This window comes from Calonectris borealis, chromosome Z (genome assembly GCF_964195595.1).
Source record: "Calonectris borealis chromosome Z, bCalBor7.hap1.2, whole genome shotgun sequence".
In the NCBI taxonomy this organism is placed as follows: Eukaryota; Metazoa; Chordata; class Aves; order Procellariiformes; family Procellariidae; genus Calonectris; species Calonectris borealis.
The window spans coordinates 46,898,759-46,970,847 of NC_134352.1; the positions used below are offsets into that span (position 1 = coordinate 46,898,759).

The 72,089-nt window shown below is 39.7% G+C and overlaps 2 protein-coding genes across 5 annotated transcripts; one reads left to right on the forward strand and one right to left on the reverse strand.

Moving 5' to 3' along the window:
• Positions 1 to 20,211: 20,211 nt before the first annotated feature.
• Positions 20,212 to 38,781, reverse strand: ABHD17B (abhydrolase domain containing 17B, depalmitoylase). Of its 2 annotated transcripts, XM_075137491.1 has the most exons (5): positions 38,496 to 38,756; positions 31,899 to 32,132; positions 31,658 to 31,811; positions 22,412 to 22,591; positions 20,212 to 21,523 (listed from the first exon to the last, which is right to left on the reverse strand). In XM_075137491.1, exons 2-5 carry the CDS (start codon positions 32,122 to 32,124, stop codon positions 21,304 to 21,306), a joined length of 780 nt encoding a protein of 259 aa, XP_074993592.1. In that variant the 5' UTR covers positions 32,125 to 32,132; positions 38,496 to 38,756; the 3' UTR covers positions 20,212 to 21,303. The 2 variants fall into 2 exon arrangements, with proteins under 2 accessions (XP_074993592.1, XP_074993591.1); XM_075137490.1 differs by having other exon boundaries at positions 31,658 to 32,132; positions 38,496 to 38,781.
• Positions 38,782 to 38,854: 73 nt separating this feature from the next.
• CZH9orf85 (chromosome Z C9orf85 homolog) lies at positions 38,855 to 53,825 on the forward strand. Of its 3 annotated transcripts, XM_075137493.1 has the most exons (4): positions 38,855 to 39,129; positions 47,978 to 48,084; positions 51,026 to 51,139; positions 51,919 to 53,825. In XM_075137493.1, the coding sequence occupies exons 1-4, from the start codon at positions 38,959 to 38,961 to the stop codon at positions 52,094 to 52,096; spliced, it is 570 nt and encodes a 189-aa protein (XP_074993594.1). In that variant the 5' UTR covers positions 38,855 to 38,958; the 3' UTR covers positions 52,097 to 53,825. The 3 variants fall into 3 exon arrangements, with proteins under 3 accessions (XP_074993594.1, XP_074993595.1, XP_074993596.1); XM_075137494.1 differs by lacking the exons at positions 51,026 to 51,139; positions 51,919 to 53,825 and adding an exon at positions 50,250 to 50,887; XM_075137495.1 differs by lacking the exons at positions 51,026 to 51,139; positions 51,919 to 53,825 and adding an exon at positions 50,254 to 50,887.
• The last annotated feature ends 18,264 nt before the right edge of the window (positions 53,826 to 72,089 follow it).

Below are 72,089 nucleotides of genomic sequence, written 5' to 3' on the forward strand. Positions count from 1 at the left end.
CCTCAGGAATGCCAATTGTTCATGCAGTTTAATTTGTGGAAATCCCTATATTCCATAAATTATGTAGGATTAAGCCTTTCCTCTCCTTTGAGACACTATATTCACTTAATGCAGTACTTCCACAGAAAATATCTGTCAAGGTGATTTTGCCAGATCGGTGTGTTTTCTGTTCTCATTGAACAATAGTACTAAACTCTTCAAATGTGTTATTCTTCAGACCTTTTGTTTTTCATTAACACAAAGCATTGTTTATCCACTGGAAAGATAGAAGTCCAGGAACAGAAAATGTTTACTTTTTATATACTTGTATACAGAATGAAGAAACACAGACAGCTGATCAACATTCCCAGTTGTAAGCCTGCAAAGAGCTCACTTCAGTGATACCTGGGTAGATGTTCGCTAGTATTACTATGTGGGGGCATAAAGCAGAAACCCTTCTACACACTTTAAGTAGTATGAAGCTAAATATATTGCATTATATATGTATGCGTGTGTGTGTGTGTGTGTGTGTATTTCAGACAACACACACAATGCATAGTCATCAGTCATAGGCAAATCACAAATATCTGTCAGCTGTGAAAACACTAGCTCTCTTATAGAATGGAATTATCACCCGACAGCTACAATTTTTTGAAGTGATCGATATGTTTGAATAAAACAATCCCTAAACCCTGCAAGTACACAGAAGATTGAACTTTAAGTTTACCTGAGTATTGGAAATCTCTGTATCAAACCCAAATGGTGCAGTAAAGCATTACATCTCCATCTGGTATGACTTCTTTTGTCATACTGCTTTGGGTTTAAGCAGACAAAACCTTGGCCTAGTGTATAACCCAAAGCTTAAAAACAGCAAAAGATAGACTTGAAAGAAGTCATTGATGCAGTCCTATGGTCTGATAATTTCAAAACAAGCAAGAAGGAAGCCACCTTTTGTCCTGAACAAAAAGAAGTACTAGGGGATGTGCCGGGGGGGGAGGGAGGGGGGAGAGAAGTGGTGAGTGTATCTAGTGACTAGCTAAAATTATGTCCTATTCTCTGAATTCCTATCTAGATCCTTGTGATTTAGAAAATCTTTCTGTTGGTCCATTGAGATAAGAGAGCAAACATACATATTTCTTTCCTTATTTAAGCCTTTCTGGCATATGTCCCAGGTACTCTGTGGTAATACCTTTTCCATATAGTAGCTGTGTTTTAAATCATCATACTAAACACATGGATTTTTAATTATGTCTCTGGGAGTCTAACACATCGGGTGGCAAAAAAAAGTTAAATTCCTGAAATAATACAAAGGCTGCCTAGGCTGAAGGGAGGGTTGCTCTTGGTAAGAACCTGTAAGTTTAAGGGAGAAGACAAGAGTTTAAAATGCATACTGGGGGAATGTAGAGATAACTTGTAACCAGGTTTTAGTAGGAAACAGTTTCAGTGTACCATTTTCCCTTGCCCATTGAAGGATCATGCCTTTTCCTTTAGGCGTGTCAAAACAAACCTATATACAATTCATTTGCTTTTTGCAGGTCTACGAAAAAGTGTGAAGAAAGTTATTAGAGAATTCATTTATTATTACTGAAATTAATAACATTAAAAGCAAACAACAAAAACCTGTGTTATGTGGCAAACGCATTCACCCAGGAGTTCGGAAGTCTGGTTTCAGTCCGTACCTATCTTACACAAAAAGTCTTTTACATCAGCGACAATGACTCTCCCCCACAGCCGTGATGCTGACAGGAGACGTGGCCTCAAGACTGCAGTATCTGCTCGGGGTGCTTCAAGGATTTCACCAACTTCCCTAAAGCTTCCTCTAATAATCCATTATTGACTTCTGCCTAAATCCTATCTTTCGTTCTCCCTTCTCACTTTGGCTGTTACCAAAAATTTCAGAGTGGAGAAACATGTCAGAATTTCAACATTCTGGGTCATATAAAGATGAGAAACCATTGAAACCCCATTGAAACCCATCAACAAAAACTGGTTTATTTTTAGTGACTTTCAGATTTTCTCCTCTGTAATCAGAAACTGACAGTGAAATCAGCAAAATAATCTCAAAATTCCTGTTAATGTAAGGAGTATAGGCTGCACTGAAGGTTGAAAGGAGGATTCTTCAATTGGGTTTTCAAAAGAATAGTTGAAAATAAACAAAAAGTGCAAATGAGAATGGGGTAGCTATGAGGAACCAGATATACATAGATGGAAAACATGAAGGAGAGCAGATAATTCACACAAAAGGAAAAAGAAAAAAGCAAAAAAAAAACAAACACAACACAAATATGGGTGCAAGAAGCTGTATTTTGCCTTTTATACTTCACCTAAAGTACACTTTGATGAAAGACAAAATGCAACAAATTCATATTGCATTAATTTTTAATGTCATCTGAATAAAAGTCACAATTCCCTACCAAGCAAATCCATCCACTCACATTAAGAAACACAGATAATATTTTCTCATTGTGTTTACATTTTATTTCAATGTTATTAAAAACATGTGATTGTGATTGTCTTCTGTATTTAAACACTTTTTTCTTGGGAAGGCTTCCAAGTCACTTCAATATTTATTTTAATATCAATTGGGTTGACATTTGAGCCAATTTTACTAGCAAACTCTAATAGTAAATTTGGCTTGCATTTAATGGAAATATTGATGGAAACTGATTGCTAATGAGCTACCAGAAACATAACCATAAGGACTATTGGTCCTGTTTGCTTGTTTGGTCAAGAAACATAAACAATATGTAACCACATAAACTGTTAGGCTAGTCAGTCCCACGACAGTTGAGTTTGGAGTGCTGTGCTCGTAAGTCAAAAGCCACAGTCTACAGACCTCTATACATGTGTCAGAAATTTTTGATATAAAACAGATTATGAGACATTCCACAATCCATAAGGCAGAGTAAAAATTGTTAAATACATAATTTCCTATGAATTGCTTGCCAGACTTTAGTTGAGACTATTTGGGAATACCTATGATCATTTGTGTTTCATCTCATATGCTTGGTGTAATCGCTTTAAAATTATGCACATAATATTTCTATGCAATAAATTTATGTCCTGAATTTTTTACTTTTTATTTTTATGTTAATAGACAATGATTTTGGTTAAGACTCTGTGAAATTTACGAGAAGAAGAGCAGAGCTTAAACCACAGATTTCTGACCTGCATTCACATTAGCAGATACATATAAGTAAGCCAGATACATGACAAAATTGTGTTGTATTAATCTTGGAAAAAGACAGAAATTCTGACTTCCATTGTAGAGAAATGCATTTTAAGTGCTTTGCTTTTATGGTTGTTTATTACATATCTGGTTGAACAGACAATATAAATATTTTCACAAGTAGAAATGCTTAGGAATATTACCTAATTAAAAAGCATTAATAAATACCTCTGAAAAAAGAACAAAGCTATAATGCTTCTAGATTGTTGCGAAAAACAGATGTGAAAAGTGCTGAAAACCTGTATTTACTGGTAACTCACTTCCTCAGAGAAGAAACATATGCAAGTAGGAATACTTTTTGTGTCTTTGAAAATGTAACAGGTAGATTGCAACCTTGGGACTCCAAGGTAATGTTCATTTCCGTGGCATTAAATCCAAGTTTGAAACAGAATTTCTATCAAACACTGCAAGACACATTTCTTGCACAAGATGGTTTGCTAATGCATATCTTTGTACAAAGCTTTGGGCTCTCAACTCTGACATGCCTTCAGACCATAGTCCTCAAAATTATACTCTTGTATAAAAACTTCTCTAAAATTCAGTGAAAACGCATTTGACACACTTTTAAGTAATATTGTAGAACAAGGCAGTTATGTTGCTTACCTTGTTTTGTACCAAAGCAATCATATACCTACGTAAAACTGGAGGAGTTTGTTTCCAGTAAATTTTCAGTTTTCTATCAACACAGTGTGTCACCAAATGGCTGACTGAACCTTTTTCCTTTTGGGAAAGAACAAATACAAAGGCTAATCACTGTTACAGGAAAAGTTATCTGTTGGGTTCCCTGCATAGGATATCATTCTGACCTTTTGTTTTTTACAAAAAACAGGAATTGAGATGTCTCATATGAATGACAGCCAAATGTAAAAACAAGAAGTATTTGTTTGCCAATCAGAAATGAATCCTTTGATTCTCAGAGGTTCATTTGCAGTGCTGCAGAACATGTATCACCTTAAACAACTGGAAGTTCAGGTTGAGATATTCAGTAATCCTAAAAATCATGCCACTTTTTCAAAGTCAGCTCCTAAAAACAAGAACTTGAGGTGAAAGCACAATGACCATTACTGGGTTTGCAGATCCATTTCTTTTAAAAAAACATAAAGTGATATTAAAATAGGACTCCCTATACCAGAGCAGAGGTTCATCTAGCAAAGTAGCCTGTTTCCAACAGTAGCTGATGACAAGAGATGACAAGAGTATAAAAAAAAAAGTTAAGTAAACATACATCAACACTAGGTGGACTACTTCCACATCTTCCAATGATTTGCAGCTCTGTGCCACCATTGATATACTTTTTTTTTACCAGCTTCTGTTAAAATAATCTGTTGCTTTCTGAACTCACTTAAGTTCCTAGCTTCCATGATGTCCTGTGACAAGGAGTTCTGCAGCCAGTTCTGGCTCAATGTCCAGATGGAGATCAGTGACGAGTGGTGTCTCGCGGGGGTCTGTACTGGGACCGGTACTGTTTAGTATCTTAATATTTGTTTAGTATCTTCATCAATGATGTAGACAGTGGGATCGAGTGCACCCTCAGCAAGTTTGCAGGTGAGGTCGACATGCCTGAGGGACGGGATGCCATCCAGAGGGACATGGACAAGCTCAAGAAGTGGGCCCATGTGAACCTCATGCGGTTCAACAAGGCCAAGTGCAGAGTCCTGCACCTGGATCGGGGCAACCCCGGGTATCAATACGGGCTGGGGGATGAAGGGATTGAGAGCAGCCCTGCCGAGGGTACTGGTGGATAGAAAACTGGACATGACCCAGCAAGGTGTGCTCACAGCCCAGAAAGCCAGTCATATCCTGGGCTGCATCAAAAGAAGCGTGGCCAGCAGGTTGAGGGAGGTGATTCTGCTCCTCTACTCTGCTCTGGTGAGACCCCACCTGGAGTACTGCGTCCAGCTCTGGAGCCCTCAGCACAAGACAACATGGACCTGTTGGAGCGGGTCCAGAGGAGGGCCACGAAAATGATCAGGGGGATGGAACGCCTCTCCTATGAAGAAAGGCTGAGAGAGTTGGGATTATTCAGCCTGGAGAAGAGAAGGCTTCAGGGAGACCTTATTGTACTCTTTCAGTACTTAAAGGGGGCTTATAAGAAAGATGGGGACAGATTTTTTAGCAGGGCCTGTTGCTACAGGACAAGGGAGAATGGTTTTAAACTAAAAGAAGGTAGATTTAGGCTAGATATAAGGAAGAAATTTTTCACAATGAGAGTGGTGAAACACTGGGACAGGTTGCCCAGAGAGGTGGTAGATGCCCCATCCCTGGAAACATTCAAGATCAGGTTGGACAGGGCTCTGAGCAACCTGATCTAGTTGCAGATGTCCCTGGCCATGGCAGGGGGTTGGACTAGATGACCTTTAAAGGTCCCTTCCAACCCAAACTATTCTATGATTCTATAACTGCTTCTTGTAAGAAAAAGTACATCTTTCTGTTGGCTTTGGAGCTTCCACTTACTCATTTCATATGATACCCCACAGTTCTTATGTTGAAAGAAACAGTCGTTCCTTACTCACCTTCTCCATGCCACTCCATCACATTCTCCCATACTCATCTCTTTTCCTATCTAAACATATTAACAAAATATATTTCTTTGGCCTTACATGGAAGCTGTTTCATATCTCACCATCCTTATTGTCCTTTTGGCAATTTTGCTGCACCTTTTTTTAAAGATGACAGAACCAGAATTGCAGTAGGCTCCAGAATATGGGCACCTTGGATTAAAAAATGTGCTTTCTTTTTATTCTCTTCTCTTCTCAAATCATCTCTAAAGTCTTCTTGCATTGTTGGCCACCACTGAGTATTGAGCTGATGTTTGCTTAGCTGATGTTTGATTGTAATGTCAAGACCTTTTTTCTGAACAGTAACTGTTTAGAGCGCATAATTGTGTACGTAAACTTTACTTAAGATTTCCCAACAACTTGTAAGTACCATATGCTACCACAACCAGATCAGTAAGTTTTTAAGAAGGAACTGCCTTTCAGATTAATTGCATGTGCCTACTCTGTGTCAGTTACAAAATAGGAACAATGCAAAAATGATAACCTTTGCAACACACCAGCTCTTTTAAGAAAATAGAACATCACTTCCCTGTTGTCTCTTCAAACACTGTAATTTAATTTCAGATAAACAATGAGGGGGGAAAAAACCCAGGAAAAATACCTAACAATGTATATAACATGCTCAAGGCAAGACAGTGTTCTCAGTGCAAGCTTGCCTTTCTTTATACACTTAAGGTTAGATACCACTAGATCAGGAAAGTTCTTTTCTGCTGACTCCTTAATTTTCCTTCAAGTTCTCTTGCTACCAACCTATTGTTTCTTTCTCGCTTTTTGGTTCCACTCCCTTCCCCTATTGCCTATTTTATTGCAGTAGAAGCACATTTACTAAGCAAGCCAGATGTACATGTTGGACTGACACCAACATTTTATAGTTAAGTCCTACCTCCACAAAATTCCATGGAGCAAGCTGCATGGAGCAAGAGGACAAAAAAAAAAAGGAAAAAAAAAAGACTACAGCTGGGAGCTTACTTCATGTTTGTACGTAATGCATCCAAAACTCAGACAGCAAAGATTTCTTAGACAATGATTTCTCAGCTGAAACTTCAAGCTGAGCATACAGATAGCATAATATCTGTCAAAGCATTTTCTCCATGTCTGAATTAGACAGGGCACAGACTTTATGGAAATGAAAAACTTAGCTGTAATTTAAGCCAAGCCCTGGGAAAAACAATGCTACAGTTGCGGGTCTACAAAAAACCCCACAGAACTAAGCCTTTAGAGAACCAGAGTTAATGACTGCACAGGAGCAGACATTGAACAGAAAAGGTCCTGCTGGCTTTACGTATCACACAGCCCGTCTGCAAGACTCATTTGGCCAACGTTTTCCACTAAGCATGGTGTTTCCTACCATACATCTACATTATTTACAAGCATAAGGAATCACCCATGGTGCTGAGCTAATACAATGATTAGACCTTTCCGTGGGTTCAGACTAAAACTCAGGTGATGCCTAAGCAATGCAGCAGCTTCTTATTGGCCTCTGCTGCAGGGATGAGCTTAACGCAGGCTTTGGACAAAACCTCCACTTATACATGAACCAGATTCGCGCTCTAATCCTAAGGATTAAGAACAAAGGAGTCAAGGGTTGAACTTCGTAAACAAATACTTAAATGCATATGGTGAGAGCTACTTACACTTTCAGAAAAGGAGGTGTTCTTGAGCAGGACTGGTCAGAACAAGCAGCTGTCTGAGACTGGGAAAATTTGTGTCCTCTGCTTTGAAGCACTCAGCAATTGGAACATAAACCCTTAGACGTTCACAGTCCTGCTAACCAAGAAGAGTGGGATGCTGTTGTTTCCCAAAGCTACAGATGCATTTACGTCAAATCTCTTCTATGCACAAAGGATTGTTTATTACACAGTTACAGAGATTATCAGGTTGTCTGTTATTTTACTTCATTTCAGTTATCTAGTCTAATACTTTTGACATGACTGTTTCAACTCATACACCTTTCAGGAGATAAAAACCAAATCCTATATGTACGTTATTGTATTGGGTTTGCATGGCAAGGTTTTGGTAGCGGGGGGGGCTGCAGAGGTGGCTTCTGTGAGAAGATGCCAGAAGCTTCCCCCATGTTCGACAGAGCCAATGCCAGCCGGCTCCAGGACAGACCCGCCACCGGCCAAGGCTGAGCCCATCAGCGGCGGTGGTAGCGCCTCTGGGATATCTAAGAAGGGGAAAAACTGCTGCGCACCAGCAGCTGGAAGAGAGGAGTGGGAATATGTGAGAGAAACAGCCCTGCAGACAGCCAGATCAGTGAAGAAGGAAGGGAGGAGGTGCTCCAGGTGCCAGAGCAGAGATTCCCCTGCAGCCCATGGTGAAGACCATGGTGAGGCAGGCTGTCCCCCCTGCAGCCCATGGAGGTCCACGGTGGAGCAGATAGCTACCTGCAGCCCATGGAGGACCACACGCCAGAGCAGGTGGATGCATCCGAAGGAGGCTGTGACCTCATGGGAAGCCTGCGCTGGAGCAGGCTCCTGGCAGGACCTGTGGACCTGTGGAGAGAGGAGCCCATGCTGGAGCAGATTTGCTGGCCCAACTTGTGACCCCATGGAGGACCCATGCTGGAGCAGTCTGTTCCTGAAGGACTGCGCCCCATGGAAGGGACCCACACTGGAGCGGTTTGTGAAGGACTGTAGCCCCTGGGAAGGACCCATGTTGGAGAAGTTCATGGAGGACTGTCTCCTGTGGGAGGGACCCCACACTGGAGCAGGAGAAGAGATTGAGGAGGAAAGAGCAGCAGAGACAACGTGTGGTGAACTGACCACAATTCCCATTCCCCGTCCCCCTGTGCCGCTCAGGGAAAGGAGGCAGAGAAATCAGGAGTGAAGTTGAGCCTGGGAAGAAGGGAGGGGTGGGGGGAAAGTGTTTTAAGATTTGTTTTTACTTCTTATTATCCTACCCCAATTTGATTGGTAATAAATCAAACTAATTTCCCCAAGCTGAGCCTGTTTTGCCCATGATGGTAATTGCTGAGTGATTTCCCTGTCCTTATCTCAACCCACGAGCCTTTCGTTGTATTTTCTCCCCCTGTCCTGTTAATGAGGGGGGGTGAGAGAGTGACTGGTGGCCAGCCAAGGTCAACCCACCACAATTATAGAGTAGCTTCACCTTTATGGCATGTCATTTTAACTGAAAGAATTTTAAAAAGGCTTTTCCCTGTTTATTTTGCATTTTTGATAACAGCTTACCTGTAGTCAGCTTCACAATTTGTATTGTCTGTCACAACTAACCAGGGAAAGAACATTTTTTCAGAATCAAAGAAATGTGACAATAAAACATCAATTGTCTGAAAGCCAGACAGTACAGAAATCTCTTTCACTTTTAAAACATCCTCCTCAATGCAAAATGTTGACTTGATGTAGAGATAATGAATTAAAATGAGATAAAGGACACAAATGTCTTTGCATACTGCTATTTCAGATCTCTTCTCACAGAATATCGTTAAATTTGAAGCAGTACTACCTGATCCATCTATCCTGTATAGCAAATACTCAGTGACACGTTGCTAGATACAAGTCTAAATGTTTATTCGCTAGTAATGACCTCTTTTTTTGAAATGTATAGCTTTATTTGGTCTCCAAAGTTTAAGCTTTGGTTTACTACTCCTCTCTCATCCCCCCCAAAAAGGATCCTATTTTATTTGATGTATTTACAATTCAAAGTCTGTAAGTTTCTTGTGAGATACTACACAAATATATTCAGGCAGTCTTAATATCTGCCTTGGAAAGCCTGCAGCTCTACAATTAAGTTTCAAAATATGGACTGCATATCAACTTAATGACAGAGATTGCTGACTGGTACAACAAAAGGCATGAGATGTGAATGGCTCCCGTATGTCTCATGGGTGCTAATCCTGAAGCTCAGTAATCACATTTTAAAGGGAAATATTAGTAATTACTATACTCCTGATTGGGGAAAAAAAGTTAGTATGGCTGGTAACTCGCCATCACTCTTGGTTAGGGCCATATTCCAATCCAAACCTGGAGTGGAACAGATACTTGTTACCTGGAATTGCTTGCCTGGAGAATGAGGTTTCTTCCTCCCTTTAAAAGAATTTTACTGCCAATCTGGTATACACGATGTCCCTTTCACTAGCCAAATTTTCAAATGTTTCCTCAATGAGGAAGGCAGACAGCTACAAGCTCTCTCTTTCTTACTTTGTCAATAAAATGCCGACTTTTTCATACGCAGTGGACAACACCTGACACCTCACAGGAGGCCCGTTCCTTTCTTTGGATTACTCTGAGCTAGAACTTAAGTTAGAGAAGTATTTAAGATCTGAACAGAACTGTCAGGTGAAGGCCATTTTTTTTTCCCTTGGACTTGAACACGGCCAAGGAATAAGAGAGCCCTGGAAAGGAAGGTGATGATTCCTAGACTTTGCACAGGAACTGGAAGGAACAGAAGCTTAGGATGAAGATCCTCACAGCTTAAGGCTCTTCTAAACATTCAGATAATGCTAGCAACGGAAAAGCTGCATCTTACTATAGACCAGGCAAATCTAAAGCTATGAGACTGCCACATTTGATGTCTGGCTGACACTTAGCAACAAACTTAATCTTCCAGTTGCAGCACTGAAATCTCCTCTGGATTACAAACGGCCTAAGCTCAGAGAAGTTGTGGAATTAGAGAAGCCAAAGCTGTGAACTCCCCTGTCACACACCCCAAGATACCCATCAGTCAGGACCTCCAGCACTTGTCCTTGACCCCTGAAGCCTCAGCATGCAGAATCTCAGCATTGGTCCTGCAAATAGCAGCGCATAAGGAAAAGTGCAAATTCAAGCACATTTGATGTTGTCAGCTCCCATGCCTCTTTAGCTTGAAGTTTAATTAAATGTTTGCCTTACTGTCTCCAGATTTTCTATTCTCTCTAGAATGCTATGGTTACATCAGAATCTCAGCTTTCTTTTAAAAATGAAGTATTTTCAGCTCCTGTTTTGAAGATGGAGCTTGGCAATATAACTTGTGTGTACTTTGCAGATTCAAAATGCAGGAGGTAAATCAAAAGGCCCAGGCTTGGGTTAGTTTGTCTTGAGGGAGAGGGATAAACTCAGGACTTTTTGTGGTCCAACATATGTTTTTAATATACCGGATTGGGCTGGGCTTGAATTCACTACTTCTTCCTTGTTGAAAAGACTCATAAACATCCTCAGGGAAACAGATCTCTTATAAAACTTTACAGAATGCATTCTATTTGGAACTAAATTCCAGACACGCTATCTACATGCAGCTCTATAGGAAACTTCTTTTTTTTGAAAATTATCTCATTGATAATATCATTTCTATTTCACAATGCAGTATTGTCTTCCTATTATTCTGCCCGTATTGTCTCACAAACAGTACAGTCATTAAATACTACTTAAAGGGTAGCAGACAGCTAACAGGATACAGACCCTTTTATCTTTGAGTCAACTTCAACTCCAACAGACAAAAAGAATGATGGATTTGTGTTTATAAAGTGAGTTAAAAACAAATGCAGAGGAATTGCCTGATGCCACTGTGGGGAAGCATACTGAAGACAAGCAATCTTCTCAGTCCAATTCTACGCAAACTGATGTCTGTTTTGTAATAATTACTGTCTTATTTGATATTCTCAGCCAAAAGGTCAAGCCCAGGAAGATTAAATGCACTTTTGGGGATCCACCCATTCTGGTCCTTAAGTATGAACAAGGACAGCCAATACCATTGATGGACTCTTTCAAGAAAACACGAAAAATGACAAGGAAGTCAGGAAAAAAACACTAAACTGCAAGTACATATTTGAAACATAAGTATAAATTCATTTAGAGAGGGTAATATCATTTGCCAATTTTCATGCTGGCATAGGTTCCTACATTCCTACAGCACTCAAACCCAGAGCCGTTCCATTGAACTGAAGACTGTATCAGCTAATCGGCCCGTAACAAAGATTCTTCAGTCTAGCATGTTAAATGTATTAATGTCTGGTAATTCAGGTACATGTCAGCAGAGGGCATAAAGTAAGTTAGAAAGCTTTCAGTTGTAATCTAATCTAAAAATACCTTTAAATAATCCATTGTTTTAGCATACTTTTGTTTCACTATCAATATTTGCCTTTTGTTACTGCTTGAAAATGCTGCTTCTAGACACAAGAAAATGAATTTTATAAACATTAAATGTAAATGTTGTTAAACAGAAATAAAGAAATATTCTTTAAATAGAAGTCTATGCTTATCTTCTTACAGCTGTTACCTTCCCATAACGTTTGTTATATGAATTTCCACAGGAAAGCCGATGGGAAGATGACAAAAGGAAGGCAGGTGTTTGCAGACTTACCCTTCTCAAGGAAGCCCAGTATGATTTATTACTGAAGTTTTTAATGTCACATTAATGTGTTACATTAAATACATTCAAAAATTAAGAGTCAACACATGTAAATAAAGCTATCCCTGAAGCAGTTAGTCTAATCTTATCTGTGCAACTGAAAGCATGATTGCAGGTCTAATTCAAAGGGCTTACACAACTCACTTTGATTTATTGATTCTACTTTGTGAAGAAACTTAGAAAAATGTAAAAGATCTTGAATAGAATAAAATTCTCAATGTCTTTAGCAAACACTTTTAGGTCTAATTTTGTTGTAGCAGGACTAGAAACTTCTGAAGTCATGGCCACTGCCTTCAGTAAGATGTGCATATTTTTTGAAAACTGTAATTTCCGTCTTTGTAGCTGGTAAAAATAAGATGGCAAGAACCTAGAAAATTCACGTGTGGTCAGACTGAATGATCATATATTTGATTTTGACTGTCCTAACTAGCTATATCAGGATCTGTTCCTGTGCGGTACTGGAAACACTTAGATTCCACTGCCACGAAGAGCCAAGACACCTCTGCACCTTGTGGTATCACCATCAGAAATGTCAGCAATAGCTTTGGAGAGAGCTCATCACGAAGCTTTAGACATTGCTTTAGAGTCTAGCCCAGCGATCTCCAAAGTGTGTGTGTGTGGCAGGGGGGGAAGTACACCCCAGGGTGTGCGCAAGACAATCCACTGGAGTGCAGGAATATAACTTTTTTACTGTTAATAAATAAAATAAAATATTTTTAAAATAGTGCTTGTTTCATCTCTATCTCATCCTTCTTTTTAATTTCTATTTTTGTATATGTTTTATAAGGTACACAGTATATTAGTACAGTAGTACATGTATATAATTTATAAATAAATAAATATACATCTAGTAGGGGTGCATGCTCAAAAATGTTCTACGGATAGAGATGCGTGATCAAAAACATTTGGAGACCGCTGGTCTAGTGCTAGCACAGTAACAGTATCAATGAATAAAAGTAGAGGATGTGCCATCATTACGCTTAAATTCTTTTATCAGAATAATCTGATTCCCCAAGGACATACGACAAAACACAGAAATTGGAAAAAAGGAGTAAATTTGTAGGGTGTTTCCCCCTCCTCTCCTTTCCGCTTCCTTTTATTTTTCCATTTTCCTTCTTCCCTTCTGTTTTTCATTATAGTTGGCACTTCTCCATCTATTAATTCTTCCACTCCCATTTGGATTAGTTACATTATTCTTTCAAAGATGTTTTATTTTATAAAGCCAAAAGCTCTCAGCTCCTTTTGTCTTTTTCTTCTCCTTTTTCCTTTTTCTCACTTTGCCTAGTTCTGTCATAATCTCTCCATACTCCCAGCATCTCCCCTTTTTCTGCCTCATTCTACTTTTTTCCGCTCCTCTACCTTACACAAGCCCCTTTTATCTAATTTGCAGACCACCTTTGGCCCTTCCCATTGCCTGTTTCCTCCCACACCCCCCCAACCTTAACCTTTTTTCTTTTCCCCAGTGGGACTTTGTGTTTTCCACATCCGCTCTTTCCTGTTATATTCTTTTCCCATAACAAGATGGAAGAGAAATACTCGGGAGTAGAGACGTGCCTTTGTAGTGTTCCGTTTCCTCTAGCCTTCCGGCTACCCTTTCCCCTGGCAACAAACCTCCCCTTATGAAAGCAGGAATAGCTCACCACTTGCTGCAACAAGCCCCTTCCTGCCCGAGGTCCTCTACGCCACTGAAATGCAGAATGTGGCGTGCAGCCAGCAGAGCCTCGTCCACTTCTGGTGGCAGGCTGGAAGATGCCTGGGAGGAGGCTCTGGCCTGTGCGGCACTGAGGCTGGCGCAGGGACAGCTAGGCAGAGGGCAGGGGGGAAAACGGGATCTGCAGCGAGAAACGGGTGGGTGAGCACCTGAGAGCTGAAGAACAAGACAATCTAAACTCAGGGGAAGACTTCCTATATTCGCAGGTGGCAATTACATGCCAGAGCACATTACTTTAATTCCAGCATTGTTACAGCAGCAATCAATACAGTAAGTATGCCAACATGCGGCTTAGTGGTCAAAAGCCTTTGAAGTCTGAGATTATTTATTTAGCTGTTTCCCTGCTGCTGCTGCAAGTTTCAAAAAGTCGTTACCCTAGGAGTTTCAACATACACAATGGCATAAGAAATTATCAGTTACAGTGAAGTGTCAGCCAAAAAAATTAATGTAGATGCTAAGGTACTTAATAGTTCTTTTTCTTAGAAAAATTCCTAGAGTTAAAAGAAAGGGTCACTACAGGAATTATCAATGTATATGCACACCTTTGGTCAAAAATATCACATCAAAGTATTATAGTACATATCAGATAACTTTACTAACAAGTTAAAGATGAATATTTAAATTAGTCCTCAAAATATATGCTGATACATGGTTTTACTGTTTTAACTGTTAAAAAAAAAATCTAAGTGCTTTTGAGAGAATGTTTTCCTTTTTTGACATACTTCCTTCTAACAATGTTTTTTCTGAATTATTTTATTGCAGAAACAATATCAGCGCCCACATTCCATAAATGTCATCTCCTTTTCTACGCTAATGGTCTCAAAAGGCAATAAAAATATGCCTATAGAAGTATCGATCCATGATGTATAACAAGTGCTAAATTCTATATTTATACACTTTGGGTCTTCTCTCTTTATCAGATTAGTTGAAAGCATGTGCGCATATTTTCAGTAATGCAGTTTCTTTGTGCACTCTACTGCTTCCCAAACAGGACATAGCAGAGGATAACTAAAATGATTAAGACAAGGGAGCATGTCCTTTACAAAGAAAAATGGAGCGAAATCTGCTACGGTTAAGATGAGTAAGATGATGGCAAAACTGTTCACCAAATCCTGCAAACACGAAATGGAGGACACTCACTTAGCAGTGAAATTTTGAGGAGATGGATTTAAAACAGAGAAAAGAAAGTACTTCTTTTAGACCGAGTAATGAAATTCTTGGATTTGTAGCCATGGAACAACAGTATCAAGAAGTTCAAAAAGGACATAAAAAAATTTGCATACAAAAGATAAACCGATATTAAAGGGCACAGGTTTGGATGTACCCTTTAACATTTCTAGTTCTGTAATTTAGGATGCCAGTGGAGTATGAGAAGATCTGACAACAGAGAGAACCCAGGTCTGCAAGCTCTTCCAAAATAGCATCTCCGACTATCACTGCTGCAGACAGAATACTGGGACAGATGGACAACTTACCTGACACACTAGAGCACTTTTTAAGAGAATTTACTGCAAGGATAGCATTTACTGTGCATTAGTTGCTAATCTGTTTTCATGTTCTAACCCATGTGTAAGTGTGATACAATTAAAGGGAAAAAGAATGCATTTATTGTGGGTAAGGTCACAGGGTTATTGCAGAAAAACTGACATCTAAGAAATTCATACATTTGCTTAAGTAAAAACTTTATTCTGCACCCATACCCTGTTGCTCTACATACAGTCTACACATTGTAGAAAGCTGCAATAATATAAAATTCAGATGTGAAAACAGATGTCCATGTGTTTCATGGAAGCCTAACGGAGTGGATCAGCTCCCATCATCATAACCATCATACCTCTTTAATTAGACCTACGTAACAGGAAAAAAAACCCTATGAACCATAAAAGGGAAGCACACAAAAGCAGCCAGTTAAATCATTCACTATGAATAAGAATCAAATCCTTGGCTATCATAAATGATCACACGATCGACTCCAATGAAACTATACAATTATACAACAGTTATATATCTTAGAGTCTCTTCTGTGCACTGACAATAATATATGAAAATGTGTATATTTTAAAATATTAATCAAATACTTAAACAAACACACACCTATACCTTAGTGATTCCTAGTTACTTATAAAATCCAATTATTCACCAAAGTCACACAGTACTAACTACAACTCAGAACAAGTGATAAAGTTGAAATAAAAGAACAACAAAATTACTACTAAACACATACCTTCTCATGGGTGGCCAAGACCTCACACACCAAACAGAAAAAGAGACACAACTCGGCCCAGAAGAGCTGCTGAACTCTGACGAAGCAATAATCAGAAATGAGTCATAATACTTTGTTCACACATGAACACTCTTGTTCATATATGATTGTTTTTTAGAGTAAGTATTCCCCAAACATCCATGTAAACAAACCTGTTTATGCAAATTTCTGTAGAAAGCACGCATAAATGTCACAGATCAGAGAGTCATGGGCAAATACAATGTGATTTTGTTATTCATGAACAATGCCTTACGTAAAATGCATCTCCTTACTGTTACTAAGTGAAAATCTAGCCTGACAATAATGCATTGTAACAGCACGGTCTGAAATGATCATGGCTTAGATTTAACATTTACCTTATCTGTATTATTCTAGAGGTGCCTCCAGGACTGCATATTCAGATTTGCCAGTCTTCATGGTTTTACCATGCCTTATGATATCTCATGTCTCTGATGAGCTCTAGCTACCGACAAATGAATCTCAACTTTTCCTTAAAACAGAACCCTGTAGCCTTTGTGACTACAGAGAAACACATAAAATACAGCCTACGTATCATCCTAATGTTTAGAATTACTCCAATTCTTCTTGTTTAGGAATCATAAATGACAGAATGACAGGTTATCTATTACACACCTGCTACGATGGGCAAACTGAGAGAGCTCTGGGTTCTGTGACTACAGCAGAACAAGAACTCATACACTTTGTCAAGACTATTCTTTGTCTATCCTCCTGGTCTGGCTCCAAGCATATGGTCTGTGTTACACCACCTGAGTGGCCACAAAACCTCTGACAGGTAGTGGTTTTTATTCAAGCTTGTTGCTAACTATAAATGAATCTACAACACAAACAGAATTCTGGTAAGTAAACCATGCAATACTTTGCCCTTCTCTACAGCATGCTACAAAAGAGTTGGCCAAATACTGAATAAAGAAGTAAACTATATATTTAGCATGCCATCTTGGGTAGCAGAAATGTCTGAAAACCGCAACGCCTCTTGTCAGCACTTAGGTTTTATTACCCAAATCTTTTGTGAATGTGCTTCTAATGAACTGAAACATCGCCATTAACATAACAAAATAGCACTGTCCTGGCAGGTCATTTCCAGGGAATTTCTATTTCAAACCAGTGCCCAGCACAGTTCTGTTCCTGTTCTGAATAGTGTGCACCATCTACCAAATGGATCTAGCAAACTTATTTTTATCAAGATTTGGGGCAAAATTGCAACACATCGTATGTGCCTCCAAATCAGTAATGCTCTGACAAAGCTGCTGGTGATTTTCAGTCCACACTCTCCTTGCTCTCCTTAGGATGGCTTACAACCCTTTTACATTTAAAGTGTACTTAGACTGTATGATCTTTAAAAGTAGATGAGTTGCCCAACCAAGGACCTTTACAATGCTTAAGATGCTTGAGAAAGACTCGCACTGCTGTTATATGTCTTCGAGGTACTAGATGAGTTACTGATCAAACGACTTAAAATGGTTCTAGCTTAAGACTCATTTGATCTTTAGTATAATTCTGTTTTAAAACAGTGTAGTAAATCCACTATTTACCGGACTCCAGAAGAAAACTTTGGGAAATAACGTTTGTGACTTTGTGGTTTTGGAAGAAAAAAATGTCCAAATATGAGCGCCCGATTCCATTCATATGAAGTCTAGCTCTCTCCACTCCCTCCCTCCATGAGATATTCAACACAAACGGTTAAGATCCTCCCGAACCTTTTCTTCTCCAGGCTGAACAGCCCCAGCTCTCAGCCCCTCTTCCTATGACAGATGCTCCAGTCCTTCAGTCATAGCTGTGACCCTGCACTGGACTTGCTCCGGTACATCCATACCTTTCTTACACTGGGGAGCCCAGAACTGGACCCAGCACTCCAGCTGCATCTCCGCCCACAGTGATGAGTGGAAGGGAAGGATCACCTCCCTTGACCTGCTGGCGAGTCTCTGCCTAATGCAGCCCAACATGCTGTTGGTCTCCCTTGCTGTAAGGGTGCGTTGCTGGCTCATGGTCGGCTTGCTGTTCATCAGGGTCCCCAGCTCCTTTTCTCAAAGCTGATTTCAAGCGATCTGTTCCAACCCACACAGGATGCTTTTTCTTCTGGTTCTTGAACACTATTTTCCTTATTTTTGTCTTTGAGATATTAACAGTGCCTACCGTATAGTGAAAAAAATTTGTATCTGCAGGACCTGGAATATTCCATAGTGAGAGGTACCAAGTAGCTAGCCCTGCTGCACAATGTCATCCAATTAAAAGAGCTCAAAAGTAAACATGCTTTTTTTCTTTCCACTAAAAAAAGCGGGAAAAGGAAAGCAAGTTTGAAATCAGTCAGTAAGAGTAGCTAACTGAAGATGCCCTGGAATTCTTTGCTGCCACAAGCAAACAGTAAAAAGAGAGGAGGTTTTTTTAATTTTTTTTAATGTGTGGCTGGGAATGTGAGACAGCAAAACATGTCCTGAAAGACCCCACCTTTAGAAGGTAATCTCACATTTTACATAAATGAAGTTGTTTTTAAAGTTGATTTGCCAAGGTTTCCAGAACTGAAAAAGACAGTTTACTGTCAAATATTTGTCTCTTAAAGAAAAAAAAGGAACGAGATCACGTGGTTCACAAAATGCTCTTTTCTCTTTCCCTAAAATACAGACATTGTCTTGTTAATGAATGCTGAATCAACTCTTATTTATCAAGAGACAATTGCGTTTATAACATAAAACAACAGCCCATTGTCAATTTCACCAAAATGATGGTTTAAGGACAAGACAACCACCACGTCAAATGTTTTCCTCCTCGCTGCAACAGCTCAGAGTTGCTTTATGTCAGTAACAAGTTACCATAATATGATCCTCAATTCAAGCTAGGCTGTGCCTAAAACCAATTTTTAATTCCTTCAGTAAACAACTTGTCTGAAAAATCTAGGTGTAAAATACAAATCAGAACAAACTGGCAGTAATTAACCTTGCATAAGTGGTCCCAAAGAGACCAGAACCTTTACTCACCAGTGTAATCCAGCACAGCTGCATCTACTGAAGACAAAACACTGTTGGTCAGGCCTTTTGTTCTGCTTCAACAAAACACAGAAACAAAAGCAGCAAAACTGCTATGCCACCTTTTCTGTCTTTTCAATTACAGGGTGCCGTAATATTCCCTAGCACCATCACATAGTTCTTGTGATGACACTTGATCATTTGCCTGCAACTTGCAGTACTATCAGCCAATCTGTATACTTACCGTTGCAGTTCTAGATTCTTTATTTGTGAATTTCTGATGAGGACTCTCAAAACAGACTTCATTCGTCACAAAGAAAGCACTTAAACACTTAATGGTAACGATTTCCATCTAAATCAGAGATAGTGGCTGGAAGGTAGTAAGAAAATGAAATTGAACTGTGTATGCAGTATGATGTAATAAAGCTGAGTTACATATTTAAGCATACTTCCAATTGCAAAATCTTGGATTAGGATTAAAATCTTTATGTCTAATATTATTGTCCCTGAATACTAATCTGAAGTTCAGAACACACTGAAGCATACTTGATCAAAAAGACAAACAAGAACCCAGTTGCTTGAGAACAAAATCAAATTTCTTTCTATTCAATTAACAAACCAAAAAGCACAAGACAAGAAGTCACTGATGATTTCAAAGAAAACTAAATTTAAATTCATTACAGAAGAATGTTTGTAAGAAGCTCTGAAGCAGAAAACCTGTATGCTGAACGGCAGAAAGAAGTAAGATGAAGCATGGGGATGGGAGGGTGATCAGAACAGTAGTTGCCGAAGAAGTGTGCTGACAATTAATAACAATGGGCTACTGCTTTAGTTCTCCGATTTCCTAGAGTAAATGGGGAGTTGCTTATTATTTTGGTATCGCAAGCAACTGTTGCCATTTCTTTTAAAAAAAAAAAAGGAAGAACAGCAAGTGTGTGGAATATTGTTTACTGTTAATCAACACGTCTTAACCAAAGTTTTCACAATACTTGAAGCTACATTTAAGTATACAATAGTCTAGATCACAAAAAACAAGCAGAACAATTAAACTACATAAGGCCTTAAAATTAGAAGCACAGTGTGTATTGTTGGAATATTACTTTGTTTACAAATAGGCTACGTATAATTAAGTTTATTTTTCATAGTTTTATTCAAGCAAAATGCATTCAAGGGAAAGGCAACTTACAAAGTTTATTTTACTATGAGTTAATAGAAAAATGTCAACATTCTCTTCTTGCCCTTCCCCCCACCCCATCCAGGCACGATTAGTAAAATTTCCATACAATACTCAAAAAACAATAAGCTTTTACACTAAACATCCAAAAGTAAGCCTGATCAGACAACTGCAAACTTGCAAATTGTTTATCATAAAGTTGGATAAACCTCCAGGTTTTTTTTAATGAAATATTGCATCTTTACGTAATCAATGTTTAAAACTGCGTTGTCCACAAAGCCTTCTAGGTTCTAAAGTCTTACTGGTTTCAATGAAGTACTTAGTGGCCGCAGTAGCAATCATGTGAAAGATATTTACATTACAACAATGATAATGTGCGGCATTATTTTGGCAAGATTAGAACTGCTGAGAAAGTAAGTGGGTAAATTTGTTTAACCTGAAAGGTAAGGGACAACACAAGAACAAAACAACTAAAGTAAAACTAAGCACTAAAGATATGAAAAATATGAAAAAAGAGATAATTTTTGACCCCCTCCCCCTATAACAGGGCATGGGTCATTTCCAGTGACTGTCTATTCTTATTACATACATTAGTATTTGCTCAAATTTCATGGCTATTACATTTTTACAGAACAACTGCTTAGAAGTCTGGGTTTTAATTTACACCTGTGCAACAGAGTAAGTCACAGTACATTTTGAGATGTTTAAAAAATATTTATAAACTTTTTTTGATATGCTAAAGCATTTGGCAACACTTTTACAGCATTTGATTTTATATAATTTCATACAGTACTCCTTGTGATTTTTTTTTTGTACATCTAAAAAGAAAAAACCTCACACAAAGTAATATGAACTGCCAAGCTTGACTGCATGATCATGTAATTCCAGTTTATAATACTGGCATTAAAACCTTCATTAATTATGTTGACAAATCATTACCTGTACATTTAATGAAGGCAACCAAGATGATTTGAAAACACAACCTTCAGGTTTTATGTTATGTATTTATCAAGGTGTGCAGTTCTGCAGCAAAATGAAAAAGCATGTAAATATACAAAGAAAATTACAAGTTCACAAGTTCCTGTGACACAAACTGTTTTAATCTTTCAAGGTACTGTCCATAGAGTTCCACATCATTATGGCCTGCTCCTTCTACCCACAGTGGTTCTACAGGTCTCTGGCAACGCTCAAATAATGCTAGGCCATGTGAAAAGTCAATTACTTCATCTTCAGTCCCATGGATTATTAACACAGGAGATGTTATTTTAGAAATTTTGTCAATGCTGTAAGAAAAAGATTACATCTATGAACACAGTGGGCTTTATTAAATCTTTTTGGAAGACCAGACTGTTAATTTCACTTTTTAATTACACATTGAAATTTTAACGATTTAGTTCTGAAGTTGTTTAAATCGTTAGAAAATTAGATCTTATCAACACCCTGGAAGCCATGACAGTAGCACATGTAAAGTCACACAGAAAGGAAAAACACTACTGCAAACTACTAGGATCGAATAACAGAGGAATCCACCTAAAAGTGGTATTCATTACCATGTTCACTTAAAAAAATCAAAGTCCCTGGGCTGATGAAAATATTACTTCAGAGTTTTTCAGTAAAAGAGTGCTTGTCAGAAGTGAAATAATTTTAGCACTTAAAGTTTGACCATCTAGGGAGAAAAAAAGTCTTTGACGTTAGATGCTCAAAATACAAATAATTCTTTTAGACAAGTGTACCAGTTTGTAATGGCACTACTGGCACAGCTCTGAAATACATGACAGGAATTTTCTTCAGTGAAGGTCTACTTAGTTTCCAGTCTTCAGAAACATACACAAAAGACTTTGTTCACAGTTACCCAGATAAACAATTCTCTGGACTAAAACTGCTTGTTAGAATTAGTGACATTAGGGGTTACATAAAGGAAAACTAATCATTTCTTTAATGGATACCCACTGAAATGATTAGAGATGTGAAAAACCTAAAAGATTTACAAAGTTCTGTAAACTTCTTCAAATCAAATGTTCCTCGTTGTTATTCACTCTGATTTTTCTCCAACTGTTTTTTTAAACCTTCGAAAGAAATTTCAGAGAATTTACCACGCTATTTGTTTCCCTAGTCTAAAACTTTGGTAATAGAGAAAAATGCATGCAGAATTAAAAAATCCTACAACTTACTTCGGGAATGCATCAAAGCAATAGGTCTTCTTCGTATCAGGAAAAGCTACTCGCATTCCTGAGGTCAGCGGAGAATGAAGAATTACAGCAGCACTTTCATACCTAGCAGCAAGATCCACAGATGGTACTGTTCCTATACTCTGGCCATATATAATCACATTTTCAGGGCGGATTCCGTACCTAGAAAATTAAAAATGTTAACAAAAGTGGCATATAAAGTGAAACAGACAAAACGGCAATTACACAGCAAGGCAAAAAAAGCATTTCTGAAGACGAAAATTTCCTGAAGAGGATAAACGATGAAACAGGAGCTGGTAGAAGAACAAGCAAGCATATTCTATCATATTCTTGACTTAAAGGGACAATTATTTACTCTATATTTGCAGTAATTTTTTTTGCCTTATGCCTGAATGATACTGAAATACAGGTTTATTTTTTTAAATATGGATTTGTGAATGCAGTTGTGACTTGTATAGTAGTTGAAAGCCTTTACTGGTAACTCTAGTGGACCTACAAGAGAAAACTGATTAGAGCCTTACTAGCTCTATGGTTATCATCAAGTAGAGCATAGTCAAATCTGCAAAAATTTGACTTTACTCTTTACTCTGAAGCTTTACTCTTCTGGTACCTGATTAAAAACTGCAAGCTGGTAACGTTGCTCAGCAATTTAGTGGGACCTAAAGCATGCCCATACAGACAGTGGTCAGAATATTATGCATTCTATGTCATAGCTGAGATGTTTCTTTCTTATCACAGTTGATTTGACATGCAAGCTAGGAAGAGGAATACCCAACCTAACCCACAATTAAGACAGCCAAATAAACACTACAAAATTAAAGTCAAAGCCTCCTTCCTAGTAAGATGAAAACCCTCATTTTTTCTGTAATTAACTGAGGTAAACAAAAGAGTCATGAAATATCTAGTTAACACTTATTCAAGTCAGATGTAATATAATTTTCTGCATTAGTGTGGATACAAAAAGCAGCCGGTTCCTAAGTAACACTGGAAAAGCCTTTAAGTAGAACATCATGCGGGCACATCATCAGAAATGAGCTGCTGGTACGTGGATCTATACTAACAAAGTACTCTTAGTACAGGTTCAGACTGCAAAAGTGTATCTATCTGAGTGCCTTTGTTTAACTTACTTGGTAAAGGAAGTACCTTAAATAGGAAGAGACACTGCACTGCATTACAAAAAAAAAAAAAAACACAACAACAAACCCCAAAACCACCACACCAAAAAACACCCCCACATTGGTCTTCTGACTTAGAGCGGACTAGCCTAACACCACTGTGGAACAGCATGAGATAAGTTTAATGTTTGCCAACTGACTATAATCCTAAAAGGACTGACAATCCACTGTTTTCAGTTGAAGTGAAGGAAAGTGCAACCATTACCTCTTCTACAATAAATGCATGCATCTTTTCTATTAAAGCGAGATAACAACACCCATACCCACAAAGGAATTCTCAAATTAGTACATTTCGCATACTTCCAGTAAAGCCAGGGAAACAGAGGTAATGAAAAATTGTCCAGTATCTTATAAATATGGCTAAATAACTGTATTGTAACTGTATAGGTCACCAAACAATAAAATTAGTAAAGTCTAAAACCTTCAAAATCAGAAACATTAGGAAAAAACGATGTTTCACATGTACCAAGACATTCAAATTACCAACCAACAAAAAATAAAAATTCACAAGTACTTTTCAATAAGCCAGAAAACGTGTCCTGTGTGCAACATCAGTATGTAATCAGTTAATTAAAAAAAAAAACTAACAAGATTTCAAGCAAAAAAAAAAAAATCACATTTAAGTATTACTAAAATGTAAGTATCACTAGCAGAACTCATCAGGCACCCCAATAAGCTTTCTAAATCGGGGCTAAAATCCACTGTTTACAGCTAATATTGTCTATTTAACTATTCATCTATTTATTTAAATTGTGTTCTGGTAGAGTGAAACATAAAAGCTGTAAAAGTATTAGCACAGATAGATTCTATGAACATATCTGGACCATGACTACTTAATTACTAACAGCATTTCCTAGGAAGAGTTTCTAGGATCATAATCAAATTAAGAGTTCTAAAACACTAAGAATCGATCATCATTGAATTACAGACAAGCCCTCCACCTCACAACAGTTCTCAGAGAATAAAAAAATTCAAACATTCTGATTAACAAAGATTTTCTCAAAATTTCAACAAACAAAAATACAATAAATTAAAGCTTTGAAACCGAAACAAATGTAGAGTCTTTGCTATTTCTGTATCTCTTCTGAAACACCTGAGAACAGCCTAGCACCCATCCTTTTACAACTAATCTCCCAATTCAAAATAATTCAAATCACATTTGTCTATTCTGAAAGTAGAGTATAGCCTTCTATCCCTTTCATATAATCTGAACAAAACTCACATTAATACCTGACACTTTGCATCATTAGTACGGCATGGAGTTTGCACAGCATGTTATTACATAACAGTTCTCAAATAAAAAACCTTGCAAATTATCACACTCTTACTTCCTCAGATATTGAGTCTTATGGGATGCAGGCCATGGCACAGAAATTTAAAGCAAAACTTAAAAGTATATTTTGGAGCATATATTCTCTTTTTTCTCATTATTCTTCCCCCTATTTTTGGATCCAAATCCTTCAGCTTAAAGATAGCTAAATATTAGCTATAAAAAGTAATCCAAGAAAAGCATTTACTATATTTGGATTAAAGTAATCCTTTCTCCATCACAGCCAAACAGATTGCCTTCACAGCACCCACCAGAAACTCTTTGTTTTGCAGTCTAAACATAGTGTCTAAAATAGTGAGGCCAATGAGGCCAATCACCAGAAGTGGTGGTTCAAAGTAGTTAGACTTTTGAATATTCTGGCTTGAAAAAAAAAACCAAACAAACAACAAAACAAGAAGCTTGGAAACCAGAGAACAACATCTGCTGTATCTGTCTCCAGTCTTCCCTCTTCTCTTCAACAGGCTTCTGAAAAGCTCGAGGGAAAAGGAAGAGCCCAACTGTCCCTCAGTTCCTCTCTCCCAAAAGTATCACTTTCCAATCTGAATCGGAAGAATCCTTGAAAAGATAACTGTTGGTAAGTTCCCTGGTCATAAAATTCATCTACTCCTCCTGTTGATAGTCCTGTAAACTCCAGGTAAACTCCAAGAAGTTTGGTAGAAAATTATTAGTTGCCTACACACCTGCTCCCAAATAAGGAAGTGTCAAATCAAGAGAAAAACTGGCAGTAATAGTGTTCTCTTAATCAATGCCTTAGAATTACAGGCCGTCCTGAGGAAGAGGAACATGACAGTTACAGAGCCATATGCTGTAAGTAGCTGTTCTGGTGACAAGAGCTCAAAGACATGCTGTAAAAACTGTTGATATCTTTGAAAGCTCATTATGTTGATCACAGGAGTAATGTAAACACTATTGTCTACTCAAGTAATCTTGGGTAACTTGTGTCAGAATAAACAGGCCTTCAAGTTGTTGTCGGTGGTGGTAATGGTGTGGTTTTTTATGTTTGGGTTTTTTTAAGCCATAATCACCAGAAAGGACCTTGGAACAAAATCTGTGCACAGATGTACCTTCTCAGAGAAAGCACTCTTCCTCAGGGACAAGTTATTCTGGACTGGATCTGGCATAAAATTCAGATAGATATTTTCTGCAGTTTACAGGCAGCTGACAGTTTTTTCTTTCCCACAGCAACTGAGATTTCAATTCCTTTCAACACCCGATTCATGCTTTACGTTCATGCACCTAAGGGCTGCCTGCCTGGAAAGCACAGGGAACTTGAAGAGCAGTTTTTACATAGAACTAAATGTACCTCTGTTGACATAAGCTTGCTAGCATTCACACATAGTGGCTGAGCTCCCACAAACTTCTGCCCTATCCTCACAGTAAAAGTACAGGTTCAAGTCACCACAAAGGTAAGCTATTGCCCAACAGAAGAGAACCACTTTCCTATTTGCATCTTCAGCCACATATTGCCCCTCATTGGGCTTCACCAGCTAGTTTAGGAAACTAAATTAATCTCTTCTGGGAATAGGAGAGCAACCACTTTTCTGCTCCTTTGCTGGCTGTCTTCAGGGCCAGGCAAGAAATGACATGCCTCTGGTGGGTTAAAGGAAGGAGCAAGCCAATAAATCATTGTAACTGAACCATCAGACCGCTCCCTAGAATCAGGGCCCAAGCTAACACAGGGCGACTAATGAAGCCAGTATCCTCTTCTGCGAGCCTATATATGCTGATCAGATATAGATGGTCTCTTATAAAAGAGGCAATCCTGAACACTCCTGATCTTTTCAGCTTCTGGCAGGAAAAGAGGAACTGCTAAACAGCAATGAAATATTCTTTTTTTCCCTTTGTGACAAACTTCACAATGTGCTGTAGCAGAAACTCTTTCACCGCTTCCTTTGTATTTCTGTCTCTGTAACAAGACCTTTTCTGCACTTTACTAAACACTTACCTTAGTGGCAGTCCACCTCTTTTCTACCCCTCCCTCCTCCTTTTTTTCTTTTCATAGAATCATACAACAGTTTGGGTTGGAAGATGATCTAGCCCAGCCCCCCCTCATAGGCAGGGACATCTTTCACTGAATCAGGTTGCCCAAAGCCCCGTCCTTAGCTTGGACACTTTACTTGGATATACATCATGCATCACTTACATTGGATATTCATTGTATTATATCTTTCACTGGATATAATGATGTGCAATATGCAAACCACAAAATGCATGTCTGGTTGTAACGAGTGATTTTTGGTTTTGTTTTTTTTTAAACTTCAGTTACCTTTCACAAAATACCAGCTGAAATTACCATACTATACTTGCAGGCTCTTAGAGTACCTGACATTTTGCCCTTGATATACCTAAGGGAGACAGAAAGCAATTTATGTTTTTACTTCTGAACTACTGCTATTAATCTAGAAGACATGCTCACTTTACAATAATAAAATGAAGTATCTGTGAAATCAACCTTACAAGGGTACATTTTCAATAGTACCTCTCAGGCTCACACTAATGACGAGGTGCAACGGGTGCTCTAGAGAGGCCACTGTTTGTGAAGCTATTGCAACACATGCATTTAACCAACTGACAGCAGCACTTGGGGCACAAGGAACAAGGGGGAACATCCTGAGGGAAATTACAATACACATTTCAGAACCTTTTGTCATCATGCACATAACACACAAAATTACAGCTGCAAATTGCAGAAGGGCATGAACACCTCCACACCTTTAACTATCAACATTCCACGCCATGAATAAAATTAATGACCATACAGCTTTTCCTCAACTCAGATGCACATTCCCCTTCTTGTATATATAACATGTAACATTGCTAGAAGGAAAAGGGAACTATGCTTTATGAGAGGCAAGCCCATTGACCACGCATGTAGTAATCAACAAACGGCATCTCCTCTGCCTCTCTCATGATGGTTTCGCTTTTTCTAGACCTTACAATGCTACTGGTACATTTGTTTTATGGGCAAGATTTTTCTTCACGATAAATTGAGCTACTTTTCCCTATCAATTTAAATAAAAGATCAATTTCTCTCCAAATATTCAAAGTTAAGGCACCTCATCTTCTAGCAAAAAAAAAACCCTACTTTGAATAAAAAAACCCCGTAATTTGTGAATTCTCAGAAGAACACTTTCAGCCAACATCCAAACAGATTTAATATTATTCCTATATTTGGCTGTTCAAATTATGAACATTCTGTCCACTTTGACACATCCGTCTGATGGTGAGATTTACCCTTCGATTTTTCAATTATTATACAGTCCATGATAAGCAACAATGAAAAGGCTGTTTGGCTTCTTAAAGGTAAATCTGGGCATGAGGCAACTCCAGCAAGTCTTCAGGTTTCTGAATGAGCGCCACTTGCCCTGCATTTGCCTGGGGCTGGTTAAACCTTTCCACCCTTGCTAGGGTGTCATCAAAGGCCTTCAGAGACCAGGATAGCAGAAAAAAGGCGTATCCCAAAATGACTCCTAGCATTTCAACACTTTGTAGCTATGACAGTCAGAAAAAGAATGTCCTCACTTGCAGCTTTTATATAGTCCCATGCACATGAATATGCAATAATGTGCAACTTTCCCAAACATGATGGCACTGAATCACCTTGCCTTCTTCCACAGTCAGTATCCACATGGATAGCTCCTGCTTCCTATTAAAATACTCAAAGCAGGTAAGAATAGGGACACAATTCAGAATCTGCATCTGCTGTTTACCTCTTCTGATCTGCTGCCAAATTAGCTTTCTGTATTCATTTACATGAATGACAATATTCACACACCCTTACAGCAACCACTTTTAAGAAAGTGGTCTTGGACCAACCTCACCATCACCCTCAATACTAGTTCCAGACTATTTCACATTAGTTGTCCAGTCCCCACTGGACAGTTGTGCCAATTTACAGATGACCATCTGGATTGTCCTTCCAAGATATAAAACTTAACACACTAACACGTCTCCTCCACAAGCAGCTGTGTTGACTGTAGAATGAAGTTCACACCAGCATTTCAATTACCCCAGAAACACCTTTTTATGCTGGGTTCTATGACCCCATTTCTCAGAACAGGGAATGCAGGGAGCTGTGGGTGGCTGTGATCAACCTCCAACAAAGGTAATTTCTCCATTCTTTTCTTCGTCCCATCACAATCTGTGAGGCACAGTTTAAAAGTCTAGGATCCCTTTCTTCTCTCATCCCATCAACATGAATTTCAAAGGAGTTACAGCTACTTACATCTATCCTGGAAACAATCTGCTGAATTAATTTGGTTTTGCAGAACACTTCTACTATAAACGTTAAAGATGGTGCCAGTGTAACACTGACAGAACAGGCTATGCTAGAAAAGTGAATCAATGCTGCAGCAAATGCTCAAAGGCTCCATTCTGGTCCAGATATTCATCAAGTATTTAAACACAGCTCAGCACTGTCTCAGGGCTCAAGAGAATACCACGGACTGGTAACCAAACTGTGTGAGCCAGTATATCCAGAGTCATGTGCTGAACTTCTCCCTGCTACGTTCAGCATTCAGATACAAGGACAAGACCAGGTCTGCCAATTGGAAAGTTGTTCAAAGTACCACAGTGCAAACCAGTAATACCAGCCACTTTTTAAGCAATGGAAAAAATTCAGTTCATGTTTGCGAAATCCACAAGTTGGGCAGACCAATTCAAGCTCTATACACTCTACAGAATTACGTATTTCTAAAGGAGGTTTTGACACAAAAAATAAACGCAGACAGCAAATGGGATTGATGTGAGGTCATTCCTGAATGGAAGAGGGAAAAGCAGATAGATGGAGCATGTATTTAGAGTTCCCCCCACGACAATGTCTATTCAGCAAAGGGTATGTTCAGAGGGGATATTTTAACGAACAATCTTACTTGATTAGGAAGGTACACTATGCATTGTTCAGGAATGGAGGTGAGAATTCAAGTTGCAGTGACATTTCCTTTTAGATTTTCAATCAGAAATTTGTCAGGGGGACGAAGAGACAATAATTACAGATTAGTTCATAAAACAGAGCCTGTAAACTGACAAACCATTAAGTTTCACCATCTAGTTCTCTTCCATTTTCTGGTACATTTAAACAATTCAGACTGTCTTCCACATTGTTCACAAACCACATTATGTTTTTGGTCAATGTTACTGGGTATTTCACCAAGTGGCTATCTTCCAGATCACCTATCAACTAAAAACTGTGGTCATCAGTGCACCTGTTGCAGCTCTTGGTTTACAGAACGAATGTCTAGTTATACCTCAACTTTCCACTGTAATCAAAAGAAATGCCAAAACCTGATCTAACAACATAGTACGCATGTTTTTGAATATATGAGGCTGAATACCTGTCTCCTGTGGTTATATGAGGTTTATGATAATAAACGTTCCCCCTACTGTAATACATGAATAAAATATGCTTCTTTACAAAGAAGTATCACACCTTTGTTATAATGGAAAAGAAATGCAAGACAGTATGTGTATTTAAAACACTGAAATGGGACAATCCGCTCCAAAGTAATAGGATAATAGTGAATAATACATTGATCAAGTTCTAAATTCACTGCGACAACTACCAGGCTCCAGGATTTAAAGAGTCTTTACACATGCCCTTACACTAAGTCCCATCCCTGATATTATACTATTAAACAGTACGCTCAAGTTGCAAAGATCTAACCATAACATGCTGCTCTACATTAAATTCAAGTTTTCACAACTTTTTGGTGCAAAATAGATGATATGATGGGAACTTTTTTGATGATCATCTATTCTCATGATTGCACAGTATTTAAAAAAAAATAATATTTTTGTAGTTTGGGTACTTGTAAAACAAGAAGAATATTGCTCTAAATTAAACAAACCATGGTGAAAAATGTTCTCAAATTTAAGAAGTGAGTATTCAGTGCTGTATTTATTTGGTGCCTGGGATTCTTACCGGTATCAGAGAATGCCTCCAGAGTCCTTCATCGTACTATTTTATCTCCCTAAAACCAAAAGCTTAGAACACAGAAATTGCTGAAACAACATCCTTCCAATTTGCATTTTTTTCCTTGTCCAGTTTTAATTTATTTGAGCTAACATCACTAATTCAAATTCCTGTTTTTTGTTTCCACCATAACATATTTATGCAGATCAGTTACAACCTCTCCCACACATCATATTTTGCTAAGATAAAAACATCTTTTTGTTTTATATAGAAAGGTATCTTTGGAAATGCTGTAGCCACTAGTCTGAATTTTGAAACAAAGGTGGTCTGAACACCATACAGAAATCCAAACAGAGTCTCACCAGGTTCTCTTATAACAGATTTTCCACTGCCCCTCCCTACAAAAAAAGTAGGCGATGGAATTACCTGAAAAAACAACCTGCATTTTCTCTCACCCATGTCACACCAGTGGCTCAGTTACTGGGGAACCAACTATTACAGGTTTATCCTATCTTCTGAGATTTCCAGCTGAGAAGATCCCAAACTGTGACAATAAGGATTATCTTCTAATCATTCAAGACTGAAACATACCTTATCAAATTTCATCCCATTTCAATTTTTCTAGTATATCAGTACTATATACTGATCCTGCTCAATACTGACAATGTCTTCAGCATAAGGCACCACCAATCAGCTTGAACACGAATCCATTCATCCTAAAATACAGCATTTCTGTTTGAACTACTAATGCAGATTAAGTACAACCATTTGAAAAGCACGCTGTAAAAGAAAAATGGCAACTAATGTCTTACCTCGTCCTAAGAGCCACCCAAGCAGCATCAATGTCAGCATACAGATTCTTCTCTGTTGGCTTCCCAGAACTTGCACCATATCCAGAATAATCATATGAGAATATGTTGCAATTAATCCGTGAACCCAGTCCTATGTAAAAGCTGCTCATCTGACCTAGGTCAACAGCATTTCCATGTGAGAAGAGCAAAGTATACTTGGCGGTAGGCGAGCAACGCACAAACATACAGGCAATCCTGTTACCTTTACTTGTTCTAGTCATGAAGCACTCAATGGCATCTTTTTCTCTAGAAGAATATTGCCAGTCTGCTCGCTCTGAGAGATGTAAAGTCCAGCGACTACCGCTCTCATCACACATCAGTGTATACGTGGGATCAGGAGGTAAGAATGCCAGTTTGGAGGCAATTTTCCCTGGGCATGGCGGACAACAGAACAGGCAACACAGTTCACTAAAGGAAAGATTATTCATCTTCTAGGCTGAAAGAGGAAGAGAGAATGGTATCAGTTTCTAGTTACAATCCTATATAAAAAAAAAAGAAAAAAGAAAAACTCACGGAAAATGTAAACTTAACCTCTCTAGAAAATAACACATAATTTTAGTGGAAACATTTAACAAAATATAGATTTTTATATATATGTAAATTTCTATATAATAGCTTATTTGGTATTATTAGCTACTTTAGAATAAGCATATTATTAAAGAAGAGCGGTAACTCTAAAGCTCTGCTAAATATTAAAACTAAAATATGATTATCCAGGGAAAGAACAAGCATGAATTTTGGGTTTTCTTTGGAGGAAATGTAGTCCCTCATCTCAAGCCATGAAGACAAGTGTTCATTCCATTGATAAAGGCATATGTTATAAAGAACAATTAAAATATGTGGCAATATTTGCAGGATAATAAGGCTATGCAGATCTCTGCAGCAAAAAATCACTACAGCATTTCCTAAATACAGAGAATATATATTGCAATCATGAGTTATGGACTCCTGCAAGCAGTATCAGCAGTATGAAAGGTGCATGAAGGTCAAAACTTAGAAGGCAAAACAAGATGCTTCTGCTGGCTTAGCAAACACTGTAGACCTTCAGTACGCTAAAATCCAGCCATAAACTCCTGCTTGCTCCACATGCTGGCTGACATAAGCATTTCCAAACCCTTAAAAAAAATTATTAGCTAAGGTTTCTTGTATTGCACATAGGAATTGGGTTTATATTAATGACATGACTATTTTTATTCCATGCTTTAACAAAAACATCCCAAACCAAATGCTCTATCACAGATACTTGGCAAATCAATATAATCTAATACTACCAATTCAAAGCATTGGTTAACAGAGTGGGTTAACAGAGAAAAAAACAGAGTGGGGGTTAACAGAGAAAAAAAAGTAAACACACATACACCTAAAGCAAGGTAGATAAAGATACAGTTGCCCTGAAAACCAGGCATTGTGTCCTCTTAATTTACAGCAGGGAGAAGGGGCGGGGGGGGGGAATCCTTTGTTGTGACAATACTTTTTCTCAGAGGTAGGAAGAGCAATGAAACCTGCCATGAGCCATGCTGGAAACCAGCACAGCTAAGCTAAGCATTTACATTACTTTCCTTGTGTTAAGGCATTTGACATTTCATCTCAACTTAACTTTTCCATCCCAAATCTACCTACAGGTCTCAAGCTCAGTTCCTGTCAGGTCACTGCGAACAGAAACACACGCTCTCACAGTTTCATGTACCAGCTTTGACTGCTAGATCCAAGTTTACAAATGGGAACAAAACAAGCTGATTTCTGATGTCCGCAGTCCCATGTCGTTTCAGAAATACTTGGGTAATCCAACAACAAAACCTTACTGGTAAATATAATACTTGGCGATATTTAGATCATATTTCAAAGTTTGTCCTCTAACTTGTATACAAGCATAGCTTTCATGCCTGTGTAAATTTCTCTTTAGAAAAGCTTCAAGGACACTGCTATAAGAACTGTTGAAGATAGATCACAGAACAACCACCCATATTTTGGATGTGTGAATGGTCTCTTCCGTGTCTCATACAGTAGAGTATGAATGCATACTGCATACAATGTTACATAGAGCATACTTGCAGAGTAGTACACACAGGCACAGCAAAACAGTCAGAAAAACAGCATGAGCATTCTTGGAATTCTACTCCTCTTTGTAGGGCACAAAAACCCAGTCTCTTGCCAAGGCTGTTACAGCCAAGTGCTGTCACCCCGAGTTTCTACTTTTCTTCAAAATAGAAGGAAATCACAGATTCTTAGATATGTGTGACCAACACTGCCAAATTAAAGGAGATGGCAGGAAGGGTGTACTGATCACCTCCCATAAAAAGGTAGATTGTCTCTTAGATGAAGATCCTGAATAAATGACCATATTTCTGTCAGCTAAAGAAACAACAGCCTCATGTATTTATGTAATCAGCACAAGTGGTCACTCAAATTTGGAATAGCTTATCTGTTCCCTGTCAGGTGAGATTATCTGGACATCAGGTTTAATTTTAACCTACAAGTCAGGACAAGAAGTGGAAGAAGCCTATGGAAGAGGTCTAGGGATTGGCAAAAGGCTTGGGCTGTCTTGTGTACACGAAAAACTCAATACTTTTTTTCCTTCTTTACTTCTCTTACAGCTGTGAGCTCCAAAGGAGCCACTTCTTTCAGCCTTACTTAGAAAGTTCATGTTCACAGCCCAGAGGAACTTCTGTGATGCCTCAACAGGCTTTCTTTGCAAGAAGGCTTATTCAACCACACCTCTATTTCTATCAAAAATTATTAAACTGATCTGTTCTGAGTAAGTTTTCCCACCTTTTCAGAACAGCTGAAGGCCAAAGCTAGATATTACAATTTACTTGGGGGGGGGGGGGGGCAAGAAGGGGGAGGGGGAATATTATTTTATGTGAAAAATTTAGAATACATGAAGAAATCCAAAAGTGAGGTATAAATAGCCTGTTCTGCCCAGAATGGCAGATTGTGCTCTATTCCAGCATATAACGATAGCTACAGAATTTCTTACTTGCTTCCCAATCCACTTGTCAGCAAGAATCAAAACAGGAGTTTACATTATTTATAATTATAAACAGCCCAGAAACAGTACAAATATGGTATCACTCAGAAAATATTTGTTATTTGTCAAAGTCATTTCAGAAGACTGGAAGCTGGCCTGTGGAATTTACACGCAGGGCAGTACTGCACTAACCACAGTTAATCAGCTGAGGTGGTACTATGTCCCAAGACAGCTTAAATGTGCTAAAAATGGGTTGTTGCCACATATGGCAAATGACTTATGCTGGAGACCATGGCTAAAGTATTATTCCTCCCCTATACTAGACTGTAATGTAGACTTTACATAATGTCCATTTAATCCAATGGAAACTCTGCCTACTGAAACTAAAGATTCAGGTTCCAGAGTTGCTCTCCACCTAAATCATGGCTAGCAACGACTCTTTTCTTTAAAACAAATACTTGCTACCTTCTTCACTCAGAAGAAAAGTGAAGAAGAAAAACAGCAGATCCCTAGCACCACTAACTGAACAGATCTGACACAAAACACCTACTGAACTTCCTCAGGAGGATACTTTCAACTAAACGCAAACAATGTTTCCATTATACTGGAACTGGTTTGTCATTCATTGTATTCACATGAGTGTGTTCTTAACCTCCGGATCTGGAATGGAACCAGGATGTGAGAGAGTCCCCAGGGTGTATAGAGTAATTCTGATATCACTGTTTAAAAGTTCAATTGAATCAGCATTTCAGCCTAGTAGTTATCCACCAGATGTCATAATTTATCTTCAACTAAACAGGCATTATCTTTCCTCAAAAGGTATACTGCTCAGACACTTCAATGAGGCATTAAACTTATTAGAGTTTAATAGAATTTTTTTAAAATGTTCTAATGATTCATCCATCCAGAAATTATTATGGTAAACACGAAAAGTCACAAAACCCCCTTGATTTAGCATCACCCAGCCTTGGTATAAGCTTTGGAGATCAAGTCTCAACAGACCAATTATTTTATTAAGTCTAAAATATAATTTATGGAAAGTGAACAAGGTATCACAAGTGAAGTTGCATTAAAAATCATTCTAATAACAAATGGGTTTGACGTATGCTTCACCTGGACTCCTACTGAAACCGAGGCAAAATCAACACTGACCACAAATTACATCAAGCATACAGTTCCACAAGTACAGATTAATAACTTTAATGGGACTCGTTTGCCTAAGGTATGTTGTGAATACCTAAGTTATAGTCTAACACCTTCTGAGCATGTATGATGTAAATCTCTGTGCTCATTACAGTAGCATCGTCAGACGCAGAGATCAACAAATCCCAACAACATAATTATTTCACCTTCTATTTGTCATTTCAGTACTAATAAAGAAGCCAGTGCTGTTCTGCAAACACAGTTCCTAATGCTGGTAAAATTACTAACAACAAGAAGAATATAATAAGAGACAAATATATATCCTTGAAAAATATATATTTTTCATATAAATGAAGTAGGAAACTTCTGCAGAAGAAACTGTGGAAAATCGATAAACTTCTACTATTGTACCAAGAAAGGCTAAGAAATAAAACAGACCCACCCCTTCTGAGATAGCTTTTGAAAGGAAGGCAAGATCATTTTATCAAATTTATCTCTTTAACTCTCTTATGAATAAAAAAGTGACACAGAAAACGACAAATGTAAACTGCCCACAGGCAGTAATTTCAATCCGTTCTTCAGCAATGAACCTTTTCATTAAGGCTGACAGAAGGGGGGGGGGGGAAGTCTATCTAATCTGAAGGAACACCTCAAAGACTTATCTTGTCATTCCTAGGATAACACAAATGTAGTTCTTTCACTTAAGCAATTATTCCTGTCCTCCTCCCTCTGCAAATCGTAACAAGAGAGTGGCTCCTATTATTCACATCTTTGAGTACGACACTACATATTAGCCTCAAAAGGCCAACCCTTGCAAACGCTTATCTAGAAATCTTATATTTACATTAAATATAAATTATTCTAATTGTATATTTAAATTAAATTACCTATTTCATAGGAACTATTCACAAGAACAAAGTCAAACCCGTAGATACAGCTGCTGGTTTGTAAATTTTACTGGTGCTCTAACTGTAACAGTCAAGATATTAAAATTGTTGGGGTTTTTTGTTTGTTTGTTGTTTGGGTGTGGTTTTGTTTATTTTCTTAAATCATCATTTTTCATTACATACTGCTGAAATAAGAAACTCTAAAATAGTTTCCCTCACCCTTTCATTGAACACAATGCAATGAAAACTTGAGTTCAAACCACTACTGAAGCACTCATATTTATTTCAATATCTGCATAATACTAAAAATGAAACAAAAGGATATGAACATCCTCCAACTACTTCAACAGTTAAAGCAACAAAATACTTGGGGGGAGGGGGGGAATCAGTGTCCGATTAAGTATTATATAAAAGAACTAAACTAATAGAATTATTAAGAAAGAATACACAGTAGGTCCGGAAAAGAAGACAGAGGAAGTCTACTTGATAATGAAAAAGCCGTACCAAGAAATACCGTGAAGTAACTCTTTAAGGCAGTTTTCAAAGAGCAAAACAACCTACATAAAAACAGAGAAGCCTGACAGGACCAAAACTTAGTTTTGGTTAGTTTGATCTTAAACAATGAAACACCTTTACTATTCTCACAAATTCTAGCAAGATTATAAAGTTTAGCTTGCATATAGAGACATTCTTCTTCTTCTGCTGGTTACTTTGTATACCTTAAAACCTAACGGCACAGTTGAAAAACAGAAAGGGAATACAGGGAACACTAAGTGAAAAATCTAGCCATTCCTTCTCACCTACAGAACAAACCTCCCCTCTACAGAGCCTGGATAGACAACCGTGGGATTAACTCGGGTTAGATAACGTTTTGCTCCGAGCAAGACTCTGCACCACGGAGCTGCTCTGCTAAAACCACCCGCAGGCCGACCGGCGCCGAAGACCCCTTTTGTATTTCGGCCACATCAGGCTTCACTGCGCCAGTCCGCCAGTCGCTGGTAAGAAGCTACGCTTTTACCGCCGGTCTGCCCTCAGATGGAACTGGTTTGGTTTCTGCAGTCACGTATTTTTCTAGCTACCTTCTGGCCAAATACTTTAAACTCTTAAATTAATAATACCTGAGAGCAATTCTAAGGCCACCGTCACTCCCACTACCAACAGCAGAAGCTGAAGAAATACATTAAATCAGGCTCGCGAGAATTAAATGAACTCTTCACGTGTCTGTATTTAAAAAGGACTTCGCAGCAGTCAACACCACTGACAGGGAGCCACTATTCAGACCCGCTAACAGCCAGAATTCAACAAGCGTTTAACAAGTCAGCGCGCCCGTTTCCTGAACAAAGGAAAGTCCACGGCAAGACCACGGAGACGGGAGCCCCGCGACAGACCGCCCGCAGCACCCCGGGCCCTCCGAGGCAGGCGACACCCCTCCCGCGGCGCTGGCGCTGGGGGCACCGAGGGCGGCAAGGCAGAGGTCCCCGAGCCCACAGCCGGGACGCGGGCGGGTCGGCAGAGCCGCCTCCCTCACTGAGGAAAACCCGGTGCCTGCCGCGGCCCTTCCTCCTGCCCCACGCCACAGCCACGGCAGGGGAGCCGCCGCACGCCCGCCCCAGACGGAGGAGGAGGGCCGCGGACAGGGGAGGAGGGAGGAGAAACGGCCGGGCCTGCCGAGGGGCCAACTCGCCGCCACACCTCGGAAGCCGATCCTCGGACCGCAACCCCGCCGCCGAGCCGGCTGCCGCCCCCCCCCCCACCGCAGCTCGCCCGGCCCCGCCGCTACCAGAGGGAGGAGAGCCCGTACCTGCGCCTGGCGCTCCGCTCCGCGGCGGCGGCGCGCGCGCAGCCCCCTACTTTCCCAGCCGCCGCCGCTCGAACGCCGGGCCGGCGGGGGGAGGGGTGCCGGTTGTGCTGAGTAACGGCGCGGCGACGGGCGGCTGTCAGCGCCCCGGCCGGCGCCCGCAGCTCCGCAGCCGCGCTCCGTGGCAGAGAACGCGCGGCCCCTGGAGAGCTGCTCTCCGCGCGGCCTAGGGGAGCGGCGCCGGCCTTGCCTCGCCTCACGACTGCATCTGATCGAGCGGCTGCCTGAGCGGCCGAGGGGGCGGCGGGGCGGGACCGGCCGCCGGCTGCAGCGCGCCAATGGCGGCGCAGCCCGCAGCGCCGCTCCGGCCACTGAGGCTCCGCCCGAACGCGGGTGGGCGGGAAGCAGCCAAGAGGCAGCGAACCGCGGTGGCCAGAGGGGCTATACTGGCGTCGGCTGCGGGCCAATGGTGAGGCGGCGCGACTGGGGAGTGGTTCCGGGGCAGGAGTCGCCGGCAGTGGCGGTTGCCCGGGGGATGAGCTCGGAGAAGGGGAACGTGTCGCGCACGCGGCCCCAGCGCTACCAGAACGCGCGCGCCTTCAGGAACGACAAGTACGACACCAGCGCCCGGCGCAAGGTAGGCGGCGGCCCGGCCCGGCCCCGCCACCGGCCCGGCCCCCTCCCGGCAGAGCGCTGGGCCTGCAGAGCGCAGCGCAGCTGGCTGCCCGGTGGGCGCGGGTGCGGGGCGGGCGGGCGGGGAGACGCGGCGGCAGGCGCGACCCCTCTTGAGGCGGCGGAGCGGTGGGGGGGCGGAGCGGCGGAAGGAGTTTGGAGGCGTTTGGTGCCGAAAGCGTAAATAGGAGTCCCGGGGGGCTGCTGGGGGCACAGGTGCCTCTGGAGGGGTGGCCTGTCCCTGTGCGGCCTTCTGCCGGAGGGGCGGCAAACGAAGCCATACGGCAGCGGAAGCCAAGGAACGTCTTCGTTTTAGCGGTGGAGAAACCTTTGGCCCAGGCCTGTCCAAAGGGATCACTGCGGCGTTAAGGGAGTAATCCGTAAGGAGCCGTTTCAGTCAGCTGTCACCTGGCCCCGTGTCTCAGGCTGTTGCATAAGGAAATACATTGTGTGGTACTTGAATCATATTTATCACGTGAAAGGCCTTCGTTAAGCCAAAGAATTATTACGAGGAAATAAAGCACTTGCTTTTGTGCGGTGACTGCAGTAAGTAAACGTTCCCTGCAGTGTTGGCCGTGGTACTTCTTGAAAGGTGTTTGGTCTTCTCAAAGTTTGTGACTACGTGGCCTTACTTCAGACATCTTAACATTCTGAGGATTTACCTTGAACAACTCCCCCCACCATCCGTATAAATATCAAGTTTCATTTTGCATACTTTTGAGACAACTTAAAAAAGACTCGTGTTTCCTTTAAGGCTTTAAAAAATTATTAAGGGGCTTTTCCGAGTAGTTACATAGAAAGGTGTCTGTAGCTGTTTTATCAGTCCTTTTGCTACAGTTTGATATTGTCACATTATTGTTACAAAAGACGATTGTTGTCTTTTTTTGTTTCTAAGCAAGGAAAAGGTAATGGTTTACCATATATTCTTGGAACATGCTCTATGCTTGTAGTTGTGGTAATATAATAGCAGTGCGGGAGAGGATGAAGACCAAGCAGTGTGCCTGAGCAGTACCAACACCGAAGTGGGATGTTTTGTCTTACAGGATAAACTGGAAGAGGTGAATAAAACAAAACACAAGATGAGCATTCTAGAAGAGGCTTATCTGGTGCCTCTGCTGTTATTGTCAGTATCTGTTTGACAACTGACAAAAACAACTGTGAGGAGGGGAAAAAAGTCATAAGTTAAAGCGATGGCACCAAAGAAGGAGATTTGGTTGGTGGTTTTTTTTGTTTGGGTTTTTTTTTTTTCAGATGTTGTAGGACTGGTTCTGCAAGTTGAACAGGCTGCTTTGCTGGGGCTCTAAACAGCGCCAGTGTTATTTGTTCTGTGAGTCACTGCATGATCCCTGATGGGAGAGTATTTTCCTGTCTGGCCTCTACACACATACACACACAAAAATATCCTGGAGAGTTGGTCTATCAGAAAAGTCTTCAAAGAGAAACCAAGTTCTGACATCAGTTTTGTAATGGAAGTAATCACTTTAATACCCCCGTTGCTGTTTTTCTTCCCTTTTTTAATATTTTATATCATATAGAACTGGCTACACAGTACCATGCACTCAAATAAATAAAAGTTTTTTAAAAGCTTTTGAATGTAGCCAAGATTCACTGTGGGCATTAACTGTGATATGGGACTGTGTCTTTTTCCTTTCTGTTTCAAGCGAATTATTTCTTTTCTCTCTATGCCTGCCAGTTCATGGAGATGGCTGAACACAGGGAGGAAGCCTCTTGAAGAAGGTGCTTCCTATGACGGGGTTAGATAGTGTGTAGTAAAGGGAAGGGATACATTTTTCTTTTGGCGTACCGTCATGTACAAATTCTAGTGCTAAGCGATACACAGGGGGGTCTTTATAATGATGACTAGGCCTGATTCTGCTATTTGAGAAATTTGAAAAGAAGTTAGACTAACACAGGTTAAGTGATGATTAATGTCATAGTTTAGACACAGAGTATGCTGAATGATGACCGTTTTGCATCTCTGTCTTGTATAGTCCTGAATGATCAGATGGGCCACAGACATTCAAGGCATGATGAGGGAAAGGAAGAAGTAGTAGCAATTTGATCACAGGGAGTATACAGGAGTGGGACATAATTCCTTTCCTTTCTACTAGCTCAGTAGATCAGAAGGATGCTCCCAGCTGCAGAAAGAGAGTGCATCGCCTGCAAATCACTGCTGATTTTTTTTTTTTCTTTTTTTAGGTATTTGCCCTATCTTTGAGTACTTGTTATACACTGTCCAGTACAATACTATCTTGAAAGGCTGCAGAATGCTTTTTAGCTTAAAATTTTTATCCTGCTGCGTTTGTGCACTCCATTAGCGATGTTGAATATTAACTACAGTAGCTTCAGGTTGTACTATGGGTGGAGTTGATGTAGTTATTTGTAGTGTTATTGCTGCTTCTCTCAGTGAAGCAGTATCTGCAGAGGAAATTGATCTAATAGTCTTTTGACTTTTCCCTGCTGGCGGTCATTACCCAGTTGTTTCATGGTTTTTTGAAAGACTTTTGCTTTCTGTCTGACACTGACCTTGGCATCCATTTTCTAATCTTAAAGACCATAGATCTGATTACTTGCAGAACATGCTGAAAGATCCATCTGTCTTTCCTCTAATGATCAATCTTTACTACAGCATTATTCTGGGATAGGCTAGTTGAGTTGAAACACCCTTGCAGCAAAGTACACTGCCTCTCTACTGTATTTGCGTAACTGCCTACAACCGCGCTGGGAAAGCTTGCATCCTAGGCTGAACTGAAGAAGGAAGAGCCAGTACAGGGTAAGACACACTGTGGTGTTAGTTATTGAATCTTGGAATTTGTTTATGGGTGCTTGCTTTACATAGTATATTCCAAAACAGCTGTTTGTGGCTCTGAGCTGAGGAATATACATTATGTTATATGAATACACATTTTATGTAAAGTATATTACATAAGTCAACATGGAAGCTGGAGTAGTTCTAGAGATGAAAGCAAATAGCATTCAATGAGAACATTTAGAACTCCATTGTAATAAGATGGTAAACCACAAAGTGATTCATATTTACACCCAAATGACTGATCTGTTTCTCCATTTCTTTCCTCTCATTAAGTACGTTCCAGATGATAATCCACATTTCCCTAAATTTCAGAGGTTATTAACTCTGAACCTCAGCTTTACCATAGTGTTGATGTCAGCTACTTCTTCAGCTGGCTGTATGGATAACTAACTTGTTTCGGTGGAGACACTGGTCAAGACTGTGGGAAGGCAGTAGGAACAGAACAGGTGAATACAGAGCTTAAATGCTGAGTCAGTGATCGTGAGTTGAAGTTCAGAGGGGAGGTATAGATAAACCAGTAACCAACTGGAATTGTCAGAAACAGTATTGGACTTTGGCTAGGTTCTGTTCTTGCTGCAACATAGAGTAGCTTGGTAGGCTGAAGTCTACTCTCTAGCCACCCTGTTATTCTGGGTTCAGAAGTGCATTCAGGCCTGGGTTATAGCCTTTCATGCAGGAAAAGGAGGAACAAACATAACATCTATTCTGGACTCTAACCTAACTCGGGGGGGACCGGGAGGGGGCGTGAGAGAGAGAAAGAGCAGGTGTGTGTGTTCAGTTCTTTGTGGGGAAGAGGGTGGGAGTTGACTCTCAGTCCTTCCAAGTGTGTGCATTCTCTTGCCGGTTACTTGCACATTTTCAGATCCATGGTCACTGATCTGAAAAAAGCTAAACACCTTGATCTCCAAGATGGCCATTTGGAACTGGGCTTAGAGAAAGCTTTTGATTTCATGTGTTTTAAAGTCCATAGCAATAAAACACAAAAGGGCCTTAAATGCTAGCTATATAGCCATCCATACATAACCAGTATGGATGTAAGGAAGACTTTAAGGCTTCGGTTAAAATGTTAAATACACTTCTTTTTAGAAAGAGATGGGAAAATATCTGTGTAGAAAATGGAATTTAAAGTAATACTGATACGGTAGATGAGCAAGTGAAGCTCTTTGGGCGACTTATTTCAGCCTATGAAGTGTGTATTAGAACCCTGAAAAGCTGGTGTGTCATATCACAGTTTCACATTTGTTAGTCTGTGCTGATCTACTCCGCCTGCTTTGTAGTCATGTGCTGGAGATCCTGTGGAGTTTTGTTTTTCTGAGAAGTGTAGTTATTCAGAAATGCTGCATTCAGCCTTGTTGATTGAAGCAGTATCACCTGGGCTTCTGACAAGGAAGGTTATGGATGGTATTGACATTCCTTTTACAGCAGAATAGACCACTGATGTGTGCTCAGTAGTAGGAGTCTGCTTTCAATAGAGTAAATCAAAATACCCATAGGTTCACACATAATTAGAAACTTCCAAACAGAGAGTGAGGCTGCTTTGAAACCCCAACATTACATCTTGCTTGTGAGTGCTTTAATGCTAGCTTAAGCTAGGGATTATTTTGTGTGCCAAGTTAGTAGGTGTAGGTGCATGTGTTTACTTTAATACATTCTGAACTGCTTTTGGCGGGTTGTTAAATGATTTAATACTGGGTTACGTGAGCATACAGAGGATGCTGTTTCGTTAATGCAGTTGACCTGACAGTGTGTATGTCATATATAATATGCACATGGAATATTTTGTGACTATATACTTTAAGACTGTTTATATATGTCTGTATTGCATAACTGTAATTTCTTTGGAGAATATATAGACAATATGGTAAGCACTGGATGAGTTGCATTTGTCCTTGGAGGGAAGTATGGCAAAAGAAAAGAGGAAAGAGCTATTGACTAAAACAGGGAAATGAGCGTAAAAAAAAAAAGAATAGAGAAACTGCTGTGACAGAAGCAGAATCTAACTTGTCAGAGTAGTTCTCACACCAAGAAATCCATTTCAGACCATAAGCACTACCTCTTTGTGTATGAGAGCTAACTACCCGCGTAAAAGCTGGGTATGAAAGTTGGAAGGGAATAATGAAGCTGACAAACCTTGTTCAGGTCTTTGTGTAGGTTGTTGTTGTTTTGTGCCCTTAAAGGAAAGCCAGCTATTAAATGGGTGAAAGGAAGAAAATATGAATATATGAAAGTTTAAACAAGGTACAAAATATATTAAAAAGTTAGTATTAATAGGAAAAGTAAGCAGCGGAGGGATTTTTTTGATTTAACTAATAACTTCCCCGTTCTGACTGGGAACTGAGATACCAGGAAAGTTTCTCTTCCAGTTTGTTAGGAGAACTTACTCTCACACGTTCTTTGGTGATTTAAAAAATCTGAAAAAACATCTTATCCAAATCTTCAATTAGGGACAGCTTGCTTTGCTTCTTCAAGTCTGTGTTGCTTTTGAAAGTGATATGATACTTTTTTTTGGTCAAAGGCAATGCTGAATTTAGTGTAGAAAACCACAGTAAATTATCAGCTTCTTTTAGTAATAGTAACATTTAAATATCAGGTGTTTTTTCCGAGCAAAATAAACTTAGAAGGCAAACACAAGCCAAGGTTAAACTCTGCAAATCTCCCTGCTTGCTTGCTTTACATCAATCCATCGTTCTCTATTGACTTTCTAAATCAACAGCCTAGTGGAAGGATTGTAGAGTCATAGTCTCTCTCATATTCAGTTGTGCTGAGCCAATGATTAACTACACCACCGCATACTTGAAGTGCCAACACTGAGTAAAAAATACAGGAAATTGCTGAAGGGGAGGAAGAGACTGTGCTGTATGTGTGCCTGTTGGAAGGAGGAAATTGGAACTTAAAAGCTGTCGTCTTTCTTCCAGTTGTTACCTTCTGAGCAGATACCATGTGGTTTCTTTGAGTTGCTGTGTAAGATTTGTGGTCCTGCATGTGACTAGGCTGAAAAGTCCAGGCATATTTATGCCTGGATCAGGATCTTAAGTTACACATAAATGTGATCTTCATAGCTACAATCTAATTTGGTGTCAAAAGACTCTTAGGCAGCATTTTGGTCAACGTTCTTAATCTTCGTCTTTGCAGTGGATATTTGAAGTGTCACTGATCATACCAAGAAAATGGAACAGTTCAAATGTGACTGTGTAGAAGTAATCTAAATACATAGACCAGCTCTGATAAAGATTCATTGCCTTTATGTGGATAATGTGATTGTTGCTGTGTAACTGAATTACATTAACTTTATTTTACTTTACTTTAGAGCTTCTTGTGTGTTACTTGTCTTCTAAAGACCTTTTTCAGTGGTGAAACAATGTGTTAATATAGAGGGAGGACTAATCTTTGGGGTGAGAGCATCAGGTAAGATGCAGGCTTTGTTGTTCAAAGCAAAGTGAAGAAGTCCCAATAATACAGTCTTTATGCCACATGACTAGTCTCTCAGCCTTGTTACGAGGTGGTGTTTTCATGCAAAGATCTATACTATGAGTAGCATGAAAAGGCATCTTTGGAATTTGGGATGGCCTGTGTTTTAGTTTGTCTCATAAAAAAAAAAACTAAAAAATAAATCACTGTATGATTGTTGTGTATTCTGGAGCTAGGTGATAAGCATATTGGGAGGAGGAAGAGCTTTATAAAGCTCCAATAATAATAATTATGCATATTTCCTTGTTCCATAGCAAACGTTTAGCAGAACTTGTAATAGGCTGGCTGTTTGACAAACTTCAGATTTCTTTCAGATGAGAGGTGAAAGTAGTTCCTATTTTGTTTTCTGCACTGTTTGTGCCACATGCAGTCCTGACTGTGGCCTCTTGCATTCCAAGTGCGTTACGCATTGCTGAGCCTGTCCCTGCATCACTTAGTAACAGGGCTCCTGTCCCCAGCCGTGATGTCAGGACGTATTATAGGAAATGAGGTAGTTTTCAGCAAGGAAGCTAACTCCCTTTGGAAACACAACCAGCTGTCTTCAGCTTAAACCATTGCAATCTTTTGATGTTTATTGGGTTCTGCCTTAGCACTACGAAAAATAGTTGATCACAATAAAGAACACCTGGGAATACAAATTACAGTGTTTGTGTCTTTCTCCCCTCCTGCATTACTAATTAATGCAAATCAGGAGAGTGAGAGGGAGAACTGGGAAGTTCTAATTTGCAGGTTATTAGAAGCTTATTCAGGCTATACTACTTGGAGCCTTACTTTGGGCTAGTCAAGCACTGAAAAGAAGGCTTATCTTCAAATTGCATGAATTTTGAAAGAACGAACATAGTCAGTTCTGACAGCACTTTGAATTGCCAACTCCTTTAACAGATATCTGCTGAGAACCTACCAATTATTTTCTTCTCTCAGAAAGTTTCCACATTAGCCAAATGTTTGTGTTTCTTGGAAAATTTAATTCATAATGCATGGCTGACATCAGAACCACAGCTTTCTGTATTCAGTGTTCAAGCATTCTGCAAAACCTTGTTTCTTTCTGGTGGTGTTTTGTTTTGTTTTGTTTTTTAATATGACAAGTCTGTATTCGATCATTGGGAAAAAAGTTTACTGTCTTTTAACTGAACCAGCCAAAAAGCACCTCACCTTCAGTTAACTGTACCATGGGAAAACTCATACTGAATGATTGAAGTTTAGTAAAAATGGAAACAATGGAAAACAAGTCCCATAGTATACTCACTCGAAAGCAGCATTTCCTCTGCCGCATACATTTTTCAGAATAGAGTAAGATGCTGTATTTTTAAAGCTAGGCTTGTTCTTTTTTCTAGTGTATGGAAGTAGAACTTTGTGGAGTAAGAAGCTCTTGTGGGTCATAAAAACAGGAAATTACTTCAGAAGCTACTGTATGCATAGAATAACTTTTCAGTTTGTTTGTAAAAGAATAACATAAACTCTAATCCCAATTAATGCAGAATCTGTTCCAATGAACTTTTAGGTATTCTAAGAAATAGATGTGGTTTAGACCATGTTAATAATGTAATTTTGGTATGGTAGCCATTTTTAAGCTGTCTTTAAAAAGTCACAATAGATTTTTTTTGGCTATATGCATTTGTTTTAATTGTGAAATTTCTATTTTTAAAATTCTGAATGAATACACGCAACCGTATGATAGATAAAGTTACTGCTGGCATTTTTAGATAGAGAAGAAATAAAAGGTTGAATGTACAAGCATATGTTGCTTGTTATTTAAGGTAACAGTGTGGTTTGGTACTACCCATCTCAGAATAACTTATCTTGTGCAAATAGTACTGGCCAGTTAACATTTTGTATTCCTGAGCAAACTAAACACAAAATGTTGCAGAAGATCTTAGGGTAAACTTTGCATTGTCTTGAAAATATACCGTAGTTGAAATGACTGTTTTGAGGCTTTTATCTTAGACACTTGAGAGCAAAAATGTACTACTACTTTTTCATAAAGAAAGTTTACGATGAAAGAGACATTGAATGATTTGACTGCAAATAATGTGTGGATTCTACTTTATTGTGATCTGAGAAAAAATCCTGAGACTACTTATTTTAAGTATCTGGTATAACGGTAACTTGAGCAATAATAAGTTAAATGTTAAGTCTTGCAGGTTGTCTTCTCTGGATAAAAGCTGCGTATTTCAGGGCTTATTTCTACTTAAATCTGTTTTGTAAAATCTCTAGAGATGGAAAAAAAATATTTATAATAATCTATTATCAACAATATAATAACATAAATAAGTACTACTATTAACAACATTAAAATTATGATAATAATAATGAAGACTACCTCAAGGTGAAAGACTACCTCAGCACTCTTTCCACTGAAGAAAATTACTAGCGGTAAATGTATATGAAATGCTTATGTTAATATCAAACAAACATCTTTCTAAATACCGTATTAATCACGTGATGGGTGGAAATGTTTTCTAAGCAAGATTATGCTCATAAAAGTAGGAAATCTTCAATGTATTCTTATTTTAATTTTTATTTATTTATTCAGAAAATAAATGCTAAGCTTCATGATGGAGTGTGTCAGCATTGCAAAGGTATCTTGGAGTGGCGGGTAAAATTCAGCAAGTACAAACTACTATCAAAACCTAAAAAATGGTGAGTTAAGATACTTTGTGTTCATCACTGATAATGTAGTTCGTGAACTTTTTGGAAAATATTCTAGTTTTGGAAACTCACAAGTAGTAGCTGCTACTATATGACATTCTTCAAATTTGGAGTTTGTAATGACAATATATATGCAATGTTAATTTCCTAATTCATTAGTCTTTTATCTTAAACTTTTGAAAAGAAAATGCAGTGGAAAAGCAACTGCTTCCCTCTTTGCTTGAACTTGGACCTGTAAGTTTCCAAAACCGTCATTGTGTCCTCCTGAACAAAAAGTCAAACCTGAACCAGTTGTAACATGATTTTCCAAGGCCTCTTTGCAAGTCAGTACTAGAGGAATCTGCACATCTCTTAACTTTTGTAGTTCACAAAGACCATCTAGTAGAGAAATGAGAGGAAGGCTTTGATTTTGTGTCATAACAAAACTCATCAGCAACGCTGTTCTCAGCATTTCTGAGGCCTCAATTCCTACAAAATGTTTGCAATACATGCATTTAATTGCCTCTTAGCATGTTTAGCATTGTTTGCATACAGTTCTGTATTAGGTGTTTTGGGATAAGTACATAACAAAGGTGATAAATATCTTGAAATAATTTATAGGTTTGTGATAGGTTAATGTTCTGAAGTGGATACTCTCTGCTTCCTTCTTACTTGCTCAGCTGCAGAAGTCCTTACCTCTGTGGCTGCAGACACAGACGGTGTTTCAACAACGAAACCTTGAACTCGAATAAACTACAGCTGGGCTGTGGTGTATGATATAGCCAGCTTTGTTACAGTAGTTCACACTGTGTTTGTGTTTTGTTCTCAGTTACATACTTCTGAAATCCTTATGAACTGCTTGAAGAAGTTCTGTAAATCTATGTATGCAGTTCCCTGAATGACGGTGTATTTTATTTTGATTTTCAGTAGGTTAAAAGGAACGGAATGTTTGTTCATACTATATCCCCCACTTGTGAGAAGTTTTGCTTTTTAATGTGAAACAACATGCAATAAGTATTTTGGTTTTAGTAAACAATTTCACCCTTTCATGTAAAAAAAAAAAATTTGGTTAGGTAGAAGTCTCCCTGGTTCTCAAAGTAAACGTTCTGGGTTCTATTCACCACATAAAGCTGGGATATGTCTTTTTTTAACTCTTTCTCAAATGACTATGTGCATCCTGTTTAAATGTAATGAGCTGTAACAAATCATGTGGTGGTGGCTCTGGTTCTTTTGCCTCTTCTCTGCCTACCCCAAAGGGAAAAAAGCAGCAAAAAAGCGTGTAAATCAGAGAAGCATTGGAAATAGAAAAAGTGGCATTGTGGGACAGCTGCTTATGACAGAATATGTGATGTTTTCCATCATATTTTTGAACAAGTAAATTGGGCTGCAGACCGTTCTAGCTCTACAGGAGGTGGATTCTAGCCCAGCCTGCAGCAGTACAATGGCTGAGTGGGCTGCTGTTCTGAAAGAGCAAGACTATGAAGATTTTCAGTGGGTGAAGCTTCTAGGTGAAGTAAACACATTATAGCCATTAAAAATGTGACTATATGAAAAAAAAAGAGTTCTTCATATCACAGACAATGGGAATGGAGGACTTCTCTGTACCTCAACTTATTTTTAGTTTTTTAACATCTTCAAGATTATGATTGTTAGTACAACCACAAGTTATCCCTACTTTACTTTTATTTCAAGTATTTAATTATTACAGATTAAACTATTTAAAAAAAAAGTCTATCCACCTTGATTGATAGTGCCCCAGTTTGGTGTGACATGGCTGGGAAGAGCTGTAGATATTTTTTTAGTACTAATGCAACTGAACATAGAAGAAGGAAAAGGGGGGGGGGAACCAAACTAAGTAGTATTTCCAGTGACATCTAACTGTAGGTTTTTCCTGGGGGAGAGGGAAGACCAGAAACACCAGGCAGTTCAGACTTTGCTTTTGTCAAATGTGTCCCACAGCAATTCATGTGATTATACAGCTTCTTGAAGAATTGGTTATGTGCATCTTGATAATGAAAGCTCAGTAAGAGCCTAGATGAAGATAGTAGGGAGAAGGTGGTAGTGCTTAAGAATGGGATTTGAGAAAGCAAGTAAAAATTCTGTTTCACTAGATGCTAGTGCATCTCTCCTTATAAGGCATGCAAAAATACTTAATATTTTTCTTCATTCTGTTTTAGCCAGCTCTGCAAATCCACTGTTCAGAACTGTATGCTGAATCTTTCCTGACAGACTTTTGAGTGCCTGAGGAACCAAGAAAGAGTGACTTTTAGGACAGTTGCATTACATGGGATATATAGTTCTGAGTTCTGTTCTCCAAAAATACAAGGCTTTAGAGATGTCAGCTGAACGTTAAGCCATAGCATTTTAGAAATGACTTAATCTACAGAGTTTTAGCATATCTTGAAAACGAATAGTCAAAAACCTCTACATAATTAGGTTGGGTTTGTTCAGAATACAGTTCCGTGCAGGCTTGTGTTCATAGAAAGCAAAGTCCAGCACTGGCTTTGTTTATACTCTGAGAAGTTCAAGTGGGAGACATTTAATGTTTGAATGGAAAGCTTTTTATTTGTAAAATGCATGCACCTTTTTATACCGTATTCTTATTTTCTTTTATCATTAAACCAGAAGAAGAAGTTATGTAGCTTTTAAAGTAAAACTGCCTACTGAAATGAATGGAAAGGTTTCTTTTGTCACTTTAAATATAAAAATTCTTGATTTTATGTTTCTTCTTCAGTTCTTGTCTTGATAATTCTTCCTGAAAAAGTTAAAGGAGAGGGAAGACAGGCAATGATTTTGATAGTGCTGCTTGTTAAAACACCAGTTGTTTCATATGACACTGGCCCATAACATGTTGTTCCTCTTTTGAGGAATATATTTATATTGTCTTTGAACACAGAATGTTTAGTAAGTGTCCACAAATATTTTCTTAATCATGTATTCTTTCTCTTTACAGTGTGAAGTGCCTCCAGAAGACTGTAAAAGATCCTTACCATATTATTTGTCGACCATGTGCTGGTAAACTAGAAGTTTGTGCTAAATGTGGAAAAGAAGAAGAAATAGTAATTCCGTAAGTAGCTCATAGGTTACGTAGTTTCAGTACTGCATTGTTTCTTCCCCTTTTAATAAAGTTTGGAAACTGCCAGGAAGCTGTTGTACTTTATGCCATATTCTGAATAATCCTGACAGGAATCAGTAGGAGTCATTACCCTCACTTTCTTCTGCTGAAACTAGGGGTGAAATGCCTATTGATGTTAGTGGGGCTGGGCCAAAAAAAGTCTTGCTTGGATAAGACACTTTATTTTAATACCAAAGGGTAAATTGCATACCTTCCTTGGGAACAAAGCGCTTCAAAATGGATTTAGGTATAGAGCACCATAAAATATGCATAAGCCAATATACTGTTTGCATTTTGTCTGTCATTTGATGATTCAGTTACTAGTGAACAGAAAACCTAAACAAGGGCTGATACTGAGCACAGTTATCACAATATATTTAGCAGGCTTTCGGGTTTTTATTCTTTTACTAGAGTTCTCTCTTTATTAAGCATCCTGTATTAATTTGCTAGCTTGTGACAACTGGCCAGCAGTTGCTTAGTTGGTCAAACTGTTCATATATATATATTTTTTTTTTTTCTCCTTCACAGACTCTTTTTCCTTTATTGTCTTTTATATCTTTCCTGTTCAACATGAAAGTAACTTCAGGTTATTGTCCCTCTCCTCATCCTCCCCATCTCCCACATCCTTCGATCCCTGGTAGAATATTCTGCCCTTCATCCCACATTCTTTTGTTTAAAAGAAAAATAAATTCTAAAAGTGGGTGATGATAACGTGCTCTTGCTTTCTGCAGGATTGATAAAGGACAAGACAGAACTGAGTGTATGACTATTAAAAATGGCCAAAAGAGCAGTGGCTTGGAGGATGAGCTGGATTTTGATACAAACTTCAGTAGCACAGACAGTGATGAAGATTCTGATGTGCTTGAAGAACGATTTAAAAGTATGAATTTTGAAAGGACAGAGATCTAAAAGGTTGAGCTTCTGTGAGAGACTATATGCAATCAAAAGTGGTAAACCCATGTTTGCCTTAAACTACTCCGGAAATCTGATTTGACATCTAAGGTCCTTGCATATAAATGTTGGCACTGTCTATTATGATGCTTGCTGGCGGTTTTGTATAAATAAATTTTTTTTTGTATTAAGAGCAGAATTTCTTGTGAAAAGTAGTCTTTAAGCGTAGTTATTTCTTGCATACGTGTAACAACTTCCTGGTTTTCTACAGTAAAGCCTCTTTGTGTAATTGTTCTAAACTCAGTATTACACGACTGTTGTACTGCCACTTGGAAAGCTACATGGAAGTCTAGAATAAATACAGAGTCTTGTCATAAAAAGGAAGAGCTAAACCAGCTCTAATAGTTTGCTGAAGGAAGAAATTGCAAATTCTGTCAATGAGTTTCCAAACAGGGTTAAAATACCAAGTGGTCATTACCCTATGGCTGTTGTTTCTTTTCTGTGCAAAAAAAGAGGGCCTAAATGCCATCACCAGTACCGTTCATGAGCAGTTAATGCTTATTTACCATATATAAGTATGCCTTACAAATCTGTGACCTTGTAACTATCTTGAAAAGAAAAAAACCCTGAAGACGACTTAGAATTTCTCATAACAGGTCTCACACTTTCTTTTCCTTTGACTGTGGATCTAATGTAGTTTGCTCTGATACGAAAACACTTGTGTAATGTAGTGATGCTTATATAGTTACTCTCTTCCTGATTTTCAGTTCTTTCTAGGGGTTATTTCAATGTAGATTAAGCTCTAGGAAGAACTTAACTGAATGTGCAGTGACTATCTTTTACGGGATTCAGGATGGTTTGATTTCTTCTGTATTGTCTGCTACCTCTCTAAATAAAGCTGAAGAAGTACTTCCTAGTAATTAAATGGTTTAACCTATGACAATATATTATGCTGTTTTTACTAACCGCATGACAGCTACCCATCTGCTTTGGTGTTCTGCCTGATTTGCAGTAGTGGGCACGGAAAAATTTGATTCGCAAAGTACCTTCTTCAAATGAATTGTGAGGGACTTCAGCTCTGGGATTATTCCCCCCGCCCCTGCCAATGGGGGAAATACTGAACCTTTATCCTTTGGGTAGAGATAACCACCCTGTGGCTGCCATAGTTGACCTTAACTTTAAAGAAAATCTACTTATCAAGATGTGGAGTGCTAAGACATTCAGCAGTCAATAGCTTAGAAACTGTTCTGATTTAAAGGACAACTTTATTATTTACTATTGACAATAACAGGCAACAGCAAAATTCTTGTAATCAGTCATGGAACAGTGAGCTCTTTCTGTTTTTTCTTAACTGTGTAGGTGTTTGTCACTACACATAAGGCCGTAAGAATAAGCTTTTTCTTTTATTATTTTTGATTTATTTAGATTTGTCTTTTACTTTTGTGTTGTGTTATTCACTTTTGTACATTGAAACACCCTTTTACCTTTTCTAAACTATTTGTAAGTTTTATCTAAAACGTGCTTTTGCTTTTGTAATGATCTCTAAGGACTAGTAATCTGCTTGGTTTCTTTTTTTTTTTTTTTTTCCCCTTGTTGTTGTTCCTTTTCCGTGCTGCCCTTCTGCTGTTGAAGAATTTGATTCCCTAAGATTATTTTAATTTTTCGGTCCCATGTAGATCTTTTGCATAGGTAGATTTTTGCTGAGTGTTTTGTGATAACCACTAGCAATAAAGTATTGAAAAACGTTCTACTTGTCTTCTCTGTTCCTGTGATGCATTGTGACTTTTGTGGCTTTTCACTGAGACGAAGTCTAAAGTTTACGAAGTGTTCAGGTGGTACTCTGTTTCCTTCTGGGGTTGCTTATTACATAGTTGTTTGCAGTCATAAAAGACTAGGACTAATGATCCAAACAACCCATCTCCTTTCTCCACCCACTCTATAAACATGTTGTTTATAAGCTAAACCACTAGTTTTGTGATTAAACATACTGGTTCTTTCACTTAACTGCAACTAATAAAAAACAAGAAATTTGGAAGTTTAAAATTTGTATAAGGGCAATGGTTGGTCTTGGAAGAGTCAGTGAAGCTGCAAAGCACCAAGAAGTCCTTAGTGGCAGAAAAGGAAGTTGTCTGGTGTGTTTAGAAGTGACTGGAAATTGGTCTGAAGGTCATGTTGCATTGACAGATAAGTCCTCCCAACAGGACAGCAGTGACGTCTGACTTAGTGTGACATTACCTGTTGTGCTGCCAGTTGACGTCGATAAAGACAGAGTGAACAGGGAATATCCCCCACACGCACCACAGGTGACTGGGCAGGGGGATAGAGGGGAGTTAATAAGTAATCTGGAGGTAGCTTCAGAAAGGGTGTCTCTGAAGGGGAAACCATGAGTGTCATCAAAAGTGAACTAGGCTTTTGAAAGTGACATACATACAGGAAATGTTCTTCCACTTGGAAAAATGAAGTAATGGCCCAGCCCTTTGCCCAAAGGTGAGAGGAAATCCTGAAACGATTGGAAAACATGTCATGGAACTGGCAGGAGCTGTATAATGAGAAAATAAGGGGAAGGGCTCTCTTTTCAAAGTGGTGACACAACCTGTCAGTACTGGGGAAGAGCAGTGCCACGCAGATGAGCAACATGTAGCAACAAAACACAAACGTTAGGGAAAGTCCTCTGAAGTTAGCGTCTCCATGTCACGCAACTAATGCTCTGTTCGGAGTTTAGGTGGGCAGTTGATACTACAGTTGATGAAACTTTGCTGTGAGTGAGCACAGCTGTAGTGGTGGCTGGCTGGTGTTAGTCCAACCTCTCTGAAGACAGCTTTTGATTCTGGCAAGTGTTCTGCTTTGGTCATAACTGCAGTTGAAAGATGTACTGCTGGAAATGATTGCTGCAACTAAAACCATGTACAATGGTGGTTGTGAGTCAGCTTGCAAAATTGCTAACTTGGAGTTTGGGCACATTTGCTATTATAGGAGAAAGGAATTTGTATTTTACTGAAGACACCTCTAACAGGAATAAAAGGAACAATTTTGATTTTCTTGTTTAATTTTGACTGAAGTTAGAACATATTTGGAATTACAGTAAGGTACTATTTTTCTGAGACTTAAGTAATACTTCTGAATTTCAAGGCAGTTTTTTGTGAAGAACTTGTTGAACAGAGGATTATGCTGGGGCAGAACCCCTTTAAACCCTGATCTTCAGTAAAATCATATATAGATGAGAAAATAAAAAAAAAAAGGAAGGAGACCAAAAGTCATCGAAGAGATTTCTGAGACAATCTTCAGGGTAGTTGCATATTTAGAGTTTTTAATTGAGATTTTGAAAGGTTTCTACCTCTTCTTTCACAAAGAATAATGAATTTGTGTTTGTAAACTTCAAAAGAGGGGAAATGATGATACTACCATGCCTGCCGGACATTGAGATGCAGTTTAAATGATCTACTTAGAATGACTGATTGTGGGTTTTAGGAATTTAACTGAACCTTGTGGGTCCTTACCAAATACATTACTGAATAAGAGAATGATAGATGTTAATAATTAGTCATCTGAAGAATAAAGGAGATGCAGTGATGCTGCTGACACAGTTGGATTCCTGTTAACTGATTGTCCTTAGGAGTGTTACCAATTCTCATTTGGTGTGACTCAGCACTGACAGTATTTAATTAGATAATGGACTGTCGGCAAGCATGCAAGATGATTCTCGCCTCACAAGGAGAAATGCTTATCATAGGCTTGAACTGTCAGAACTTGTCATTGTTGACTTGTATAGATTTCCGGAAAACCAAATTCCCATATATAAGGATTTCTTAGGACAATCTGGATTCATTGCAGTATGAGGAGAATCCAGTATGGACAGAGTGCTGCCTCCAATATTCTCTGTCAAAGTTCGCAGGCATCTCTGAGACATCGTATCATCAAATGTTTTGAAGTATTAGGCGATACAAAAAGCATTGCCCAGTGATTTACTTCTTGTTTTGCATGGGCTGGGCTCTTCTATTCTTGTTTTGGCTACTGATTAATCTGTATTCCTCTAAAGTACTAAAATAATACCAGCCTCTGAAGGTTTATAGGACTACTGGTTAATTAGGAAAAGGATGGCTTGTTTTCTCCCTATGATGGGCATGTACTTGGATGCTGAGATGCAAATCATAGCATTAGCAAGGAAAATAGAGGAAAATATAGCAGGTAATCAAATGTGAGCCACTTTGTAACCCTCTAGCCCTACAATTATATGTGTTTTCTTTGTTCAGGAGTTCTCACAAGTAAACGGATGCTGGTAGAAAATGCAAAACTACCTCTGCTTATAGGAAGCATCAGACTGACTTCCAGAGTTAATGAGGAAAGGTTTGTAAGTAGCATGGAGAGACATTCTTAATTATCAGATGTTTAGGGAGCTGGTCATGCACACTGTCAGCAACTGTTTTACTTCATTCTTCTGCCTACCTATTATCTGAAAGCTGTTAAAAGAAAACTGTATATGAAACAGAAAGTATGTGCCCTGCATACGTGCCCTCATCACATACAGTGAGTGTGTAAAGTAGGGTTCCTAAACCTCGTAACAGTTGAAAATACACTAGTATTTGGAGTGAGGTAGATCAGTCACCTGTAACAGACTAGAAATGAAATACTTGGCACATTTCAGGTAGCAGATTTTCCGGTTGGAACCTCTAAAACAGTTAAAATGAAATCACACAGGAGTTCTCTTCATTCCTAATGAAGTCAGTGAGAAAACAACTATTTTTAATAATAGGGATACGACTCATAATTCAGTCATCAATAAGAAGCTTGCATTTGAAGATCTGAAAGCAGGGGCTGAAGACCACATCCAACCTGAATTTCAGCTATGTCTAGCATCTGTACTTTCATTTGCCTTTGATATAGCTATAGAAACCCAAGTTAAAAGGGTCTGGTGTAGTGTCATCATTAAAAGTGCTTTGAAAGCAGTACCAAATACTTCAATATTTTTCTTAAAACTGCAACACATAAGACCATGTTTTTGTACAAAAAATATATGGATTATGCATGTACCTGAATGGCAGCACTCACTTGAAATCTCTCTTTTTACGACAGCTTGCATTTCAGAGTCTCAAGTTTGTCACAGCTATGTTCCTTGCACTTGGCTGTTTCCTAAATCCGATGTGAGCAAGTGTGACATAATGTGTAAAAAGAATCTCTAAATAGTATTCATAGTTTACATATTAGTATACGTAGCAGCAGTGAAACTTGTAGCATTTATTAAATTAGTAATTGCAAGCTACATGTGTAACAGGTTTGGTTTGTTTTTTTTTTTTTTTCCCTCCCCTCATAGACCTTACTCTGCCTCCTGACTATTTTGTTCCTTTTAGGGTTATTTTCTATCTTTGTCCCACAGTGCGGTTCTGCACTGTAGAACTGTAGAAGTTGCTAGCTTGAATGGGAGCCGATACAGCCTCTGACTGACAGCAACAATACATTGCTCTGGGTTATTCCCAGCAGCAGCAACAGAGTTGATGGCAAAACCATAGAGCAAACTGCTTACTTCAAAGTAGTGATGTCTGTGAGATGTATGTGAAATGAAATGAAGCCACAGGTCTTGGGGAAAAGGATAAAAGGACCCTAACATTTTTTGTTATAGTAGAGAAATGCAGAATAACCCCAAACTTTCCATTTCCAAGGAAAAATAAACTCCATAAAATCAGACTACATCTGGGACTGCTTTGCACCTTCCTAAAGGTAAGTAGTGTCACAAGGGAGTTTGATGTACTGATCTTGAGTCAACTATATTGGTGGTTAAATGCATCTTCCCTAACTGATTTAACATCAAGATAGTCCACTTCTAGGGCTTCATGTTTGACTTATTTTGACTGAGGGTTGTTTTTTTTTTAATGTGTGTGTGTTTATTTACAGGGTGCTTTGCTACTCCATTATAGATAAGGGCCCCAAGTCTGTGTGGCAGTTGCTGTTCCAGAGTACACTGCATAAACCAGGTAGGGTAGATGCATGAGGTCACAGGAGCTACAAGGTCAGCAAAAGACTACAGCAGAACCCAAACCTCTTACATCCTACTCCGATGTCTTACCTATTTGATTTTGCTGCCCACCATGTGACTTCTACACACAATGTACAAGGGAGAGGTATGACCTCGTGTAGACTAAGAATCTAAAAAAAAAAGGAAGTTAGCTCTTTTTTTTCACTTAATGTATGTCAGAAAACAGTGCTGAAGAAACCCTTGTGTTCAAGAACTGGCATATTTGCTTGCCAGTGTGGCAAATGGCTGAGCATAGATGCAAGCCTTCCTGGTTCTGCTTTTACTGACGTCCTCAGGTTTCTCTCTCGAAAAAGCTGCCTTACAACACCAGGTGTCACTATAACAAAGTGAAAAAGTTGGCTTGGAAGTTGGCTTCACACTGCGTGGTGATAGTGGCTTTAAAAACCACCAGCGATCTCGGGGCTCCAGGCTGGGTATCTCGAAAGTGCGTTGCTTTCACACCTCGGAGCTGGCTGCCCAGCTTTTATCTCACAGGGGTGCAACTCTCCCTGATCTGTGCAGCGAGTTGCGACCTGGATGACCTGCACTTCCAGCAAGCTGCTCAGGAGAGGAGCTGGGATCAAGGGCGGACACCTGAGCTGGGAAGGTGCTTTTGCTTTGGAATCTGCTTTTAGGGCAAGCTTAAAAGGCCATGCCTTCCAGCCTGGCCTCCACATCTGCAGCTGCAATACCACAAGCAGGCAAATACTGAATTTTCAGGTGTCAGTGCTAATGCGCTCATTCAGTACTCTGGCCTCATTCATACGAATTAAAAAAAACCCACACTGCACAAACCACGTATCAGTGACACCAAAGAAAGGATTACACATTGATATATAAAGCTTAGCTCATGAATTTCCTCAGAAGTCTTGGAAAACTGGTGTAGAGTGGTTGAGAGAGAAAGAAGCCTGAAAATGAAAAACGTTGCCACCAAATGACATTGCACTCAGAACACTTTTTTCAGCAGCAGCTTCTCAGGAGCACCTCTGAGCTGCTAGTTGACAGGGCCTCAAAGTAGGTGTGTGTCTGGGCAAAATTTTTACTCTTCAGTTAGCCGAGAACAAGAGCAGATGAAAAAGAGTTAGTTTGGCTTCCTGTGTTGAATTCCACCTCAATAAGCATCCACTCATTTACAGTGGTGGGCCAGCCTTGGCTAACAGCTGAACGCCCACAGCTGCTCGCTCAGTCCCCTATCCTGCAGCATGGGAGAAAGTAGAAGGAAGACGCGGAGACTTGTGGATCGAGATAATGACAGCTTGACAGAGACAGCAAAAGCCGTGCATACAAGCAAAGCAAAAAGAGGAATTCATTCACCACTGCCCGTGGGCAGGCAGATGTTTAGCCTTTCCCTGGAGAGCAGGGCTTCATCATGCGTAACAGTTAGTTGAGAAGACAAACACCATCAAACATACCCCCTTCCTTCTCCTTTCCCTCAGCTTTTATTGCTGAGCACGTCATACGGTATGGGGTATCCCTTTGGCCAATTCAGGTCGGCTGTGCTGGCTGTGTCCCTTCCCTCTGGCCTACTTCTTGGTGGGGGGCAGAGTGTGAGAGAGAGAGAGCCGTGACTCTGTGAGAGCACTGTCCAGCGGCAGCCAAAACACGTGTGTGCTGTCAGCACTGGTTTGGTCACAAACGCAAAGCTCGGCACCATACAGGCTGCTGTGGAGAAAGTCAACCCCATCCCAGCCAGACCCAGTGTATTTACGTACTGAGTTTGCTTTCTGAATTGTCTCAGTGTTACAGCAATCTCAGGTCAGTGCCAAAAATATAAATTACTGTAAAATTGTCAATACAGATCTTTCTAGGCACAGACTGAACAAATTTGTAAGAAAATTTATGAGCATACACATGGGGATCCTTATGCATCAATCTGATGAAATGTTTGCCTCTCACTAAAAGTTAGTTGCTGTATTCACTAAGGGGTAAAATGCATGATAAGCAACTCTTTTCTTGAAAGAAAGATCTGAACCTATATTTAAAAAAAAAATCAATGTCTTCTTCGTTAGTTAGGTATTTTAAGACTGGAAAAAAATACCTATATGGTGCTGGATGTTTAGGATTTGGATATTTGGAATCAAAGAGTGACATTTGAGTTTGTGGAGAACAGGCGGTTCGTCTTTTCCTCTTTTGGAGGTTCCTGGATCACTTCACTTCACGTTTGTGTTCTAGAGAAGTTTGAATATGAGGGTGGTCATGAGCAGGACAAGTTACAATCATAAATGCTTGGGAATAGACGTCTGGAAACTATATATTGGCCACTGCTGAAAGCAGAGCTCCTTTGTTATTCCTTTCACAATTCATTTCATACTCTGATTGGTGATCTCTGTCAATTAATTAGCCATGTGCATAAGAGCATTCAGATCCACACCAGCATGTTGTTTTAATTAGTATTGAAGGGCTGTATAGTACTTCATACAGCAGCACTGCGTAAGATTTTTGTTCTGGAAATGCTGAAGGGTTTTCTGAGAATTATGGAATTTTCATTTATCTTGGGTCAAATCCAGACTGTATAAAAATAAATTGGGAGTTTCGCTACTAAATCTAATGGTCTCTGGAGCTGGCATTGTAAATTTGTACTGTGCTAATGGTGATTTTCACTATGAAGCCTTATGCAGTTGTAGACACTTAGAACGAAACTCGCTTCTACTGAGAAAACCTCATGGGCATGTGGAGTCTCACTATAATGTGATGATTCACAAGGGTATTTGCTCACAAACAGTATCAACCTTGTTTATCCAAACTGGTCACACAGAAACTACTTTGAAAAGCTGTTATATCAATAAATATTTCTGATATTAAGTTTTCTTGGTGGAAAGGCATCTCAACTCTGAAATGACGTAGATTTTGGGGTAAAACTCTTTCCAGCCCAACAAACTGATGTGACTCCTGTTCATCCCTGAAGCGAATTCTCTGACCCAAATCTTGGGAAAGTTGAGCTGAAGGATCCATCTTCCAATGGTATAAGGCTTGTGGGCAGAGAGGACTTCGATAAGACGGCTACCAGCCATGCTTCTGGTTTTCTAGCCCTTTCTCGGGGAGTGGCAGCACCAAACATTTCCAACAGGGTGGACATCCCTCCTGTTGCTGACCAGACTTCCCCACACCGCCATGATCTACACAACTTTACATTGTCACAATAATCCCTAGGTCCCCTGTTAGGACACTCTCAACGAACAGAGACTTGACTGTTTTTTGCCTCTGAGGATATTTTGTGCACTGAAAGCAAAATAGATGAAATCTAACAAACAGCATCAGTTAAATCTTCCCTAAATTCCCCAATAATTTTTTGTTATGATCTTAAATGATTTCTATGGTAACAGCAGAACAGTATTTCTATATTTAAAACATCACACTGCGGTGGGCATCAGTGCTCTCCTCTGTTGAAAGGTAATTGCAGTTGAACCATTAGAGGTAAAGTCTAAGACTTGCTTAAAACAAATGATATGTTTTTTTATTGTTTGACTTTGTAGGGGAGATACAGCAGACAAAAAGTTCATTTTTGTTCACAATTTAGCCATGAATCACTTGCCTTGACTGCAGTAAATGTGGTGACTAGGTTAGCTACACCAGCGATGTTCAGCTGTCAAGAACTCTTCCTTTACATAATAGAAATCATAAACGTCTGATCACAATCATAACTGATGATGTCACCATGTTCGTACCATGGATTAGGACACAAGGATTTATAATTAAAGAGCAAATCAAAAGCATGAAATGAAAATGCATATGAAAGGTACAGCTTTCACAATGCAGTTCTGATTTATGCTAGTATTAATATCGAATGAACAAATAAAATTATTAATATTAAAATGATGTAAAATTAATATTTGTTATCACAGAATAAATCTAAGTGCTTTTTAAAATGGGTAAGGCAATGGCTAGGTCTCTATTAAATGTTGAAAGCAGATTTTTTTCAAGGAATATTTGAATTTGATCCACAGTGCTTCTTGTGTTGCAAATGGCACGGCAGTAAAGGCCATCGCATAAGTAAACTGTATATGGAACAAAATATTGTTACCTTAAGTGGATGAAGATGAGCAAGTCGTGTTTTGTAAAGAGATCTAATATAACTTTCTAGGAATTGGGTGTAACATAGAAAAATAATTTCTGTCTGCAAGTTCTTGCTGGTTTACATAAAATAACGTAACAGGAGGACTTCTGCTTATCAAATGGCAGACATTTGTATTGGTCATTTGCTGAATTTTTATCTAATAAAAGGTAATATATCTCTATACAGACCTGGACTTACATCTTTCGCCTTGCATAATTTTGTGCAGCCAGAGTCTGCCTATTGCCAATGTGATCTAGCATTAAATCGCTTGTCTAACAAACATAGTTGATCAGAAAGGAAATAGTAAAAGAAAACTGTGTTCTCTTGTCTAGATTGTTTCTTAGTTAAGTAAGAAAATATATAGCAAGGTGACAACGTTGTTTAGTAATAAGTGTCACATTTATAATACCAAGGTACCCAAACGTTAATAGGTTGGTGATGCAACTACAATATGGACTTGCTCCTGCTTGCATGAGTTGGTTGAAACTTTCAGTGCAGATTTAATTTTTAGATAGGTATTTCCCAGTTAAGTAAGCAGCTATTGAAGAACTGGAGTTAAAGAAGTTCCTAAGTTCAAGCAGAATAAAGGTGGAAAAAAAATCCTTTCCCAGAACTACCAGCTCTTTTCCTTCCTAATTAGGAATAAGTTGATGAGAATTTGAGCAAGTGGACAAGAAGAGAGAAAGAAAGTCCTTCCTTTGGCTGGTGGATAGAAATTAATAAACAGAAATACTGTTGTCATTAATATTCTCTTAATCATAATTTTCAGACACTAAGTTCCTTACTAGCAGTTTTTTTCCTCATACGGAAGACAGTTACAAGAACAAACACATCAATGCAGAAGGCCTAGAAAATGTTCCATGTACCACAAACAACTTGCTTTAAAAGCCTAAATAGTCCTTTTGGCCTTGTGCAGACAATCAACTGAAGTCTACTGTCACCTTCTGAAAAAAATCAAATCTATTTTTGTGCCACCTTAAAAAAAAAAAAGCTTGACTTGGTCGGTTCATTTTCTTTTGCTCCTGTTATCAGTTCCTCTCTTTTATGATGGCTGTTTGCAGGGTGCAGGAACACTCTGATTAATGCCTGTTTCACATCTAACACAGGCCCATTCCTTTGAACCATTTTACTGAAGTGGGGCCACAGCAGAACACAGTATCGTTTCAGTGGGGCAGGCCAGTTTCAAGAAATAAATTATATGTTCCTTCCCTGTTTCTGGCTTAGAAGTAAGTAACCATGGTGACTGCAAAAGCTTCACTTCTGCACAGACTCTGAGATTGTCATCTCTCACAGTTTTACTCCCGCCTTAACCTCACAAAAAGAACTACCTTGCCAAAATAACTCCACTGCTCCATAACGTGATGCTAATAGCAAAGCTTCTTATAATTCATCCTCACTTCAAACTGCAGTCATTGTACCAGATTATCTCTGATCTCCTATCTATATGGCAATTCTGATGGCAAACTGGAAAAAAGCTGACCAAACAAGTCCAAAGGACGTTCTCCACATGCAAGATAAGACTTTCAAAAGCACCCACATGACTGGGGAGCCCAAGGTGTGCTGGCTCCTCAACATGTGAAGCTCACTGGTGCACCCATTCGAGCTGCCCAGCTCACTTCTGAAGCATGGGGTCAGCCAGCGCTCAGCTCCCACCCGACCCAAGAGTGTCTCCAGGATCATCAGTGTGCTGGGAAGTCCAGCTTGGGAAGGGCAGGAGAGAGGCGATGCCCAGCGGGAGGCGGGACGGGGACAGGTGGCAGCAGAAGGAGCCCCTCGCCCCCCAGCCCGCTTGAGCCACCACCCCCAACCACCCCCAGCAGCCTCTCCCCAGCAAGGGGCACCAGCTCGTTTCGTTTGGAGAGGCATACTGTGTTTTCTTGTCCAGTGAGGAATCATGCCTAACACTGACAATTAATACCCCAAAAGTTGTTTTTCTGTACTTCTCATGTTTATAATATGTACGTCAGCGTGGACTGTGCGCGTTCACTCTGCGAAAGATCACGGACTGATCTCCCCATCTTTTGCCCCATTATAAAACTATGAAGAGTGGGATATCTCATCTATAAATGACCTTTATTACCTTTAATACATATGTCCTTAAATGGTCCTTGCAATAAAGGGACGTCTGCTAGTGAAATGCTCTGTTTACAGGAAGTGCACTCAGATATATCGCTTCATGTGGCTCTGTCTGATGAAATTGGAGCAGCAACTGTTCTACCTGGTTAGCTGGTCTAGGATCATTATGATGGCTGAGTCAGCTGATGGGAAAGTATCTTCCTTTTTTTTCCCCTTGCTTCTATGAATTGCATACTTCTTGGAAGTGTAAAAAAGGACTTTTGCCTAAAAGTGCTTTTATACTCAACACCAAACATACTCTTATTTTTTTCAGTTGCAATTGGCTAATCTGAAAATCTCTCTTACCTTAAAAAGCCTTGTCAGAAAGAAGAAACTGAATTATCAAGATAGCCATGACACCATTTTCCAAAATCACTCTGCAAAGAAGCTTCCAGGTCTTTAACGAGCTTTATCATACAATTATTCCGAAAGATAAGGAAAAAACCTTGAGAAGGAGCTTAGAACAGGAGTCCCATAGTGATTTTGTTGTATATCTATACAACACATTTCTTCAAGCAGTTTCAGTACAGCCTTTTTTTAAAAAGGACAAAAATTCACTTGACTATACTTCATTGAACAAAGTCTCAGCCAAGGAAGGAGTTTGCATTTTAAATATCTGCTGGACTGTGACTGCAAAATGGAAATTGAGGCTGCCTGTTGTTGTAATCCAGATTTGATTTTAAAATTGAAACAGTTTGTCTCCGTAGGGCTGTGACTGGAGAGAGGTGGACAGAGTGCCGTATTACTGCATTTTGGTGGAGGATGAGAAACAGAGGAAGGGTGCTGCTAGCTACAAGAGCTTTTCCTGAAGGAGCGGTAAACCCCACACAATGCTTGCAGAATTACAGGGATTATCTGGATTGTTGATAAAAATTGTTGTTCTGAGTAACAGGAACACAATAAATTATCCTTCCTTCATTGTTGGCCAATGTAAATTGAATTTTGTAGCAGTGGAAGAAAGGATGGTGGGGATGTCAGTGTGGTTTTGAGGGCCCAAGGAGGCTTTTGGGGTCCAGTCAGAATAAAGAAGGAGAAGGCTTCTCCTTGCTTCCCCATGTGTCTTGTGAACACAGTGCTGGTTTTGGGGGGCAGGCTCATGGGCAGGCAGCAGAAGTGGGTCAGGCTAGGTGACCACCTCCCTTTGCCTATGCCCAAAACTGGAGTGGAGTAAAACTGGAGATGCATGAGCTGGGATAAAAATAAAGGATATAAACTGAGCTCTCATTCTTTTGGGAGTATGCCAAACCCTACCAGCCCCAAGCTGAGCATAATCTCTCCAAATACTTGCTGCTGCCTGATAGTTCACTTCCTGACTGCGGGTAAGCCTTCCCCGAAGCACCCATCACTGAGCTTTAACAGAACTTAAGTTACCGGGTGAGAGAGGCCATCTGTCTGAAAACACAATTCCTTGTTTTGGTTTATACTGCAAACTGCTTTGGAGATGATAATGTTATTTTATTCCTTGCAATTCACAAATGCAATGTAATAAATGACATACGTGTCATTAGTGTTTCTGTTGTATGCTACCTATCAAAAGACATCTAAACCAATTCCTGTAATTTAAAAAAAATGTTAAAGTGCTTAACATTTTAAATCCCCTAGCCTGTAGGTGGTCCAACGCTTTTGTGTGGAAAATAAATATGTGTTTGACTGAATTCTTCCTGTTCATTTGAACAAAGCTGAAATCATTTTTCAGAAGTGTAATAACACCTTTTTCTGAGGGGAAATTTTATATTTTTACCATACTCTCTGAGCTACAAAGAAGAAAATTGATATTATTTTTTTTTTTTTAAGTTACACTGCATTAATTTTGAACTAATGAGGGTATTTTTTTCTCTACTAAACATGCATGGCTGGTTAATGAGAAGAGACTTAAAGGGATGAGTTAGAGAGAAAAGATGTGAACATAGAAAACGTGCTAGATTTTGAGTACACTCTTCATGTTTCTGTTTTACCTAATGTTTCATCAAACTCTTCTGAATTTAGGGTGTGGGAGATTTTGGGGTGAGGTGTTTGGTGGGAAGGAGGGCTTTTATTCTTTCCCTTTCTGTGGAATCTCTTGACCATCAAATAAGCTCCAAATTAGACAGAGATGTATTTTTTCTGAGGTTGGATCTGGACTCATTTGAAATTCTTTTAAGTCACAGCCTTACTGCAACCAAAAGTTATGCATAGCTTAACATGCCTTATTAATGAAATGAAAATGCTACCCTCTCCTATAGCATCAGGACCTGTTAGTGATTTTGTTCTGTTTGCCTTGCAGCCACACATGTCAAAAGACTGACTGGTGCAGGGCAAGAAGCTATAGATTTTGTTTGTTTGGTATAGTTGCATAAAAACAGTAGAACTAAGGCAATGATATCCAGTGTGCAACTATTAGAAGGAATCAGATAATGGCCACCTAACAGATAACATCCTTCTGGCAAACCAGTAACACGTGTCTGGGAGAGCCAAAAGGGACTGGTTTTGATCTACAAAAGGAGGAATTCTTTGGGCTAAGCCAGTCCACTTTGTTTCTCTTTTCTTTCATCAAAGAGGTCTTGAGCCTGATCATCCTGGTCTCAGAGACCTGAAGCCAGCCAAGACTGTGAACATCAGAGCCAGAAAAGGAGCATCAGACACGTGGTATGGTATACGTAAGGCCTGACTAATATATTTGATTAATGATTGCTTTTTAGCTGCTAACAGATTGCCTAGTCGTTGAACATAAACAAAAGCACGTTGGAAGTTTTGAGGTTTGCCTGCTCCGATCACGGCAATCCACAGACACCTAATAATAACAGTTGCAGCACCATCAAAATACAAATTACACAACAGGTGGTTAACTGCTATATCAGCCTGTTGTTTATGTCCCCACAACGTTCTTTATGCTTTAATACACCAGGGACCCGAGATAAACATTACTGCAGGGAATATCTGAGGAACAAACCTTCCTCCCACAAATGATGTCTCTTACAACTTATTTTAGCTGTCCTTACATATTTATTTGCCAGTGTTATGCATGCTAATATTCAAATCCTTTACAGAACTAACAGAATATAAACACTATCATGATTACCATGGTTACATTGTTATTACAATTTAACTGTGCAGGTGGCTTTCAAAAATGCTGGTATCACAAATGCTCGTAATCAGTCTAATTGGTCTAACTGTAGCTTTTTCTGATTAATAAGACTGTACCTACAACTCAGCCTTGTACAGCAAACCTTCTGATTTATTAGGATTAACTTTCTCTGACTGTGCTTCCAAAGATTGAAAAAGTTACCTTTTGACTGGCTGGAGGCTGCTGATGTGTGGTGGCTCGTCACTCTGGTCCTTGTCGGTGACCTCGCCCTGCACCCCATCACCACCATCACAGCGCAGCCTTCAGCAAAGACCCCAGGCCCTGATGCACCCCTGATGCAATCAGCGCCATGTCTTTCTGAGATGTCTCTGTTCTCTGCGCCCTGGGAGCTGGTGCAGCATTCTGCTCAAAATCTTGTATCGTATCTTATATACAAGTAAAGCCAGAAATTTCTTGTTGGGATGATGGAAATCTTAAAAGTCTAATTCAAGAATCTTTAGTTATCTAGATCTAATTATTACAGAAAATGAAAGAATAATATTGCAGAATTACTTCTGTATGGAAAAGTCTTAGTAATAATAAAATTAAAAATGAAAGAATGTGCTGGTTTTGGCTGAGATAGAGTCAATTTTCTTCGTAGTAGCTAGTATGGGGCTGTGTTTTGGATTTGTGCTGGAAACAGTGCTGATAACACAGGGATGTTTTCGTTACTGCTGAGCAGTGCTTACACAGAGTCAAGGCCTTTTCTGCTTCTCACCCCACCCCACCAGCAAGCAGGCTGGGGGTGCACAAGATGTTGGGAGGGGACACAGCTGGGACAGCTGACCCCAACTGACCAAAGGGATGTCCCGTACCATATGACGTCATGCTCAGCATATGAAGCTGGTGGAAGAAGAAGGAAGGGGAGGACGTTCGGAGTGATGGCGTTTGTCTTCCCAAGTAACCGTTACGCGTGATGGAGCCCTGCTTTCCTGGAGATGGCTGAACACCTGCCTGCCGATGGGAAGTAGTGAATGAATTCCTTGTTTTGTTTTGCTTGCGTGCACAGCTTTTGCTTTACCTATTAAACTGTCTTTAATCTCAACCCACAAGTTTTCTCTTTTACCCTTCCAATTCTCTCCCCCATCCCACCGGGGGGGAGTGAGCAAGCGGCTGGGTGGTGCTTGGTTGCTGGCTGGGGTTAAACCACGACAAACATACACATCCTGTAGTTTCTCTCCCCTTTTTCCTGGTGTTATGCTCACCTTTCCACTGCTCACCTGCATCTTAAATTCAATAGCTTTGGACTCCTAGAGAGGACAATACCAGAAGTTGTCAGCCCCCCTGAGTCCTTTGGAAGGAAAATGTTGATGTTTCTGATTTCTTCTTTCTCTCTCCCCGATCCACTTGAGGTCACTTGTAGACATTTTCGAACATGCTTTTTTTTAAATCTTTCTCTTTCTTCAGTGGTCTGTAGCACCATGCTACATCCAAATTTACTATATATGGTGCCTTCTACATATAATAGTTGCCATTTATTTGTTCCCTTCGTTATCTCTAAAACCAGTTCTGGCCAGCTCCGGGTCTGCATTTCTTTAACTGATGACAGTAGAGTTGTTTATAGCTGCAGTGTCTCTCTCCAGTGCCAAGACTGTGCCCCATCTCTTATCACCCCATGCCTGTACTCCTTTGCACCATATTGTGCATCTCTGCCTCTTGAGGCCTCTGCTATTGCACCAGACTTGTTTTTTTCTGCACTGCAACATTGTGTCAGAGGTGTAAATATCTCATTCTGCATAGAATAACTGGTCGTTACTACTATTTTTATAAAAATATGGTTGCACTACACACAAATAAAACAGATTGATCATCAGCACCTGGTCAGTTAGAGAAATTGCTTTCACAGCTAAGCCAAATAAAACAAAGTTGCAGGTCAAAAAAAGTTCAGACAGCACAAGTCTGACAAGCCCCAGCCCCAAGGCCTTGCAAATTCAGTACAAAGCGTAAGGTCTGTAGCTAGCAATGGCAATAGTGTGTTGCAGGGCTACATAGTGTGACAACTCTGCAACCCTGTTAGCTGCTCTGAGCCACTGTGGAAAGACCCCATTTCTGCCATCTCTACCCTAAACAAGCCAAATGCCAATTGCTGTAAAGAGCATTCTCAGTCCTAAAACTCCAGAATTGCAAAAAAATGATCTTTAGCTTTGTCTTCAAGAAGCAGGAGTAGTATATGGTTATCTGGACACACCAGGTCTGAATCAAGGAAGAGAAACAGAATCTGAGATGATGGGATGGATGGATGGGTGGATGGATGGTTGGATGATGGATGGATGGATGGATGGATGGATCTTTGGCGTGTACGGCTTCACGATTACAAGTATAAAACATGCATTGTGAATGGCCATACAGCACTGTCCCTTTAAAAAAAACCACAACCAAACAAAACCAAAAACCAAAATCCAAAATGTATATGATTTGAATTTTCACCTTTATCCTGTGCAAAGTTTTCAGTGTGATTCTAAATTAAGTTTATATAAAGCTCATAAGGTAAGAGAGTTTGCCTGTTTTACTTTAAGTCATGCTCAGTAAAGAAACATTCTAGGAAAATACCCCTTTTTACATGACTGTCTTTTTCAACTACTGTAAGTCCAGTGAACTCCATGTGATGGACAACTCCTATCATGTACATATAAATGAACAAACAAAAATACCAAGTGGCTCGATGATTATGTTTTATGTTTGTATGTTCAGCAATAAAGCAGAAAATGCAACCCCTTTTATGTTAAAATAAAATGAGGGAGAATAATGTCAGAAATGTCAAGCTGACAAATTATGTGCATTCAATGTGTCTTATTCAGTTCTGGGAAATTAGTATTATCTAAGAAACTGCTATATCACTTCAAACCCTGCAGAAAGTGTGAAGCACAGATTTATTTCCTAGACAAACTTAGCCTAGATAATAATAGCAAATTAGTTGGTTGTTTGTTTCACAGAAAGTTCTTGGTGGAGGACAAATGCTTGCACATATATTTTCCAGTTTGAGTTTAGGTAGTGATTATGCTTAAAGTTCTGCATAGCTGTTCCCCTTTCTCATGCTTGTCATTGAAAATTGGAATGATTTTATAGGAAAAATGAACAAACAAAAAACAATTCTCTAGAAATTGTGTGTTCTTCTTTCCTTCCAGGAACTTCACAGCTAAGTGCTTTCAAGATGGCATTCTGGTCCAGCCTTTAGAAAAGGCTCAAACACATGTCTAACATGAATAGCACATTTTTTCCATATAAGGGAAGGTGAGCATCAGAGCACAGACCCTGGATTTCAAGGACAAAAACTTTGCTTTATTCAGAGGACTTGTAGTAGTATCCCATAGGAGGCAGGTGTGAAGGGCAAAGGACCCCAGCAAAGCTGGCTGGCCTTTGAAGACAGCATTCTCCAAGTACAAGAATGGTCGATCCTCAGGAAAACAAGGAGACCTATAAGGAGGCCAGCTTGGCAAAGCAAGAAAGCCACAGCACAGCTCCAACATGAAAAGGCAGTGTGCAGGTAAGGGACAAGGATACAAAGGAGGAATCAAAAAACACTGCTCAGGCATGTAGGGGCAGTGTCAGCGAAGCCAAAATTCAGCTGGAGATTTCCAAGGAATGTCAAGGACAGAAAGAGCTTCTAGTGCTAATCACAAAAGGCTGACCAAGGAAAATGTGGGCATGTTGCAGGATGGGGTGGATGATTCAGTGACAGCAGACGCAGATAAGGCAGGTCCTCACTGCCTTCTTTGTCATCATCAGCAAGGTCTGCCAGGCACCTGTGCTTTGTGATGGGGCTCAAGGAGGAGAGGAGCCACCAGCCAGGGATGATGGTCGAGTCAGGGATCACTCAAGAGCACTCGACCCACACGCATCCCTGGGACTTGTTGGGCTGCACCCCAGGGTGCTGAGGGAGGTGGCTGATGCCCTTGTGCAGCTGCTCTCCATCAGCTCTCAAATGTCATGGAGATCAGGGAGGTCCGCAACGACTGGAGAAAGGCAAATGTCACACCTACCTTCAAAAAAGGGCAAAAGCCACACTGAGGAACCGCAGACCGGCCGGCCTCCCGTCAGTCCCAGGTAAAATCAAGGAGCAAGACCTCCTGGAGCCCCCGTCTGGGCACACTGGGGAGAAGCCAGTGACGGGGAGCTGTCGGCAAGGATTCACCAAGGGTAAATGCCTGACCCACCTGACTGCCTTCTGCGACAAAATCATGGGGACGAGAGGAGACCAGCAGATGCCGTCTACCCCCGCTCTAGTCAGGCTTTCGGCGCTGTCTCCCCCAACATTCTTGTACCTGGGCTGTGACATTACAGTCTGGGAGGGAGGACACAGTAGTGCGTGAGGACCTGTGGTGGTGGGCTCACAGGATGGTGGTTGATGGGTTGGACACTGCCCAGAGGCTAGTGTGAGCAGGATATGGCCTCAAGAGCCAGGGGAAGGCAGAGATTGTCCCCTCTGCTCGGCACCTGCCAGACCCCACCTGGGTGCTTCCTCCAGTTTGGGTCCTCAACCCAGCAATGACACCGACAAACCGGTGGAAGGTGAGGGGAAGCCACCAAGATGATGGGGCTGGAGCTCTTGCCCTGTGAGAAGAGGCTGCGGGACCAGGGCTGGCCCAGTGGTGGAGCCAGGGCTGAGGGATGTTGGTTCATCTCCAGCCTGGGCAGGGGTTTCATGCCCCAACTAGTTGAAGGCCTGATAAAATCTGATCTCACTGCTGTCCCTGCTTTGAGCAGGCAGTTGGACACTCCTGAGGACCCTTCC

Bases quoted from the DNA above. Each gene is read 5' to 3' on its own strand.
- ABHD17B (XM_075137490.1), bottom strand. From the start codon at position 32,124: ATGAATAATCTTTCCTTTAGTGAACTGTGTTGCCTGTTCTGTTGTCCG. The intron at 22,592-31,657 runs GTAAGACATTAG...TTAATTTTCTAG, and splicing joins TGGGTGGCTCTTAGGACGAG to GTACGGAATCCGCCCTGAAA. The intron at 21,524-22,411 runs GTAAGTTGTAGG...TTTTTCTTACAG, and splicing joins TGCTTTGATGCATTCCCGAA to CATTGACAAAATTTCTAAAA.
- CZH9orf85 (XM_075137493.1), top strand. From the start codon at position 38,959: ATGGTGAGGCGGCGCGACTGGGGAGTGGTTCCGGGGCAGGAGTCGCCG. The intron at 39,130-47,977 runs GTAGGCGGCGGC...TTATTTATTCAG, and splicing joins ACACCAGCGCCCGGCGCAAG to AAAATAAATGCTAAGCTTCA. The intron at 48,085-51,025 runs GTGAGTTAAGAT...TTCTCTTTACAG, and splicing joins CTATCAAAACCTAAAAAATG to TGTGAAGTGCCTCCAGAAGA.